Here is a 70,037-nt window from a genome sequence, read left to right as displayed (position 1 = left end):
GTATTACAGTGGTAATACTGAAATGGTAGGGAGAGTATTACAGTGGTAATACTGAAATGGTAGGGAGAGTATTACAGTGGTAATACTGAAATGGTAGGGAGAGTATTACAGTGGTAATATTGAAATGGTAGGGAGAGTATTACAGTGGTAATACTGAAATGGTAGGGAGAGTATTACAGTGGTAATATTGAAATGGTAGGGAGAGTATTACAGTGGTAATACTGAAATGGTAGGGAGAGTATTACAGTGGTAATATTGAAATGGTAGGGAGAGTATTACAGTGGTAATACTGAAATGGTAGGGAGAGTATTACAGTGGTAATACTGAAATGGTAGGGAGAGTATTACAGTGGTAATACTGAAATGGTAGGGAGAGTATTACAGTGAACACTACAATGATTTGGGGAAATGTGGCCTAGTAGTTAATGCATTGAAGTTCTGTCCTGAAAGAGAACACACCTGATGATTGGATGATTACTGTCATGATTGGATATGTCAGGTCACGTTGATAGCACAGATGAATCTTCGCCTAAGGCCTAAAAAACCAACAGCAGTGCAGCACTGTAGAACATAATGTTGGCAATACAGAGGGTAGATCACAGCATAACCTTCTCATGGCCTTTGATGTACATGAATGAAATACAGCCTCAAGGCCGTGGATGCCCCGTGGAGGCCCTTAACCACGACTGTGGTGGGGACCAGGGAATGATCAGAGCACCTCATCTGGAAACGATATGAACGATAACCCACTGACATGGACAGACAGGTGTGCTAGCCATCTGCAGAGATGGATGGACAGAAAGAAAGAGAGAGAGAGAGAGAGAGATGGAGAAGGAAAGAAAGAGATATAGCAACTCGATCGAGGAACGGAGGTGAGAGGATGTACTTAGACAGATTGCTGGAAGGTCTTCCTCCTGTGTTCCACACGGTGCATAACGCACACCTGCAGCATGGTAGGACTGCCACTCCTGTCTCACCCATTAGGTAAGAGGCATGCGGGGACGGCCCCGGTCCAAACCTGCCCGCCGAGCAACTCACACAACAAACACGGAACGTTTCGTCCATGTCTGCCCGGCGCAGTGCCTGACTCATCACGGACGGGCCGCTATCGGCAGGCTACTCCCACACCAGTCAGCCCCTGGCGTGCACACCCACAGGAAACGGGCACTCGCCCGCAAGATATCAGCGCTGACGTGAGCGGTGGCTCATTCGTAAAAAAACACACCTTAGAGATGCTTGCCAGGGAAATTCATGTCGAAGGTATGCTGTTATTGTCTGATAGGCTTTGCTCTATTGCAAAAGCACAGTAAAAAACTTTGGTTGCGTCAAAAGGAAAAATGAACCATATGTGTGATGGACACATGGTATAATATCCTGTAACTCTGCGGAAATGTACATTGTATATCTTAATCTGTGGTATAGGCCTGACTGTTTGTGCTATGGAGTAGAACGGTGTCTCTTGCATTTTGTTTGTGGCAAAATATACCCCATTGCTATGACTGCTGAAACATAGTGGAAATATCTGATACCAAACCAGACGACCATAAAATGGTTGTATCATAACCCCCAAACAGCAAAATAATGTTTTCATATTATGTTTAGGGTTAAACAAAAAAAAAAGCTATTATTAAACTCCAGCAGTCCTGACAGCCTTTTGTTGAAGAGTATTGGCACAGATAATGATGAACCCCAGGTGTACCCTGGTAGTAGTGAAGATGCACTTGTTTTGAACTAGTCCAGGAGTCCATCCACAAGCGCTCACTCCTCTCTGTTGTTTTGCTTTATTTGGCGTCGACTGTCTCCTGTGTGAAGGACAGTGAGCTGTAAACATTGTCCATCATACTGTCACATCAGCAGGTTTCCTGGCTTTAGGTGACATTAGCATTGAGTGACTTGGGGAGAGTAACACAGTAGAGCCCTTGCAACTGATCCCAGATCAGTTTCGCCGTGTCTCTTACCATGTTAAAAGCTGCATTTTGATAGTGCACTATTTTCCTATGCAGGTTTAAAAGCGCGTCGTTTACCCTGAACCAAATTGTAGCCAATAGCGCCATCTAACGGTGTGAACGAGTCAGTTGCCAGTTGCCATTTTATATTTATATGTCATTGATATTGACATATTCTGCTGAGAAACGGTGAGCAAATTTTCAATTGTTTTCATCGGATGAAATAACCAGGTTTGAGTAAATAAATGTAGGCACATTCAGCAGTAATTGTACAAAGTTTTCAAACACCTGCTCAGTGCCACACATGTAGCTACTTCACACTGCTGTCTTGGATTCTGATAAAAGAGCAAACATCGTTAAAAAACCTATTCATGTTCCTTTATGTCCGACGACATGGAATTGGGTTCACTGACACGCCGGACTTCACCCGACATCAGTATTTCACCAGCCTGCATATGATTACTGTTATACGCGGGCTCTGATTTTAAAACTAAACAAAAATAAAACAGTATTAAAAGAAATCAATAACCGTGCGCCTCTAACAAAAGCACACACTGACATTTCGTGCGGGGCAAAGCAATTGGGGCGGCCTTGTTGAGCAGCCTGAAATTACAGCGTAGTCTCTTGGTCTCGTTCATTTGACAGAAGATTCAGAGAAAATTGCCACTTGTTCGAGCTGATGCGGCTTTCTGTGAATGCGCGGTGCGTTTGGCGCGACAGGGCATCAGGCGGCTACGCGTAACGTTTTATCCCCGGTATTTTCCGGAGCGTAATTGCTGTTTTGCGCACCTGACGGTCTGGGGAGACTGGCGCCGTCTGCCTTTAGTCACTGGAATGCGCGCCCACTGGCTGCAGTATGTCTATTTTAACTGCAGGTGGCGTCCAACGTTTGTCTATAAGCAGTTTCAAACAACAGAAAATGACTAAAAGACTTAAACGTTTTCTCCACGGACTATAATATGTTCTGTGCAGTAGTCATTCATGAATTACAGTAGCAGATATAGATTAATAAGATCACCACCTCGGTAGCTGGAACAATACCATGTCAGCTGACATTTGTAGCCACATATGCATCATGATCATGTTGGTTTCTGTGTTGAGAACTTAAACACAGAGTATTAATTGTCCGAAACAACGTATGACGTGACATTTATGACATCTTGTTTCTCTTGACCTCACAAATCTATGTTGTGCTTTTGCTTTCCGTCAGTGTGAGTGTCTCCCATTATGGTGAAAAGTCTTCATAAAACATGGAGTAGATGTTGTTATTACAAAGCAAAATATACATTTATAGACACACCAGATAACTGCCGTTAATAGTATCTCAAAGCTTTTTCTTCATTCTTTTTTTTTTGCTCTTTGAAAGGTGTTTGAATATGTCAAAAAACAACTTTGTACAAATAACCTGTGGACGTGAATATGAATAAAACAGTTTGCGGTACCGCTACCAGAGTTCTTGGGTGTTGCGCTGCCACTCTGGCTGCAAATCGATTGGTTCATCTCCCCACATGACGCCAAGTATATGGCCCGCCCGCCAGCCTCGCGGACACAGAGCCAGTCCCGGAGCGCGACGCCACCATCACCAGTGACTATGAGACGCCAGGAAGGACTCGAGTGAACTACCTCTACAGAGTCATACATTCATCGGCAAAATAGCAAGTTGATTGTACGGACGTTGGATCAACCACATACTTACACAGGAAATCGTTAATTAGTGCTGCCCTTTGCAAAGATGACCGCTGTTCTGGATAGTCTTGGTTCGGATATGCATACAAACCATATTACCTCCAGCAATTTCAGCGCCGTGCACAAGTCCCAGGATTCACCCACGTTGCCTGTGTCCACCGTGACCGACAGCAGCTTCTACAGTGTCCCTCAGCCCGGTCACTGCGCGGGCACCGCTTACGCGCAGCTCGCATCGTACTCTTATCATCCCGGCGGAGTGGGCAGTGTTGCCTACAGTCCAAAAGCTTATGACATTGGGTTCGGATCCTCTTATGGCGCCTATGGGGCATATGGCGCCAGTTCTTCGCCCACTCCTACAGAGCCAGGTGAGTTGTGCGCTTCAGCGTTGCCAAAGAAACGTTTTGGGTTAATTCAAACAATGCATTGTCCTTAAAACTAGTCTCCACGTGTGCAATTGGTTATATATATATATTCATTGAAATTCCATGTGTGCACTCGGTTAGAGAAAGACGAGAACGAACCGGAGGTGCGCATGGTGAACGGAAAGCCAAAGAAAGTCCGGAAACCACGAACCATCTACTCCAGCTTTCAGTTGGCCGCGCTCCAACGCAGATTCCAGAAAACCCAGTACCTCGCGCTGCCAGAACGCGCCGAACTGGCAGCCTCTTTGGGCCTCACGCAGACTCAGGTCAGAATAAGGCTCGTTTCTATTTCCACTGTGTGCATGTCGAACCACTAGCCTTGGTTATGTTGTTTGAAGAAAACCGAAATCCAAATTTGACTGAACTTCCCTACCTAAACCATAAATAGCATACTTTTTTACGTTTCCGTACTAATTCCCTTTCCCCACTGTTGTCAACAGAACCTCAACTGAAATGCTAAATGCATCTGTATCTAACATGTTCTACTGTACTTTGAATATTTTCAGGTGAAGATATGGTTTCAGAACCGGCGCTCAAAGTTCAAAAAGTTATGGAAAAACGGAGAGATTCCCCCGGAGCAGCACATTGCTCCCGGCGACTCTCCCCCGTGCTCCCCTCCTTCGCAGAGCGCCTGGGATTTCCCCCAAAATCAAGTTCCAAACGACGGGGATACGAGCACAGAGCAGGTCGTTGGACCGCCGAACACCACTGCGCCATCCTTTTTGACCAACTACCCCTGGTACTCATCCACGAATACTCATCTACAGCCAAATGCGCTTATACAACCCCATCACAATTCGGCTATGAGCGCAGGTGCCATATTCTAACAAAGGACTGCGTGAATCGGATGCACCTGTTACAGGACAATGTCTCACAGCGTCAAAGGACTTGTAAACAGATACAAGCAACGAGAGAACGCTCATTTCGAAATGCATATTTTGAATTCTGCTGAATTTTTGTGCAACTTCTTTTTTTCTGTGGAGTTCTGTGGCGCTTCTAAGCGCACATGCAACAAATCGACGCACATTAAATTATTTTTCTATTTATTTATTTGCTTTGTTTCTTTTGGAGTCGCATGTCCATGTGGTGGACAGGGGTGGGTTTCCCGATAACGAACGATCTTAGAAAGTTACGAACAACTTTAAGAACGACGTAACTTTAAGAACGCCAAATTTACGAGTGTTTCCCAAAAGCCTTCGTAGTCTCCAAATTTACGAACGAGTTCTAAGTAGTTCTTAGTTGACTCCGCCTCTGCAGCTGCACTGGAAAATCTCCGCTAGTCGAAAACCGAACCACCGATTTACATACATTTTTTCATAATTACGCCGCAAAAGCATCATTGGCAAAATGACAATCATAAAAACTAACAACTAATAAGTGTTGACATTTCAAGTATAAGGAAAAAATGAGTAGAACATATTATTACCTTTGCAATTGTGACCGATCGTAGGCTTTTATCAAGGCTATAAATAGGGCACACAATTAACCTTTCACACGTTATTCAAAACCCTGGCAAACAAGCAGAGAAAATGAAACTTTCTGTCGAGTGAACTGAGCCAAAAACAAAAGTATAGTCTACTGTTTTCAATAGCTCGAGGAAGTTCATCAAATTCAGAAAAAAACAAAAAAAAAACTGTAGTCAAGTCAAAAATAAGGGGGCAGGACTCAGAAAGGAGAGGGCTAAGACTCTAAGACTGGTGGAGGTCAAATGTCCACAAGTGCCTTCACTGTTGAGGAGGAGAAGGCACTGGGGATACTGGGCCCCACAGCTACTGAAAGGACACCAGGGGATTTGATACAAGCTTCAGAGTGGATACCCACTGTCAGCTAGTATATATATATATATATATATATATATATATATATATATATATATATATATATATATATATATATATATATATATATATCTATATATATATATATATATATATATATATATATATATATATATATATATATATATATATATATATATATTTTAAACTATATATATATTTAAAATATAAATATATTTTTAACTATATATATATATATATATATATATATATATATACTAGCTGACAGTGGGTATCCACTCTGAAGCTTGTATCAAATCCCCTGGTGGGGTATATATATATATATATATACTATATATATATATATATATATATATATATATATATATATATATATATATATATATATATATATATATATATATATATATATCTTTTTGCTGCATGGCGAAGCAATACTTTAGTAACAGCATGCACACATTTATGTCAGCTTTGCTTAGTCCGTGGGCATCACCAACAGTCTGCAGAACAGTCTGTGGCATAAAATCGGAGGGCGGTCAGTAACTGCGTCGTGGAGCTAAGGGCAAAATTCTGTATTCAGGCGAACTACATGGCTTCGTGGATTACGTCGTCTTCTTAAATTATGTCTTCTATTCAAAGCCAGTACTCTGAAGAGCTGCTATGTTCATCACACAAGCACAATTGCTAGCCTTAATCCAAGTTACTTATATGTGCTACCGATTAATCAATCCATTTTATTGGTTAAGTTAAAACAAGCTTAATAGGCCAACTTGTATCCATTTCTTTGCAAAGAATACATTAATTTTGAGTCTGAAACGCTGTTGACTGCACGATGACGAACGGAGAGACTTAATTAAATATTGGGAAGATATAAACTAATGCTAAATAATTCAAAGTAGTACATTTGATTTCTGTTGACACATTGTGGTATATGCGATGTAAATACTTTAAAAGAAAATAGGCTACTGGCTAATTATACACATAAACGCAAATGTAGTAATGCCGTGATTAAAACCCGCGCGAGTGAAATTAGCGCCTCTATCATTTTTGAAGTAGAACTGCACGAGAGCTTCGAGTTAAGAAGTACTTAGTGAGTTACGAATGGGTCCGGAGATTCTTAACTTACGAACGACTATAAGAACGACGTAAGTTACGAAGAGTTTCGGGAAACACTCGTAAATTTAAGAATATTCGTAAGTACGAGGTTACGAAGTACTTAGAGTTACGAACGTTTCGGGAAACCCACCCCAGGACTGTAAAATCACATGCCAAGTAAAACGGGTAGCCTTTTCGCGTGCATTGTACATTTTCCTACAATATATTAGGCATAGAGAGTAATCTATCATACTGTTTATACAACTTGTACTCATAATAAAATGAAAAGTACAGTTTGATGTTGAACTAGATTTTGTCCGAAAACTGTTAACTTCACAACATGATAACACGACAAAGAACACATAGCTTATAATTTGACGAATAGTTCTGTTTCGTTGTCTGCCGGATAGATGTAGTTTATTGGTAGATTAAACTAAACCTAAAAGACTGAAAGAATGGTGAATACCGCTAAAACAAATGCATCTTAACTGTGTCGAACGTGGTCTATTTTAAAACAAAATGCATTCATCTTCCATTTTAGTACAAGTGGAACTTTGGTTGAACTGTGGCTTTTTCGGCCAATCTGAGATTATTTGGTGTGGAGAATCCGACTGGCAACAGAACTGTGCCTTGGGGCACGAGGGAGAAACAACTCAGCAGGCGCGCCTTGGCATGCGCGAGAAGAGACGCGAGGGCGTTCCGCGTGCGGCTAGGGCTCTTCCCACTCCAGACTTTCTGGAGTCAGCGCGCGCCTCTCCCAGACGTTTTATGAGCGCCACCGAACCAAAGAAAAAATAAAACATAAAACCGCCTCAAGCAGACCGCCTTGGAACATTCTCCCGAAGCCTTTGCTTCCAGCTCCAGCTCAACCTTGGACTATTCTGGTCTGGGGACACACAGTTCTCAGAGTTTCAGCGTAACGTTTTTATAATGATCGACTTAATTTTTTTCAGAGACTGAAATAGGCACCGAAATAGGTGGGAACCCCGGTCTCATCTACAAGCAAACGCAAAACCACTTGGTCAAGTCAACATTTTAATTTACAGTGTAAAATCACCCAGGTTTACATGCCTTAAATAACTGTGCAGACATGCTATTTAGGCTTAAAGAATTTAAACAATCAATTTCTCCCTTTATTAAACAAAAAGTAGCATTTAATAAATACGATCAAGCGAACGAAATATTAGAGGAAATAGTCCATTAATAGACATTAGTATGTTCACCTTCATTCGGTGAACATATAGCATTTATGTATACATGGCAACGGAAGGTTAATCCATATTTGATTATTTCCTAAAAGTTCTAGTCTTAGATTTTTATCGGATTAACGTTTCCGTTAAAATCCCATGCCACGTTGTTTTGCGACTGTACATTATAGTGTAGCCTACATTATGTGTAGCACCTTTATTGTTGCAGATTCTAAGCATTGCGCATATTTTTTTTAAAGTTTAGCACTGTCAGCTGGTAATGATTGAAATACCATCCGTTATTTGCCACCACATCATTAAGAGTCTCAGCTAATTGCTTCCGTTTGGAACCCGTACACCCTACATCCGCGCGAGCTGTCGTGTAGCTGCTGACATAATTCTAGAGCTTGCGGTGAGATTTTACGCACAATTGGTCACCAAGAACCATCATGACAATAAGTGATATGTAGACCGTAATCACTGTAATAATAAGCAGCCACTTCCAATCATATTAAAGCTAACTTTTGGATTTTACGTTATTTTGCGCATTTGTTTCATTCAGAAATAGAATATTTCGTTGTTTCCTTTGGCAACCCAATATGAATTCTAAAAAAGTCAGTTCTTTAAAAAAATCCAAAATGATATCACAGGTTTTGTATGCGGCATTTTTACATTTAACGTGCAAATACTTTTGGCTATGAAAACAGCCAGATTAAAAAGGAACAAAACACAAAGCAACTGATGAGTAAAATACTTCTTAAATGTAATGGAAGTGTTACGCATTTACATTTGATGAGTGCTGGATTATATTTGATAAGTTCTATATGCCTTTTGTATAGTATAAACAAAATTACCCTCGTAATTCAGGTCTCTGATTACAGATAAATATTTGGATATTTGTGAAATACTGACATTCACAAATGGGGCGAATAAGGCAAGCCTATGATAACAGTATAAAAGCCTCTGTAAGATATTTCTTCCATATAAATTTACCCTTCGCTTCAGCCTTTGTGTGAGGTCATGAAGATAACGTGATCATTTAGTTCTAGATTTGCTAACAGACCCCCAGCAACCATATAGGCCTATAGGCCACACCTGCAAACGTTTTACCAGTAGGCTTACCACTCGCCCCTCACCCACCACACACAAAAACCTAAACTGATTTCTCTCTTACTCCCTCAACACCTCCCTTTCCGTTTTTTTTTCCTTTTGTTCCACTAAAAAGATTCCCCGCGCTCCCGAAATTGCTCATAATTGCGACAGAGAAACGGAAAATGCGCGAGGATGCACAAAAGGCGAAATGACTGCAATTATGTTTCGACTTAATGGTAAGCACGAGTCCCGCTTACCGGGCCAGTATCGACCAGTGTTTCCAAGAGGATGCTCAAGCAGAAAAAAATACATAGAACAGATAGATCACTGGGGACGAATCATTCCGTTTTTATTAAAATAAATTAAACGTACATAGTGTTCACATAATAATAATAATTATTATTATTAAATTATTATTATTATTATATATTTTTTTATTGAGGGTCTCCAGCGTTAACCAGTGATGACCCAACATCATTTCTGGCGCGAGGACGTAGGCTATCGTATAGGACACCTTTAGAATCAATTAGATATCGCTTTCTGAAACTTTCTGGGTAGTTGCTTCAAAATATAGGCCTACATCATGTTCGTTTTCTGGATCCAAATATCATTACCAGTAGATCACAGAAAACATACATATTGCCGCCTAACTTCTCAGGCCCAAAACAATCTCCATCACCCCAAAAAACAATAACATAGGCCTACTTAAAATACCTTTTATACGACACAGGCTAGGATAAGCTGTCATGTCTCTGAAAACCATAACTGTCAGAATTCGTATATTCGCATGTCTTTTTTCCATCAAAAGCACTGCCTCTGTGTGACGTACTCTCGAAGATTAGGGTGTCAAGAATTATGTAAGGTGCAATAACTGAAATGTTTCAGCTGTTCCTGTCGGTTGTCCTCCGACTGCACGTGCGCACCTCCATTCTGGCCGTTCTGTCCACTTCACCCCTATGAGTGGGCGCAACCGGTGCACGTGGGCTTTAACTAGATGGAGTTCCATTGTAATTCATTGTGATTACGTTATTACAGCCATAAGCGTTGGATAGTTATGTAATCGAGCTAGGGTTGTTTTACTTGTTCATGTGACGTACAGACCTTTAGTCTGCAAAAAAAGTTATTCACGTCGTTTTACCATATTTCTTCGTTAGACATAAACTTTTATGCAATCTTAAATGGCAAAGCATACGTCATTTTGTATAAGGTTAGTAAAAATCGACCATCAAAATAAGCATTAGTGGTTATGACAAAATTAAAGACTATGAGAGGGGGCTTGGTTACGTTCTCCTGTCGAATCTGATCATGGGTCCTACACTGGTAATCTAGTGAAGCAGACTTAATTATATAGTGAACTCTCAGTGCCAGGCATCCCTGTACCGTAAGCCGTGCGCCATAAATAAAATCACCTCTCAGTCGATCTGCGGTCTTAACGACGTTACGCCGCCGTAATCTCATGACGCGAACAGACACGGAGAGCGCGTGCCTTGTTAATAAGACATAATGATGTTTTCCCGGTCCATTCTCGAGCTCAGTGCAGGATAAATGACGTGACAAGAGCTATTTGAAGGGAAAGACTATATACAAGAATTAAATAATTAATACTCATACTACAGTTCTCTGTGTGATGGCTTTATATAAAGAGCCTGATCATGTAAAAGAAAAAAAATATTCAGGTGACCTGATTAAACGAACATGAACACATTAGGTTCTTGAATGTACAAAGCAAGGGAAACTATTACATGCAATTGTTTTCAACACTACATTTTTTATTCCGTTTTCTGCATGTACTACATATATAACCCCACCCCTGCCCTGCTGTATTGCTCTATGACCACAGTCAGTCCTCATCTGGCAGTTTGGTCAGAATCTCCACACCGTCAGAGGTGATAACAACCGTGTGCTCAAACTGAGCAGACCTGCAAGTACACACACACACACACACACACCACACACACCACACACCACACACACATACAACGAGGAGTGACTAATATTTAAATAGATTTAGTCATTCATGTTTAAGGAGGAAACAAACGCCAACAGCTATTTCCTTACATCACCTTTCACCTCAGTCCACCTTAAAAATGTGAACCCAGCTTAACTGCTGACCAAGCAGTGGTAAAGACTGTTCACACCTGCCAATGGAGGCATCCATCTATTAGCAATTAGCTTAAGGGCACTCTCCACAGGAACCTGTGCCATTTAAACCAGCTCAGCCAACAGCACTTAGTTCTGCTCATCACAACTGCTGGGCCCATTTTCACAGAGCCCTGACCTAACTTATGTCAACAGCCAATAGAAAAGCTTGTTCTGCACCTTCTCGGTGATAATTGGCTAATCAGACTCATTAGGAGCACTGTAGGCAGGAACTAGAGGGCTGCCATGAGCACTGGAGACGTGGGAGAGTCTTCGAGAGAAGTGTGGGCGTGCGGTTTGGTACTCGGAACCTTTTGTCATCTACAGAGACTGCTGTCCAGTTGTCGCTGAGGATCCGGAATTCTGAGGTTCCCTCCATTAGGATGGGCTCTAGAAAGAATGGGAATTAGAAAGTCAGACTGAAACTAGAAACAGGAAACTGCTGGTATGGAAATGCTGGAATTAATGTCACTTGTTCACACTGGCAACAAGGCCAGAAATCGGAGAGTAAGTAGATATTGGCGGTGCAGCACAATTCTGTACAGACTCTCAGACTGAATTCTGAATAATGTTTACTCCTTTTCTCCTTTAGTCTACAGCTTGTAATAAAATGACTTGCAAAATTACATCACAAATTTACATTCATTAATTATTAGGATTTCTGTGTTTTTGTCAGTTTCACTAAATGTTAGTTTAGTTTTGGAGGGACAGAGTGAGAAGGTGAGCATTCTTAAGTATTTTTAAGGTTGTTGTAAATATCTCAGCTAAGTTTCTAGAAAGCCTTTTAGTAGACAAACCAAGTAAATGTAGTTGCTATGCAAGCTGCGTACTTAATAAAAAAAAATAAACACAATGTAAGTTAGCTTCTAGTTAATGCTTATCTGAATGATGGTAGTCAACACAACTCTAGCTATGCCAGAATAACAAATTACATCAAATACAAACATGCCAAAAATGAGTAAACATTTGTTGTAAACATACAACAAAATATAATGTAATCCATTTCATTCACTCCCAATACACACACAATACACTAACTACACACCACACAATACACACCTATTGTAAAGGCCATGCCCTCCTCCATCCGTAAGTCATTGTCATTGGCTGTTAAAAGCGGGAAAGACCGAGAAAGATCAACACTGCTGTGTGAACTTTGTGGCATTGTTTCTTTCATTAGAAATGCACATGGCTGTGGTGCAGCATACTCATAATAACCATAATTTCATGCTCGTCATTACGTTACAAAAATACACAGAACCAGAGGGACAACTCCTGGTGGTCAAAGCGTGTTCAGAGGTCAAAGGTCCTACCGTGATGCCATATCTCTGGGTAACCGTGGAAATACGACCCGATCCCATGGCCGATGAAGTATGGACAGACGCAGAAGCCAGTCGAGGTGGCGATTTCACTGCAATTCACACAAAAACTCACAAGATAAGGAACAGCCTCGCTTCATCGATCTATCAGCTTTAACACGATGACCTTTTTGTTGCTATGGCAGCCCAGGTCAAACTGCGCTTGGCTAAAATGACTTTAAATGGCAACAATTTGCTCGGCACCAGAAAGTTAGGCCAAAATAGAAGCAGGAAGACAGGAAAGTGGCCCAATTTACCGTGGTGACACTGCACTGTTAGCACGGCCCATAATGACAGCCAAAAATGTCAAAAGTATTCACATTCATTACTTGGATAGAAGTATAGATAAAAAGTACTGGTTTCAAAACTACTTAAAGTATAACAGTAGAAGTAATGTAAGGGGTAAAATGCCATTAAGGACAAAACATAGGCCATGTCACTGGGCCTATAGGGCAGATCACCGTTAAGGACCGTTAAGGAGCCCTGTAAGTAACAGAACACTGTTAGGGACAGGGCCCCGTTAGGGACAGATCACCGTTAGGGACAGATCACCGTTAGGGACAGAGCCCCGTTAGGGACAGATCACCGTTAGCGACAGATCCCCGTTAGCGACAGATCCCCGTTAGGGACAGAGCCCCATTAGTGACAGAGCCCCATTAGTGACAGAGCCCCCTTAGCTTATTGTATTCTAATATAAATGTAGTACTTTTGATTCAGCATGACTAATTGTGGAAATTACACTGTGATGAGCTGAAATGAAAGGGGGAAGGGAGGGAGAGAAGATCTAAAGAAAGAGAAATAAAAAAGAAAACAGCAAAGTATAAAGGGGAAACGCACAGACCTAAGTGCTCTTTCCTGAGGAGTGTGTGTCTGTGTGGGCGTGTGTGTCTGCATGTGTGTAATGACAGCGTTAGTCTCTGCAGACGCTTTGAACTCTGCACATAGAGCGAGAGCAAAATAAAGTAAGTGTAGAAAGTGACTGAGAGCATGAGAGAGAGAGAGAGAGAGAGAGAGAGAGACCAAGAGAAATTCAGAGGGAGACAGGAAAAAAACCATTAAGAAAAGCATAGCTTACTCTGAGAGGCAAGTCTAAAGCTGCATGGAAAAATGTGTGCGTGTGCATGCAAGCACAAGCACATACGCAAAATCACAGAAAAAACATAGAACACATTCTAGAACACTGCAAGATGATGTGTGTATAGATGAATCTGATCTTTATGGCTTATATAAAGAGGCTGTTTATTTGTTTTTTTTTTGTTAATTTGTTAAGTATTTACAGCGTGTAAATACTTAAACACCGAAGCCTAAAGTTATGATATATATAAAATATCAAATATCGGCAGATGCAGACATGAAAATATCGGCAACCGATACCATCCGCTCATTTTCATATCGTGACGGCCCTAAGCAGACCACCGTGCTAAGAGCTCCCTGATCCTCTAGGCTGAGTGCTCTGTGAAACGGTACGGAAGGAGCACGGCCTGCCCTCTTTCCAGAAGGCCTCCTGTGGCTTTCAGTCCGTCCCTGTAGGCAGCTGGACCCTGCCTGGCAGACACAGCCTTTCTCAAAGACAGCATGAGCTAGCCTGTAATTTACATCTCACACACACAGACACACATGCGCACACACAGGCACACGCGCGCACGCAGACACACACATACGTGCACACGTATGCGCAGCGAGACGAGCTAACCTGTAATTTACACCCCATTGCAGGGAGAGAACCCCAGTGCACTCTGGGTAATTGCTCGTTCCGTGCTAGCCCAGAAATACATTAACTCTGTGTAGTGCAGCTCAGAACACGGCAGCAGCAAACGGAGGGTTCACAGTCGGGCCTCTCCCACCTCTTTCCTCTATTCTCTCACTCTCTTTCTTTCTTTTATGTGGAGACAGTTTTAACACGGGCGGGTTTTGGAGGTGACATCCTCGTTTTCTGAGCAGGGCGCCGTGTGCGTGTGTTAGCGGGTGTGTGTGAGCGCGCCTGTGTGTGTGGGGTGGGGGGTGTTATTGCAGGAAACAAAGCTTTGAAAGTGCAATCATTTCTGAGGGTGGTAGAGGAAGATTCAATAGAGATTCAATTCTTCGCCACACACAATGGATGAGAGCATAAAGGACAGGGCGCACTGTGAGGTTGGAGCCCAGCTGGAGTGGTACAGTTAATTATAGTGAAGCGTTGAGAGTCTGCGTGCAACTCTGAGGAAGTGGATCACCATTTGACTTCTGGCTTTTAAACTCGAGCCGAAGGAGGAACGTGTGTGGACAGCAGTTTTTACTTTACTCTCCTTTTCCTTCTTGCTGTTCCCTGCTGGTTTCACACACCAACTACACAAGAACTCAAAGACATTTCTAAACATACACACACAATCACACAGGCCCACTCTGCCCGCCCCTTTAATGGTGTACCTAATGACTTACCTAATGGTGTTACCGATCACGCTCAGGGGCCGTCCCGGCCCACAAGCGGCGATGGCCTGGTCTCTACACTGCTTTGCCACGTCCACCAGCTTCCTGCCTTGCTCGTCCACCGAACCAACCAGAAATGTCTCAGAGGTGTCTCCATGGTAACCCTCCAAGTATACCTGCGGGGCACAAAGGCTCTGGGTACTCAAGTAATACTGGTGGACTATGTACAGTGAGTGTGTCTTCTGTTTATTTCCACTGGAAAACAGAAGTTAGGAGTTTTGAGTCTTGGTTTGGTGATTGTCCTCCTCAAGCATACACCACAATAATGAAATGAAACAGATTTAATTAATCTGAGCGTGTGTGTGTGTGTGTGTGTGTGTGTGTGTGTGTGTGTGTGTGTATGCCCGCACACTCACTGTTACATCTATGTTAATGATATCTCCATCTTGAAGTCGCCGACTGAAAAATACAAGTAGGCCTATATTTAAATATATACCACACACTTTCATATACTTATAAATATGCACATGGTTATGTACACACAAACTGTATAGAAGTTGGTGTAGCACCTATCTGGTATGCCGTGACAAACCACGTTGTTTACAGACGTGCAGACAGACTTGGGGAAGCCTCCGTAGAGCAGAGGCGAAGGGTATGCGTTGTGTCTGATCGTCTCCTGGTGTACGATGAAGTCTATTTCGTCTGTTGTCATGCCAACCTGGGGTCGAAACAAGCCCCAGGTTATGCGGAGACTGCTGCCATTCCAAACCCACAAGTGGAAGTTCTCCAATCAAGCTGAAACTAGACACCTTAGTGAACTCTAAAACAGCAGAAGATGGACATGTTTGGACAGTCTAGGACTGTACTGGTTAAAGCACAATGCAGCTTCCTAACATTGTTTTGATTCATTCCTTGTTCTGGTAGGGCTGTGCTGCTGAAAACGCTTATCTTCAGATCTACTTACAGGAACTCTGTTTAATCTGCTACCTATTTTCTTTGCTTACAGTTGCATTTAGGTTTGCGCCCAAATAAAAGACGTGTCAGACAAACCTTTACATCTTTCTCTTAAAATAGCAGACATTACTAGTGATGTGACCCCCATATGGACATATGGATCCAAAAGCCAGCCCCATTTTCAAATAGACCACATTCTAGATTATAGAATGCATCTATAGAATGCATCCCAAAGCGGAATGTTCCGGAAGGCTGTGGCATAAAACTCCGGAATGTTCTCAAGCAGAAGTTACCTTGAGGCTGTTTCCAGCGAGCAGGAGAATGTGCCTGGCGATCTGCGAAGCCCTCCTCAAACCTTCTATCTGCTCCTCATCCTTCAGCTCAATGTAAGCGGGCCACTCAGGCACCGTGCTGGAGGACACGTAGTCCGGCCTCTGAATGTGCTGAGGGAGAGGGAGAGATGTGGGGTGGAGTGGTGCGGGGGTTTCAGACAGAATACCCCTAACCTGCTTATTTTAAATTAACAACCCCCCTCCTCCCCAGAGAAACACATCCGACATGCCCACTTGTCTTGGAAGGCCTAATAAACCCTTCTTTAGGCCTCCATTGCAATGCAGTAAAGGGATGGGGTAGCCATAGGGCTACACTATAGCTAGCTCCTCCCCTGCTGTCAGCTCCCCTGACTCTTCCAATGCATGCGTCATCCTGCGTACATGCGTGTGTGTTTGTGTGAGACTACAGCAGTAAAGCATAATTAAACAAAACAAGCTCCTTGCAAAATACGCCATCCTCCTGACACTCACGATTAAGTGTTTCCGAGGAGAAATACAAAAGAACACAACCCAATTGAAAGGGCTTAAACTCTGACAGGATCATGCCGATGACCGCAACCGAAAAGTACCATCACTGCAAGCATAACACTGTCCCATGCCAGTTTTAACCAATCGGAACACGGCTCAGTTCTTGAAGACAGAATGCACTAATTAACACACCACCTGCCTGCTGTTTCCGACCCTACAGCAGGAACTATCCTCCCTGTCCCGTCTCCATGAAGTCGGACCTCACAGAAAGTGTCCTCCGTGTGCTTTTAGCAGCCTCAGACGTTTCGCTGTTACCTTGGGCACGGAGTAAGGCGGCCGGACCACAGCCGGCCGGACCACGCGCTGGGAACTCGTCCACCTCCTCCAGAAGAAGCGCCGCCGAGGCGGGCCAGCGGCCGGGCAGCACCGGCCCCCGGGCAACCGCGCGGGAAGCTGCAGCAGCGTCGGGCCAACTGGTCACCACACCGGCCCGAAGGACGACCACGACACGGTTATTACATGGACACTTGACACAGACTTAATACAAGCACAGTCCTACCGAGGGCACAAACCAAGCACAGGTTCTGTTACACCGGCCCTCAGAGGAAGACTATAGGAGTGTGATCACAAACATTAAAGGTCTTTTGTCTCTATATTCATTGGCAAATTCACATGGATTATTCAAATCGAAACATTGCTGATGTTGCCAAATGTAAATAGTATAACCTGCATTAAGACAAAATAACAATAAGACAAATTAAGAAGAAATAGCTATTAGTCACCAGAGTGCAGATACTTCTACACATTGAGTGCTGAGCGTATGTGTTCAGAGCTCAGAATGTTAACACTGTGATACCATAGCAGCACTCTAGTCAGCACCAGTGTACAGTCTCCGAGGCTGCGCAGGACGCGAGCTGCCGAGCCTCTCAGAGAGAGGGGGGAGAAAAAGCCACAGACTGTGGCCTTCTCTGATGAAGAAACCAGTGGTAAAGGAAGTGAGGTGGTCAGAGGGGGAGGGTGGCGGGGGGGAGGGTTGGGAGTGGGGGAGAGGGAAAGGAAAGATAGAGAGAAAAACAAGTAAAAGAAAAGAGAAAAGGAAACAGAGAAAACATATATATAAAGCAAAGGAAGAAAAAAGAAAGATAAATATTGGATGACAGAAAGAAAGCAACCAAGAAAATAAAGACAAGAAAGAAAGAAAGAAAGAAAGAAAGAAAGAAAAAGAAATGAAAGCAAGCGTAGGTACTGCCGTGTGGCTGATGGGATCAAAAGAAGGGATATGTCAGAGGATGTGGAGTGACTGAGGCTCTTAATGCTGTGTGGACCTGAACGCTCCCGCCTACAGGGGCCCCCAAACCTAATTCACAATTTCTAAGCAGCATACGTAATGTAGGTGGAGTTTGACGTGCTGGATATCTGGCATGATAGTCTAATAGGACAATATAAGATAATGTTCATAACCCAGTATAACGATTGACCATTTATGATGAAGTAGCTCGCACACTGGACTAAACGCTGAGACAAATATATGTGGCAGGTAGGCAAATGTCGAGTAAGTTGTCTGACTTCTCCATCAGTCTGACTTCTGTTGTTTATGTGAAAAACTGCAACATGTTTACAGCACTTCCTTACTAAATGTTAGCGAATGACTGGCTCATAAACAACTGCGATCGCAAAGAGATGTCCCGTGATTAGTGGGGTGACCACAGGACCAAATTGTGCCGGTCTCTCTGACTATAGGCTACCTGTTGCCCCAAGAGGGTTTCGCGTGGAGATTTACCATCTTTAACGCAAACATCAGTAATGTCCCGACTGTAACATTATTCCGACAGATTCGTGAGAACGCGTTTTGCTAAATTATACATTGGGTGTCGTTAAAAACATTGAATAATATGCATCGCTTATTAAGTAACATGTATAAACTACAGTTACCTGATCGAAACACGCCCCTTGCTGCACAGGGCGCCGCCATGTTTTCGTTACAGTGAGAGTCACGTGATCCACGCGTGCGGCTTATTTTAGAAAAACTACAGTACAGCGTGTTTGTGTGACTAATGGTGTATACATTAGTGCAAATGTACAGGCTATGAATTACTGACAATGTACAGGACAAATATATACATACATGTCCATTCTGCTTGTTGCCTTGGTAATTTTAACGCCTTTAGTTTAATTACATTGTAATAAAAAAATAAAATATCCGACGAAGCACAAACGCATTATCCAGTTTTTAATGCCCTCATCAAACCACGATACGGAGTGTAAACATATCTTAAAATGAACAACTTCTAATACACACGCAGTCTATTTTCTCTTCACATGTCCATGTTTGGCTCTGTCTTCACTTTACAAGCACAAAACCAGGACGGGCCCAACGTACTGTTTACGTGGCTAACGAAGCCTTACATGAACCCATTTAACACCACTCGACTCCTACTAGCCTTCATGCCTTATTAACAAAACACGCTTCTTTAAATTGTTCCGTTATTTTTCCTGGGTAATGGGCAGTTAAAGCTGATGTAGGCTTGATGCGGCTCCTGTAGTATTATGAAAGGCGCTGTATTTTGGCTGCAGCCTGTACTTTTCGGCTTGTTTACATGCACCGCGGCTCTTTGGCTGGTGTTTACTGCGAACAGAAGAGCTGTCAGGACCCCGAGGTTGTCGGAGCTAGCTGGACATCACTGAACGCCTATGTCCTTTGGCAAAGTGTTATACGACAATTGCCACATCATTTCCCTACTCACTCTAGCAGCGGGGATCTGTGAGCAGGAGTGACTGTAAGCACTCCTGAAATAGAGCTGATGTGTGAGTCACGAGGGCACGTAGGGTTTGGGCTCCAGTGTGGCTGCTGTTGTGTGATGATGATGATGGTGAGAAACTCTTTTCGATGAGTAAACAGGACAGGTCAGAGACAGACCAGGTGTAATGTGTGACCTGTATGTCTGGGATGTCACACACGCACACACACACACACACACACACACACACACACACACACACACACAAACGCACATACACAGGCTATAGACTACCCTTTTCACGGTGGTGCTGTGTATGTATACATTATATATTATATACTTACAATATTATATATATTATAATATATACATTGTATATATATATATATATATATATATAAATCTATTCACAAACGCACGCGCAAACACACACACACACACACACACACACACACACACACATACACATATATGGAATATAGATTACTTTGCCTCCCTCTACTGGCGAAATTATTTTACTACACGGGTAAAATAATGGTTTGTTCCTATTAACTTCCGGAAATGTGTGTAGTTGTCCCGGACATTTACACGTGGGGTTCCTGTGCTGTGTGTTTTGATAAGTGAGTGGTGTCCAGTAGTCCTCGGTACTCGAACCATGTTAAAGTCCAAAACGTTTGTTAAAAAGACCCGCGCGGGTGGAGTGCTGAAGATAGTACGTGAACACTACCTGCGAGACGACATTTGGTGTGGCAGTGAAGCTTGTACAGAGTGCAAAGATGACTCCCCGGTGCTTCAACGGGACGCATGCATAGAGAGCGATCTGTGCACATATCCTCACTATTTAATCCCAGACACCAATGTAGTTTTACACCAGGTAGGACTTCAATCTCCTTTCTGAACAACTCGGTGAATTTAATCTTGTATTCTGAGTAATGATTCAGGGACCGGTTTATGTCTGGTTTGCATTTGCTAGCTAGATTGCTACAAAATAAGCTAGCTAGCCAGCCTTAGGGGATCTTTGGTGATGTTTTTGACATGATTCTGTTACCAGAACTTACACTAACAATTCATAACATACCGTGTTCAAAGAACCCGTGTATGGGTATTGCTCTTAATATTACCACTTGAACGTGAGTCGTTTCCTTTTGTTGTTGACTAAGTAAATTATACGTATCGACCAATTTGCTTAATTAATCGTACATACATGTTGTCTTTTATTAGTTTATATTTGCAAAAGTAAAGGAAACTACCAACGACGGGTCATAAAGCTCGTCAAGACGTCTTGTATCACCGGTTTAAAGATGCATTGCTCTAATCCTGACAGATCGATATTCTTGAGGACCCTGTGGTGAGAAATGTGATCATCCTTCAGACGGTCTTACAAGAAGTGAGACACAGAAGCGCCCCAGTATACAAAAGGATCAAAGACGCCATTCATGATAAAGAGAAACGTTTTTATACGTTTACCAACGAACATCACAGGTATAACTCGATAGACAAAGCCTTCTCGAGTTATGAACTACGTTAAACGTATTACTGCCCACAAGTAACTGTATAATAAGTGTGCAAACTGTACTAACAGGGCACAAATTTCATCATATCTCATTCCTTTTTCTTTTTTAAATTATTTGCCTACGATTCAGGGAGACATTCATCGAGCGGGAGCAGGGAGAGAGCGCCAACGACCGCAATGACCGAGCCATCCGCGTGGCCGCCCAATGGTACAGCCAGCACCTGCTCAAAGCCCCGCACGCGGGGGAGCTGAGAGTTGTGCTCCTGACCGACGATCGCGGCAACAAGGACAAGGCGGAGGAGAGCGGCCTGCTGGCTTACAGATGTACGGCCACGATGTTCCCTTCAGCTCAGTCGCCCAGTCATGGGGCATTAACAATGAAAGCATCATCATCTCAGTACTTGTTCGATCTTGGTCGTAGAGGGTTGTGAAAGTCCCTGAGTGTTCAGTCGGGTGTCCTTTAGACATGCGTTATATCTAGAGGGTTGACTGGGCTGTTCTGGCATTTTTCACAGAAGCAATGCTGTCTTTAATCTGTTACTTGTAGCCTCCAGCCCAAAGTTGAAGTCTAGTTCAGGATATACGTAATGGCAGTTTTAACCCCTTTGCATGCTTTTTCCCTTGTGCCCAGGTGAGGAATATGTTAAAAGTCTGATCGGCAATCCAGATCTTGTGGACAGACTTGCACTGAATTCTGATGATCAGGTACACATCACGTGACAAACTCGGCCCACACAAACTCAGGCCCTCAGTGTTCATTCCACGTGAGTGTCTTGTTGATTGTGCCTGTTGAGCTTGTGCGCGCGTGTGTGTGTGTGTGTGTGTGTGTGTGTGTGTGTGCGCGTGTGCATGCAGAACGAGATCACCAGCGGGAAGCTCCTGTTCCCAGAACACCTGCCTCTGTCCAGGATCCAGACGGGCATCAAGAACGGCACTTTCCTGCAGGGGACGTTCCGCGCCAGCACGGACAACTACCTGGAGGCCACTGTAGTCGTCCATGGAGAAGGAGAGGATGGAACAGAGGTAGCACGCTGTGCAGACACCATGAGATCATGGCTGGCTCGTTACACAAATACACAAATAGGCAGCGTAATTCATGAAGTGAGAGTTCTCAGTTATTCAGAGGACTTGAGGGAGACGTCAGCACTGGTGCACAAGGGAACATTTACTCGACTGTAGAACTCTCCTGCGGTTCTGTAGTGAAACGGCCTCGTGGTTGTGGAACTGTGTGTGTGTCTGCTGCTGTTTGTGTATTTGTTTGGCTTTCCTGAACTGTATTTATTCTTTACAGTATACTTTGTTCATAATTATCTCCCAGTTTGTCCAGGTACAGACAGGAACAGTTGTGAATGTATTGGCCACAGATGATTGTAGCATTATTGAACTGCAGTCCTCCTGACCGTAGCAGTGTGGAAGCAAAGTTCATGTCCTTCAGGAGCCCCTGGCACTCGTGCCTAATGCAGTGTTGTGCTGGATGTGCATGCTGGTCCAGGTTCTGCTCCAGGGCCTCCAGAACCTGAACCGGGCCGTTCACCATGACGTCGTGGCCGTGGAGCTCTTCCCCAAAGAGCGCTGGGCCGCTCCTTCTGCTGTGGTGCTGCAGGACGATCGGCCCAACGATGAAGATGCGGAGGAGGAGGAGGAGACAGAGAAGAAGGTGCTCACTTTTGGCTCGAGAACAGTGTTGCTATAGACCACGTAGTGGGGAGGTTTGAAAGTGTCTAGTTCTATTAGGAAGTGCTGTTCTTTTAGGAATGACTGTGACAAAAGGTTTCAGAGACCAGACAAAGTGGTTTGGGTTTCTGAAATGGGGGGTCTGGGGGTCGGGTCAGTACAGCTCTTGTTTGCTTTGACTCAGCTGTCACCTTGGGCCTGACGTTTGACTGTTCTGGGATTAGTTGCAGAGTCCTGCACTGGCAACCAGCATGATGAAGCCCACTGGCAGGGTGGTGGGGATTATTAAGAGGAACTGGCGGCCCTTCTGCGGGATGCTCATGCAGTCACAAATCAAAGAGGTGCTGATAATACGTTAAACTGACTCTTCTAGAACACCATTTGTAGTTTTCAAGACCACTTTAAGAAAAATACTTGTATTAACATAACATTAGGTTTATATTAATACCTTAGGCATTGATAATTTTAGAGTAGAAAAAAGCTAACGATTTGATATAAAATACGTTAGCTTTGCAATTGACAAATTTGAAACTTGACATTTACATGAACACCTTCAGGCATTTGATATATTTAGCATCTCAGTGTTTTAAAACTATTTGCAAAGTCAATGTCTTACACCTTTATGTCAAATTTAATTGGTAACCTTTCTAACAGTCTACAACTTTCTGACTACGTATATCAAAATAAGTGGAGCTCATTCGTAACTCCCAGTATATTTGTCATTCTGTATATGTGTGAGGAGTTTGCTCACTAATGGGCTGGCTGAACTCAGGAGGAGGTCCAGTACTTCTGCTGTGTGTTCTTGGTTCTCCTGAACTACAGGCCACCAGACACCTGTTCACCCCAGCAGACCGTCGCATCCCCCGCATCCGCATCGAGACACGCCAGGCCTCCACGCTGGTGGGCCACAGGATCATCGTCGCCATCGACGGGTGGCCCAAGAACTCCAGATATCCCAACGTACGTGTGTGCCGGCCGACTGGGGCTGGCCCGTTTCATGGGTTTTACTCAGTCGGTTATGATGTCCGTATTACTGTGGTTTTTGCTGTTCAGACTCTTAGCTAGCATCTTTGCTGAAGTAAATGTAAAGCACAACTGCTCGATGAGCAAACCTGCTAAGTGGTAGTGAAGGTTGAGCTGCACAGTCCTTAACGCGCCCCTGTGTGTTTTGCAACGTATTCCTGTAAGCCACGCCCCTCCAGGTCAACTCTAGGCTGGGTCATTTCAGAACCACATTGGCTTCATTTCTGCTGATGCTTCTGCAGGGCCATTTTGTAAGGAATCTGGGAGAAGCAGGCGACAAAGACACGGAGACGGAGGTTCTGCTTCTAGAACATGATGTTCCTCACCAGCCCTTTTCCAAGACCGTGCTCAGCTTCCTGCCCACAATGCCCTGGTCCATTACTGAGGAGGTAAACACAACCCAGCTGTGGTTGGAGAACGTCTGTGCGTTCATCTCAGCTGACAGCCTTTCCACCAGACGTTTGACTAGATATTATTCCAGAAGGATGGTCCTTGTTTTCAGCTTTGGCTGTTTTCCTACTTCAGTCTCCATGGAACTCCATGAAGAAAGAACATTGATGTGTTGAAATGGCTGCTGAGGTGTTGGTGTATGTTTGCACGAGGGGGCAGTCTGATCCGGTTCCTTGTTCCTCTCAGGATCTGAATGTGAGGGCAGACCTGCGACACCTGTGTGTGTGTAGCGTAGACCCTCCAGGCTGCACGGACATAGACGACGCCTTACACTGTCGGGACCTGGACAATGGAAACCTAGAGGTGTGTGTGTGTAAGAGAGATACTCTAAAAACCTCCCTTTGCATTTTCGTTAATCACTGTCCATGCATGCTAAGGATCTAACTTGCTCCTCAGGTCGGTGTCCATATTGCAGACGTCAGCCATTTTATTCGCCCAGGAAATGCGTTGGACCAGGAGGCAGCCAACAGGGGCACCACTGTGTACCTGTGTGGAAAGGTGACCAGGCCACACCCACTGACCACCGCCATATAAGGTTGCACATTACACATGTGCTGTAATACGTCATTATTTTACTTGATATTCGTGTTGTTCTCAGAGGATAGACATGGTTCCTGAACTCCTCAGCTCCAACCTTTGTTCTCTTCGCTCTGATGTGGACAGGTCCGTCCAGCCCCATTACGCTCCATTAAGCTAATTTTTTAAGTTCTTTGTTTGTTTGTTTTTGTTGTTGTTTTTACATTTTGCTTTTTCATGGTGCCATCTGATTTAGTTCTGTCCACTCAGGTTGGCCTTCTCCTGTGTCTGGGAGATGAACCGTGATGCTGAAATCATCAGCACTCACTTCACAAAGAGTGTCATTAATTCTAAGGTATGGACATCACCAGGCCACCGTTGGGGGGGTTCCTGGAATCATGTGTTGAGTCCCACCTGCTTCCAATTCCTGGGTTAATTGGGAAACCTAACTGGTGTACACAAAGTCAAAAACGCCTTCTAGATTAGCACCATCACTCTGAGCTTTTGTACTTATTTTGACTCCATCTGCGTCTGTGATAATTGTGATTAATCATAAGAGAATGATGTTGTCATCTCAGGCCTCTCTGACCTACGCTGAAGCTCAGATGAGAATCGATGATGCATCCATGAATGATGACATCACCAAAAGCCTCCGGGGTCTAAACGCACTGGCCAAGATATTAAAGGGCCGGCGTATTGAAAAGGGGTAAAGCCCACCTGCTGGTCACCTCAGTGTTCTCCTGCAGACGTTCACAGTAATGGAGCTTTCAGGTTCTTTTGTTGGGTTTCTGAGATGTTCTGCTGTCACAGGGCCCTGACTCTCTCCTCCCCTGAAGTCCGCTTCCACATGGACAGTGAGACCCACGACCCCGTAGACCTCCAGACCAAGGAGCTGAAGTGAGATTCCTGTTTGGGGTTCAGTTTACATCATCAAGGATAGTTTCACAACTCTATAGTGTTATTTTCTACCATCTAGGAAGATAGTAGGAACCATATTGGTTTTTCTAAATCTAGGCAGACCGTTTGATCTCTGCCTCTTCTCTCGTAGAGACACAAATTCCATGGTGGAGGAGTTCATGTTGTTGGCGAACATCTCCGTAGCCCAGAAGATCTATGCGGAGTTCTCGGAGTGTGCTCTGCTCAGGAAACACCCCGCCCCTCCCCCATCCAACTACGACATCCTCATTAAAGCCGCCAAGTCCAGGGTAAGCGTAATGATTAGCGCCACGTTTACCTCCGAGCTGGACTCGTGCGACAGCGACCGGCAGGCATGTGCGGGCAGCTTGATTTTCCTCCGTCCCTGTGGCCGCCCCCTCTCAGGGCCTGGAGATGCAGGCGGACTCGGCCAAGGCGCTGGCGGATTCGCTGAACGCGGCGGTGCTGGACGACTTCCTCTACTTCAACACCCTGCTGCGCATCCTGGCCACCCGCTGCATGATGCCCGCCGTCTACTTCTGCTCGGGCATGGACGGCGACTTCCGCCACTACGGCCTGGCCTCGCCCATCTACACACACTTCACCTCGCCAATCAGGAGGTGAGCGGGAGGAAGAGGGGAGGGGCTAGGACACCTGGCTGGGCCAGTAAGACTAGAGGGGAAACCGAGTGGGTCACGCCCAGGATGTGTGTGTCATGGGTTGTGCTGAGCCAATGGGAACTGGCAGTACTGTTTGGTAGTGTTTGACCATGCAATGCAAATACCTGTTAAAGTGGTTCAAATTAGAGCCTGTCATTTTGGTGCAGGAAAGGTAGAATGACAGACTGAACATTTAGAGCTTTACTGGGCTTAAGTGTGCTGCCTGAAGAAATAAATGGCTATATATGGCTATAAAACAGGTTTAACATTTTGATTTGGATTTGAAGACTTTCAACCCAAGTGGCCTCCTGTCGCTTCCCAACATGTCTTGATGTCCATCTGTCATAGGTACTCTGATATCATAGTGCACCGACTGCTGGCAGTGGCCATCAGCGCAGACGTCACCTACGCCGACCTGATGGATAAGCACAAACAGTCCGTCCTGTGCAACAACCTCAACTACAGACACAAGATGGCGCAGTACGCGCAGAGGGCCTCGGTGGCCTTCAACACACAGGTAGAGTACAAGTGGCGGCACGCTAATACTGATTTGTGCGGTGCAGGAAATCATCGTGCAGTTGTCGGTCGTAGGCGAAGCTGCCGAAACCTCATGGCGCGTAACGTGTTTTCTGCTCAGCTCTTCTTCAAGAACAAGGGTATCCTGAATGAAGAAGGCTTCGTCCTCTTTGTGAGGAAGAACGCAATCATCATCCTCATTCCCAAGTTTGGCCTGGAGGGCACGGTGTTCTTCGAGAACAAGGACAAACCGGGACCAAGACTCAGCTTCGACTCCGAGGTTCTCTGGTTCCGCCAGTGTAGACGGTGCTGGGGAAGTTCCCCCCAGAAAACACCAGAGTGATGGCTAGCATGTGTCTCAAACAATAGCTAGTGTATGTTTACCATAAACATGTACTAGCTGTCATTGCTTATCAGAGTGATAGCTGGTACATTTATCCTACAGACATGGAGTCACTTCACATTCCCACTGGACAGCTGGAGGGTATTTAATAACATTGAGGAACTCTGGCTGAGGATCAGGGGTTAGTGTGATAATGTGTCCTTTTGTCCATTCCTCAAATGCTCCAGGGCCCCAGCCTGACTGTGGAGGATCTACACACCTTCCGCATGTTTGACAAGGTCAGAGTGACCATCAGCCTGGACGCCTCCAACATCCAGCACCAGAAGATCAGGATGGCCCTGGTGGAGCCGGTGGTGCGTATCCATCCCTCTCCCCCCACCCGTGGACACCCACTTCACGGAATCGCGTAGTGTCCTTGCTCCGACACACCTGCTCTAGCTCATAAAGATCTCGGTGACTTGCCGAGTTCAAATTTGGAGTGATCTGAGGAGTCCAAACAGACGTAGCAGTGTGTGGAGCAACAGTGTATTATGTTCACACTCCAAATGTATTGAACAGCCGTATCTCTTGGAAGACTTAATTGAGTAATATTGTAATTCTTTGTACTGTATCCTGTACTGTGAGTGGTTATGTACACACCCGTGCTGAAGGGGGTCGTCATCTTTCAGATCCCTGGTGTCAGTGTGCCGCGACCAGAACCAGAACCAGAGGCCAAGAAACCCAAACTGGATCGTTGAGCCGACGAATGTCCTGACAGCCTGTAGTCCCGTTTTAATGTTCATCTTTTTAAATAAATGTAAATACTTTTTGCTTTAATCAGTTGTGTACAGATACATGTGTGTCATGGCCTACTGCAGTATTCCTAGAACAACTCAGACCTCAAGGTGATCAGAATCAATTTAATTATGTATTTTTTGAGACAACTGTAGGGCAAATGTAAAAGACTTTTATAAACAAGTTACATCACTCCAAGTTAAATTCTCCATCACATCTTCCCTGAGATTTCATCATCTCATTACATATTTCTTATTTGCATATTATTCATTAGCATTCCTAAGCTAACTAGCTTGGCTAACATAGTTGTGTTTAATATCAGTTATTATTCACTCATTTTAATTAGGATTTGGTCAGCTCACTTCAGGACAGGATGTTAATTACCCATGTGATTTTCATTCCTTCATAAGGGTACAATTATTCAGTAAAGACTACATCCTTTAGAACAAAACAAAATGGATGTGATATTCAGAGTAGAAAGCTCTACTACAATTTTTTTCTCCACATTGCTTTTACTAATGTTGAAAAACTTGGTAAATTTTAAATTGGTTTTGAATACACAAACTAAATTTATGGTTTTTAGTTGTGCGCATTCTCAATCTCAATGTACACATGTTGCGCATGATGGCGTTGCACTGGAGAGGGTAACTTCTAAATAAATATCCAGGCATTTGACTGCATGAAAATTTTACCTTTGGGGTTCATATTGAAAGCCTTTTGAAAAAACTTTGACCTAAACTAGGCTTTTAATTTAGATTAAAGGAATGTTTTCCATTTTCAACAAAGAAAATATTGGTGCAGATTAGATTATGGTGATTTAATTTATACTTGTGCTTATTTATCCTTATTAAAAAACTAGATGTAGTATATCATTCAGCCTTGCACTTTCTTACAGGCACAACAGCTAAAACATTGCTCCTCGTGTAAGAAGGTACATCAGCCCTCACTTTATTTTGGAAGCATCATGTATTTATTTTTATTGCAAAGGCCCTAATAGGGAAAATGCCTTTATATATTCTAATCTACTTTCATTTAAGTCTAATTCATTAATACAAGATCACAAAAGTTGCTCTTAGATATCCCATTAATAAGAACAGTTGGTAAAATGGCTTTTTCATTGTACAGTTGTGATCAAATTTATTCAACCCCCAATGCTGCGAAGGGTTTTATGGAATTCAGTGCACATTTGTAATTGTGTTCATAATGAAATCTTACAAGGACTTGTTAAAGAACTAAATGCAACTAAGATAGCATCAATTTTTTTTGTCATAAAGTATTAAATGGCCTTTTTGTGATTTCTTCATTGACACAATTATTCAACCCCTTTACGACTACCACTCCTAAGAACAGAGGTTCATTCCAGTGTTTTCCATCAGGTATTGAAAACATCTGTGGATGTCAACGAGCAGCAATCAAGCATGATGAGCACCAATTAGGCAGATTTAAAAGGACTGTGATACTCAGCTCCTTCTAGACATCTACTGGTGTGTTTCCAAGCATGGTGAAGGCAAGAGAATGGTCCCAGAAGACAAGAGAAGAGGTTATTGCTCTTCACAAGAATGGCAATGGATATAAAAAGATTGCGAAGTTGTTAAATATTCCAAGAGACACTATCGGAAGTATCATTCGCAAGTTCAAGTTAAAGGGCACAGTGGAAACGTTACCTGGTCGTGGCAGAAAGAAGATCCTGACCGCGACTGCTGTGCGCTACCTGAAGCGTAATGTGGAGAAAAATCCCCGCGTGACTGCTAAGGAACTGAAAAAAGACCTGTCAGATGTGGGCACTGAAGTTTCAGCTCAGACAATAAGGCGCGCACTGCATAACGAAGACCTCCATGCCAGAACGCCCAGACGCACCCCCTTGCTGACTCCAAAGAACAAGAAAAGTCGACTGCAGTATGCCAAAAGTCATGTCATGTGGCCACAAAGGTTTTGGGACAGTGTACTGTGGTCAGATGAAACTAAATTAGAACTGTTTGGGACAATGGACCAGCGCTATGTTTGGAGAAGGAAGAACCAGGCTTATGAACAAAAGAACACCTTGCCTACTGTGAAGCATGGCGGGGGGTCAATTATGCTTTGGGGCTGTTTTGCTTCTAATGGTACAGGAAAGCTTCAACGTGTGCAGGGTACCATGAATTCCCTTCAGTACCAGGAGATCTTGGAGGAAAATGTGATGGAGTCAGTCACAAACCTGCGGCTTGGGAGACGTTGGACCTTCCAACAGGACAATGATCCGAAGCACACATCCAAGTCCACTAGAGCATGGTTGAACATGAAAGGCTGGAACATTCTAGAGTGGCCATCGCAATCACCAGACTTAAATCCAATTGAGAACCTCTGGTGGGACCTAAAGAAGGCAGTTGCAGTGCGCAAGCCTAAGAATGTGACTGAACTGGAGGCTTTTGCCCATGAAGAATGGGCTAAGATACCCATAGGTCGCTGCAAGACACTTGTGTCAAGCTATGCTTCACGCTTGAAAGCTGTCATAACTGGAAAAGGATGTTGTACTAAGTACTAAAAAATAATGTCACTAGGGGGTTGAATAAAACTGATAATGATGTGAGCACAGTAAAGACATTTGTGGTTATTCCATCATAAATATTATGTTATGTTTGTCTAATTTATAAGTGCCTCTTTGATATAATTGTAAATAAGATGACTGAAATTATCAAAATCAATGTCAAACTGGCCAAAACACTTTATTTCAGTGGGGGTTGAATAAATTTGATCACAACTGTATGCACCTCATGTACGGAATGAGCATCAAGCTGTCTTCTTACCATCTAATACATGGGTTAAAGCAAGAAATTTTCATTTGACTGAAAAATTTTCCTGGCAAAAGACAATGCCAGCAATTACTGAAAATGTGGTGTAGTTGGGACACGGCCTCTTTTGCCTAATTCCACATATTAAACACATTTACAAAGTATACTTATCTATCTGGGGGTCCTCTTCCAGAAAATTATTTAAAGATCAAGTCAAATTTAGTGAATCCTGGTGAGTTTTAAAAGGTATGACGGAGATAAAAAAACAAACTATGAGAAACTATGTTCACAACTGTTCACACTGTCTTCTAACTGCTTCCAAGTAAACTAACTTGACTTCTATACTGTTTTGGTGATCTCATGCTCAATAAGGTACTTCATTAGACTGTAAAAGATAACAGTTCTGTATCAGTAACAATTTATTGTCTCATTTGGGCATGTTGCTCATTCTTTTTATAAAGACTTCAGAACTGGGGAGTTTTCAGGATTACGCGAATAATGTCCTGTACGCAGTTATCCTATCCTGACGCTGTCCTCCTCGGTCCCAAGCCGCATAACCGTGTATTCTTCCGCCGCGCACACCAAACACCAAGTTCCGTTTAGACGCACGGATCAACGTTAAACTTAATTAAGTTAAATATTTATACATATACTCGAAATGATTCGAAATAATTCGCTTTTAATCACATTATTTAATGGTGGTTTATTTCCAAAACGCCCAATCTTAACGTCTTCACGTTCTCTCATGTTTCGTCCTGGAATTACAAGAGGCTCGTATTTGTTAACGTAAAGAGAACTGTTCAGTCAGACAGATATTTGTTGTGAAACTAAGTAGTTACAATTTCAAGCATTTCAAGTAGGCTACTTAGCCTAAATTCCAGCACTTTTCACACGTGAAACACAAAGCAACATTAAAATTCATCAGGTAAATGTTCATTCCCCTGTTTTGCGGGGTATTTCTTTATACTACCAAAGAATGACGCGCCAAATAGCCTCCAGAGTTCGCGCAGGTTTGCGGGAGGTTAATGGAGTCGCGCGCTACGGTCAGGCAGGAGGGGGAGGTCACTTTTCTAGTTAAGTCCGAAAATCAGAAGGTGCACCCGCAAGTCAATCAAACGACACCGCCGTCATCCATCCATCCAGTAAGAATCATATTTCGACCACAAAACAGATAGCACACGCGTGTGTGGTTTATTATGATTTGACGGATTTTTTCCCCAAAAAAATCAAATGACGGAAATCCGTCGTAGTGACGGAGAACTTTAACCCATGATCTAATAGTTTTAAAAACTAGTTAACTATGGTTGAAAAAATTTTCAAAATTTGTTTGTGGGGCAGAAATGGTGTTGTACGTATTGTATGCAATTCTGCAAATCTTGGCCTGGAGTTATTGTAACTCAATGATTTTCCTGTTAAAACATCCAAGCTGTGTGCATGTTGGTGCGAAAGTACAGGACAAACCTCCACTTTCCCGCTCAGAGCCATGTCTCCACTAGAAGGAGTTCAGACCAATCTAAAACATGTTTAATGCACAGCTTATTAGTTTTCTCCCAGAATAAAGGTGTAAGGGAAGACGTGTGGCACGATTACCAACACTATTGCGTTCTTATCAAAAGGACACTAGCGCAAAGCACCACTGTACCTGGTGCGACTTAAGAGCCCCATGTGGTAAACCCTGAAACTGCTACACAAATGAGTTACAAGTCTGCTCGGAGATGCCTTACCCTTGAAAAGCACAAGGCCCTTGGCGTAACCCCGACTGGAGTCTTAAGTGGCGGGTGAATGGAGATCTTCGCTCAGTTTGATTGGTCAGAATCCTTTATTGCAATTTAGTGGATACGCAGAGCAAATATTCAATATGCAAATGATTACACATATGCAGATATTCAGTGGTTGTAATTAAGAATTTATAAATAGCAATAAGCATACGTTCATGTACAAAAATTGCAAAAAGGGAGAAAAATAATGCCAAAACACAATTCATTAAGATGTTAAAAAGCTTATAGTTAGCTTGTCTATAAAGTCAAGTTTTCTCAGTTTCCCATCTAATGTTACATCATTTTTGAGGCAAGAATGCACAATACAGTTTCTGAAGTTAAATAATCAAGACACCTCAGCATTTCAGCGTGCACTGTCTGGCTGAATGAGCACTGTACGACAGCAGTGTGAACATTCCTGGGGTCCTGGGCGGAGTGATTCGTCCCTCGTGTTGCGTTGGGTGGCACTGCCGGATGAAAGTTGTTTTGTTCACCATTTGGAGCCTCACGTTCAGTACAGGGCTGTTACAAGCTGAAAGGTAACAAAGGGCCTTTACTCCATGCCAGCCACCTCATCTGTGCCGGTTTGCCAATTTGTATCGAACAGTGAGCATTTCAACTCAATTTTCAAATCTTTCCAATTTTAATGTGAAATTAACCCAGACCCAGATGCTAACCTGTGTGTTTAACCTAAACTTCAAATAGGTGTGAACACAAACATACTACATTGTAAAGTTTAGAAAATCCCTTTGAATGATGTGTTTATTTTTTGAGTGAAGCCCCACCTTGATTTAGTCAAACTAAAATTACCATGCTAGTGTGCGCCTGATGTGCGTGTGTGTGTGTTACCTTTGCCTTAGTGTGTTTAGCGTTACCGAGTCCCTCCTCAGTGGCTGTGTGTGACTCCTGCAGCTCTTTGCTCTGGCTTTCTGAGCTGACGGCATCCATTAGGCTGGTAGTGCACGTGGAGTACGTGTTATAGCCACTGTCCACCTGGACACACAGCACGAGGGAGTGATCACACCCAGGCCAAGGAGGCTCAAATGGTCATGCATGAGGACTGACCTGGGATCAGTGGTTGCCTTTTTATATCATAAAAATATAATTATATAGAGGGGAGAACTGATCGCAGGCCTTTAATTTCTTACCCATACTTTTTCCATTGCAGACAATTAGACAACAGGAAAAGTGCAGGACAGGACTAATTAAAACTTGTTTTAGACTAGTTTTTGTCTTGTGATCAACAATGGTCATTAACGCATAAATTCCAAATGCAATTTAAAACCCTACTTAAAATAGATAAATAAAAAGGCCACATTTAAGTACAAATCAAATCAATAGTAAATGTAAAACTCCAGCGAATAGTTTAACCAATAATGTCATAATAAGTCACTCATTTAATCATTACATTAACTTCATTTGCATGATGCTAATAAGTGCCTACTGGTCCTTTATCATCAGCAGCATATCTCTTGAGGGGAGATGATGCTCGCTGGCAGGAGTGAGCCAATCTTAGCCCCTCCCACTGCAGCCGATGAGAAAAGCTGCTACCAACACTCACAGGAGCTACAGAAGCGTTGTGACTGGTGGAAACATCAGGGCACTATGACTGAGGCGTGATCGGTCAACACTATGCGTGTTCAGACCTGAGCTTGCTGGTTTCTTACAAGTGACATTGCTGCTATCAGCAGCCATGCTAACGTCATACGGCGTGTATACCGACCTGCATGCTAATGTCATACGGCGTATACCGACCTGCATGCTAACGTCATACGGCGTGTATACCGACCTGCATGCTAACGTCATACGGCGTGTATACCGACCTGCATGCTAACGTCATACGGCGTGATGCTCCTTTCCGCCAACAGGGACACGAACATGCGCGTGCTCTCCGCGTGGGACGTGGCCCCGGTTTGGGAGCCGGCGAGCAGCGTCGGAGACATCGTATCCTCCTCAGGAAGGAACTCCTCGGCACCCACCATTTCCTCCACCTCCTTGCTTTGCCCTTCCCCCGAGTGGCCCTCCGCGTCACCCTCCGCCGGGTCACTCTGCTCCATCCGCTCCAGATCGGAAGGGGGTGTGCTGTTCTCGCCACGCCCGAGATCCGGGCTCTGGCGATGGGTGTGGGGCCCTGGTGAGCAGGTGTCCAGGTCCATGCTGGGTAAAGGTTCGCCAGGGTGGACATTCTCTTTGTCCTGGACGTCTGGGTAAAGGATGGGGGACATGTGAGTGGGTGAATCCCAGGTGCGAGCTCCGGTCCGCAGGCGGCAGACGAGGGGGGAGCAGCTACGGATAGGAGAGCAGCCCTCCACGTACGGGCTCTCTGAGCAGCGGTTCATGGCCGATGGTAGGCAGTCGGGGGACAGGAAGGACAGCCTCTTCCTCTCACCTGAGACAGCAGAAATACACTTTCATGTAAACCCATACTTAACTGCACCTATGAGAACAGCTGGTCTAGCATTAGTCTGCATCAAACCTGCCAACAGCAGCAAAAAAGTGTAACTACTGAAATACTATACATTAAGAAGTATGCGAGTGTGCGTGTGTGTGTGTGTACCTGACACAGGTGTGAGAGGGTGCTGAAGGAAGATGGGGGACACTGTGGGGGATTTACACACCGGTGAAGACCTTTCCGGAAACATGGGGCTGCCCATACTGCCCAGGCTGTAGGCGCGGCAACGGTCCTGGATAGGACTGGATGAGAACTGGCCCTGGGAAACCGGAGGAATACCAACACACACTTACGAGAGGGACAAGAGATCATGAGCTGCGAGCTTCCCCCCTTAAACAACTCAGCTAAAAAGTCTTTTTTTTTTTTTTTACCTAAACGAGATTAGCGGATCAAAGAACTGATGTCTAAACCCTATTAAATAAATGTAAAGTATATTATAAAATTTGACAATACAATCTTAACTTAATAACTTGATCTTAGTTCTCTATTAATGTTCTGGGTGTAATCTGAAAAAGATTAAGTTAATCTGCCCAGCTAAGCCATTTTGAAACTGTTGCCACATTTGTCTGTCTGTGTTGAGCACTCACAGATGAAGGCGTGGTGGCGGTAATCCCACACTTCAGCGGCGAGACGATGACTGATGACAAGACTGTTTTTCCAGCGAGGGACTCCCTGTCTGGGCTGGGAGGGCCGGATGACTCTGAGCCACTGCTCCGCCCATCCAGGAAGAGCTTCCGTCTCAGGGAGGAGGAGCTAAGGCTCTCCTGGACCTGCTCAGAGACCTCCTCCATTCGGTAGTGGGTACCTGGGTGGGATTATAAACGGATTACATACATAATTTCATAAAGATAGCTGTGAGAGCATAAGAAAGATTGTAAACTTGAAAGGCCTGACAGTCAGAAAGGGGGAAACAATCTGTGGGGTTTGACTTGCAATTGTAGAAGGACCTAAACGTTTACAGTGGAAAAAAGCTAAACATGGCTTGATGTACTACAGCATATAAAATAACAACAGTTCAGTGGGAAGGTGGAGGTATTTTTACCTAATACTTTTTCAAGATTGAAGTCCACAGGCAAAGACAGGACTGTCTGACACGCTGCTGCAATTGCCACAACAATCAAAGACAAATGTTATACAAAAACAAACATTGTCAGCAGCAGGAGATACTGTTATTTGTACCACACAGACATGCACTACAAACCATTGATTTTCTTTGCCAACTGAGGTTCCTCTGTTACAAGTGGGGACACAGAACCTTCAGATGAAATGGATAAAATGTATAAATGTTGTTTTCTGGCTTAAAACAAATCAAGAACATGGCAAATGTGGAAATATACTTGAATCAGTCTCACAGTGGCACGACTTACTCTTCTCATGGTGAACCTGTACAGCTTGTTTACTTGCGAACGGTCCCCATGGTGAAGGGACAATAGCACCTTTAGTGAAAAACTAGACAACAAAATATAATTTTATTTTAACTGTCTGAACTTCAAATCTGTAATAATGTCACAGCAGATGCAAAGTCTTATCTAGAACATTTTTACTCACTTTTTTATTATTAAGTCCAAAAAAAAAAGTGAAAAACTCCACGGAATATTTATACACAAATCTATACCCAAGGGATGCATAGAACATGAGGTTATTTTATGGCACGTTTTACATACGTGAGTAAAGTCACTGAGAAACTTCACCTCCCTATGTAAAATCAATGTGCGAATAAGGATCATGTTAGATGAATCACTGACATACGACGATTGTACCTGTTCAATCGCAATCTGACGTTTTTCCTCAACTTCAGAGTCCATTCTTGAGAACAAAGAAACAAAATGTTACGATACAGTTATGAGCGGGTCCGGTGGAGCTCCACTGTGATCCCGGTACACGGTCGGTACCTGGACTGGCTCAGATACAAGGCCTGGCGGTGAATATCCTCGGGGTCTATGTGCACCGGCTGCAGGTTCGATATCTCGTCGATCGACCACTTGAACTTCGCCGGAGTCTGAAACACATTTTTAAAAGCGTTGGTGGTGTTCCCACACGGCGTGTCGTTGAGGTGGGAGCCCCCGTCCCCTCACTCACCGCCGAGGCCACCCGGGAGCAGCGGAACACGGACGGGCTGCGCAGGAGCGGTTCGAGCAGGTGCTGGTAGTCGTCCGGGCTCTCGAAGGGGTTGAGGACGGCGGCTCTCGCTGGCGTCTCGGGCGTTACCTGCAGCTCAACTACATCTCCCATTCTCAGGGTCAAGGTTGTTTTAGAGTAATAACCTAAAGTAAAAGAAGGATATGAACGAGTACGTTAGTTACTAATAGTTATTTAACGCGTTGTTGCAGTAAACAGAACCAACTAACTAACGCACTAGATCCCGAGTGCTTCAAACGTTTGATTTAATTTTCCCTCAAGCTACGCGAGCCAATCATAACCAAGACGGCGGCGATACGGCCAATCAGCTCAAAGCGCAAAGTGTGACGCGATTGTCTTCCTTTCAAATGTTTCAAAACTTTATTTACACACCCAGCGTTTACACATTGAGCGCAAGTGGCTAGTGATGGGAATTTCGGCTCTTTTTAGGGAGCCGGATCTTTTAGCTCAGCTCCTCATAAAGAGTCGGCTCTTTCGGCTCCCAAACGGCTCCTTATTTGAGGGGGTGGCGAACGTAATTTGTTGACCGGGGGAGGGGGGGTTTGTGGCGAACGTAATTTGTTGACCGGGGGTCTTAGAGGGGAACCGGCTCGGGCTTAGAGGGGAACCAGCTCTCGTCGTTCACTTAAAAGAGCCGGCTCTTTGAACCGGTTCGTTCGCGACCGACACATCACTACAAGTGGCCATAACGAATCGGGGACGATCCGTCACGTCATTTGTCGTTCGTTTAGCAGAAATGTTCGTATCGTTAGCTACACGGATTCAGGGAGGAAGCTGAAGTGATATATCTTCTTCGACAAGGTAGTTACAGTAAGACAATCGACAAGAAGGCATCGTTTGTTTGCGCTAGCTAACGTTAGATAGCGAGCTTAACGTATCCGGTTGTCATGGCGAGTGCCGCCAACACGAACATGAACGCGGTGCGGGAGACGATGGACGGTGAGTTTGCGCGTTTTAACATTATTGTTTCCACATTTTAACTGCGTGTATGTTGAGAATTGTAGACACGGCTTAACGCAGTTGTCCGTGTTTCCTCAGTCCTGCTGGAGATCTCCAGACTCCTCAACACGGGCCTCGACATGGAGTCTCTGTCCATATGTGTGCGGCTGTGCGAGCAGGGCATCAACCCCGAGGCGCTTTCATCGGTGATCAAGGAGCTGCGCAGAGCCTCGGACACACTCCGGGTACTCGGATATATATTGTTCTGCTTATTCCGTTTGTATAACTGGCACAACTAACATTAGATCAGAACTTGTTGGGACCGTTTGTACACGACTCCTGTGGCAAGAAATAATCTCTCGAGAGTAGAAGAATGACTGTAGATGCTGGTGTTACACGTGGATTTAAGTATGATTTACCTGTATCTTTTGCTTTGTGTTACAGGCTTCTGAAAACAGTACGAGCCAAGGATAGCCGTTACCAGCCTTCCCAATTGCATTGGAAAACATGTTGTGTGGAAGCATTTGTTCAAGAGACTGGTACTTTAAAAATGGTGCTGAAGTTGGATAATCCTCCTATAATCCTGGTTCACTTGTTTCAGATTTGGTGTCAAGTCGAGTGAACACGGGTGAATAGCGACTTTCATTGCCATGGCAAATGACCATTTCATACTGATATTTCACCTTATGTTTTGGTGCGTTTGAATGAAGTTGTGTTTCTAATTCTGTCCACACTGACAAGTACAGCATACAAACATTTTTCATGTGGCCACTTGTTAACATAGTATATTTGTACATGCTTTTAGCTTTATATAAATCGTCATGTGATCGATCAAATGTACTTAAGTTATTTGACAGTGGGCTTTGATTTTGTTCTGTCACTCCATTATATCACCAGTTCAAGAGGGATAGTAACGCAGTGAGTTATGTGCTTACATCACTTGGCCCCTAGGTGGCGACAACATACACCGGATTCTTCTAAAGTATACTTCCTGTAGTGTTGCGCTACCAAATTCTTACTAGTGCATTTGTAAGGACTCTGGGTCTAAAGTGTTTCAACAGTGATCTGCTCTAGCATACCTCTTCTAGCATTAGGTAGTCATTAAACTACCTTTGGGCACCAGGCACCATCTTTATTTTTTATTGTATGTCTAAAATGTTCATGGGAGGTATAGTGTATCATAATCAGGTTAATTGGCCAAGTATGTTCGCACACATAAGGAATTTGTTTCCAGCTGTTCGTATCTCCCGCGCAATAACAGTATACAAATATTTTACATATAACTTACACACAATACACAGAAAAACAAGAGTATACACAGTATGCAGTCTATATAAGGACGTTTCTATACAGTGCTTTACAATGTTCACAGAATAACAATGTGAAAACAGTATACATATTAAATAGTAGTGCAACAATAGCAGTGTAAACATGAATGATTATGAATAAGGTGCAATACAGGTGCAGTGATTTTAGAATAGGAGTGATAATATTTGTTTATAGTGTGTGGTCTGGTGATCAGCTGTTGATGAAGGTGATGGCCTGTGGGTAGACACTGTTCTTGTGTCTGACAGTCTTAGTGGACAGCGTTCTGTAGCGTCTGCCAGATTGGAGGATCTGAAACATGTGACCTGGGTGTGAGGAGTCTGTGATGATTTTCTCCACCCGTTTCCTGGTTCTTGAGGAGTACAAGTCCTGAATGGAGGACAGAGAAGCACCGATGACCTTCTCAGCGGTCCACACTGTTCTCTGTAGTCTGTTCCTATCCTGAGGGGCAGCAGTCCCAATCACAAACAGCCCTGTGCCTACTGTAGAGACCTTCAGGTACCTGGGCAAGAAAACCTCCATCAATACCACAAATTTTGGTCTCTAATTCAACTTCAGCAACAGTTATGGATTTATTCCCCATATCTAAACCATTCAGAATATTATATTTGTTTACCTGCTTACCAGAATATTTGACATTTTAATGAGGTCACAACAGGAGCAGACATTTACAATGAGTGCCCTGCTCATGATTTTACTCATTATAGCCAGCAGAGGTCAGTGTTGATTTTAGCATTCTTTACTACAAACATTATTTTGTGGGGGGAAAAGCACACAATGTATACATGAACAAAAAGGGTCTCCTTTTTAAAATACAATGTCAGTCTCTGATATTACAATTTATATGGGCATTTTTGTTCCAAATATCTTAAGTATTTAGATACTTAAGATATTTGGAACAAAAATGCCCATATAAACTGCATGTATATGACAGACGTGTCACTAATAGGGCAATGGATAGCTCAATTCAGCTGTTTCTTGTAACAGTAATATATGAAAATTAAAGTTTATTAAGAGCTCTCCCTCTCTCTCTCAGCCTGTTGTCACTCCTCGTCTCATGAACAGGAATCTAAGTAGCGTAACCGTAGACCTCCTGACTTCACCAAATAGCACAGAGGGGTCAGCATGACTATACAATGCCATCATCTGTTCATGTGATATGTTAAGATATGAGTTCCTCTGTGCATTTTGGTGACAGACGACACCCACCATGCCCCATCACTAGAGGAGCTCTTGAGCTTCAGGGGTGTCTGATTACTGCCAAGCTGGGAGATCACTTTGATGTCCATCTCTGTCTCGGTGAGTCGTCTCGCAGAAGCATTCTGCTTCTGGCTATTAACGGGGAAACTTATGCGCTTTGGTGGCAGGGTTTTTACTCCAAGACCCACTGCATTACTGCTCCTGTCAACACCTTCCCATGAATCTATGCAAAAGCAACAAAACCTGCTGGATGTACTGATACAGCGTTTCAGTAGTACTGCAGTTCTGAAGGAGATCTCAGCAGTCCAGAAGAAAAGAGAAGTTGAATAGTGCTGACTCATGATACAGTTTGGTTGAGGCCTCCCAGTCTCAATCAGACTCGAGGTTTTCAGCCTTTCTCCTTCACGCTTCAGACTGGCTTACGGAGTCATCTCTTCACATGCTCAGTGCCTGAGACACAAACACTACCAAAATATTTTAGTTAACAGAATGAGCAAATGTGTAAATACATTTGAGAAAGCAATTTTTTTCCCCAAAGTTCTGGGTAATACCCAGTCCAAGTTTGTTTGTTTGGGGTATTAATGTGTTCTGCTCCTAGGGCTGGCAAAACTGTTAATCTAGTCAGCAGTCCCTAAAGGGGATTCATCCTACATATAATATGCAACTGACTCTTTTGTTGGAAAAGGCCCGAGGATGAATATGCAAAACCTCTTAGCCACACTACAGATCTGGCTGTTCCAACCAACCGTAAGTCTGCTTAAGCGGTGGATATTTTTGCCCTTAAAACTGTATTGTGACTATTTGGCCATTCTGAATTATTTCTCGTCATTGGCAAACTCATCATAGTCTAAGCCACTAACCAATGCTCAATTTGATGTGCAGCATATTTCTGTAGTGCTTAAATAAACTTGCTGAAATAATCCCCATTTGCTGATCGCCGCTTCTCCAAACCTGTTGAGAAAGGGGGTTGGTTGGTAGGCACAAACGCTTGTCTTGGCATAAAAGAGAAACCTGGAGCGGGCTTCATCAGTGTCCAGCAGCGCCGGTGGCGAGAACGGGCCGTGTCCCTGTCCCCTGTAAACACAAGTCCAGGCGCGTCCCCGTGCTGAGAGAGCATTCATTTAGCTCATTCGCCCTTAATGGCCTCGGCCGTATGGACACCAAGCTTCTCTCTTCGGCGAGCTCGCAGCCGCGGGAAGGTTTTCTGGTTAAATGTTTAAATGTGATTTATTTAAACGTGGTCAGCGTATCGCATGGTTTACGGATTAATGTACGGTAATGTACGAGGCGACTTTACGAAAATCGCCTGCGGTGCTCGCGGTTTGTTTGTCCAACGGCAGTGAGGCACTGCAGTCACTGAAGTTGATCCTTGTGTGGCGACTTAAATTGTTTAATTTCTGCCTGTTATTCTGACGGACTGGTGCGCCGCTCACAAAGAATACGCCATTTACTTTATCTACATTTAAGAGACGTAAAATGCTGCACAGTTCAGTTTCCTATTCTCTATAAATCATGAAAGTCAACAGGCTTTCCTATCAGTCATATCGAGTGTGTTGGGGGGGTGCATGATTACTCATTTTAGAGTAAGACTGCAGTGCATTGTGGGTGAGGCCTGTGTTGCTTTGAATTTCTAATAGCAAGATCAAAGATAAGCTTTTCCTTGTTGCTTTGTTTTAATAATATGGATTTTATAAGAGTAATAATGCCCCATGTATACTTGCTCCATAATCTTTGATAGTCTATGTTTGATGTCATGTATTCCTATTACACACAGCTTGACCCCAATCTTTACATTTTCAGTACTGATGTCAAACCATAAGTAACAGTTGATACCTGTACTGGTGATATTTTTTAACTATAAACTTTAAAATGAGTTGTTTTTTAATTGAAGCACTTTATAAACTGAAGGTAGCATACATCCATCATCAGGACTTACAAACCAGTTCTAAATGAAAAAGGTATTAGATTATGGATTATATGAACAATAGAAAATTTAAATAAGTGTCCCTGTAAAACGTCAGTACATACATGGCTTTACTTCAGTTTATAATATTCATATCTACATGACGTAAGCGAAACATTAGAAATACCACATAAGAGTATTACAGTCATTTCAGTGTCTTGTGATGTTTGTTAGCTAACCCACCTTTAGCAAACAATCAGAGCTCGATGGATTTCTTCAGATCTGAACTCACTGTATCATAGGGCTGCAAGTCCCTCTTTAGAAACATAAGCATTTCGGCTTTCTGAGATGTGAGCCTGCTCCTGTCAGCGGTGACATTAGAGAGTGTGCTACACAGCCTCTCAGTGCCCACACATGTAGAGAAATGTAACTGCTAGGGCAGCCATAGAGGGCGGTCGAGCTGTGATGCCTTCCCTGTAGAGCAAGAGGTTCTCTGGCTGTAGAATAACTGGCCTGCTAAAGTACTTGAAAGCACGGAGATGTTGCGTTGGAGGTTCGTGAGGCTACTCTGGCATGTGACTGCAGTACACACCTTGATGTGGTAATGTTTCACATGTGGATTTCAGACCTACATCTGATCGAGCTTTACTACTAATGCATCCTTTCAGAGCCGTGAAGCATCTGCATAAAAGTAGATAAAAGTATAATAAAAGTATCTGTTACCATTCTAAAATTAAAAAAAAGAAAGAAAGCAGCACTCAGTTTAACCTCCTGGACAGGAATGCATCAAGTTGGTTGACATTGAACGAGTAACTTGATACACACACACATATTTACCATGGCAGTCACATCACCTAGAGAGGCAGATGAGGTTTTCACCTCTCTTCACCTCCTTCACAGGACCCTCAGAAGACAGCTGGGGTTTTCTTCAGCAGTCCTGGGCGAGCTGCATTCAACGTGCCTGGCAGGTCATACTCCTTTGAATACACATGGCCATTTCTGATCTAGGAAGCTCTTGATCATGCACTACGTACTACACTTCACATCTACTGTACGTCTCACTGGAGGTGTTTAGCAGGCATATTACATTCAGCTCCAATGCCCTGTGGGTGCAAATAGATGACATGAGAGTGTATAAAGTGACCCACTACTTTTCTGCAGGTAGTGAGTGCATCACTTACATTTGTTCACAAGTGGCCTTTTGTTCGCAATGAACTGCAGTACGTGCACAACGTATTCCAAATGTGGGCTTGCAGTTTGAGAGCTGTTCTGGTGTTATAAAGCATTGCAAAACATGGACTTGGTACTTCAGCATATGTTTAGCATTAAAATATTACAACTATTAAATCACATGACTAACCAGATAAAACACATTCACAACAATGACTTGTTCGGGAAATGTCAATAGAAAACATTACCCTTAACTAGTTTACAGCTGTAGGGAGGTGCAATGCACACTGGGAAGCCTGGCTATAAATCCTCCATCCTCTTTCTCCCTCACTAGGAGTGGAGCAAAACCGAAAAATGATATTTGGAATTTTAATTGGCTTTAATTAATATTTATTGCATACAATTTAAAAAAATGTTTTCTAGTTAGAATCTCTCATAACTGTGAGGTAGTTCATTATGATGTCATTTCTCTTCTGTGTCATTGTGTCATTTTCTCTTTTTTATGATGTCATTTGTTTGACTGTCAGGAGGAGATTAGACATCACAGATGTACCTGTCAAACTATAGAAGTACTGAACTATTTACAGGTATTCTAGTAAAGTTTTTGTGTCAGTATTTCAACTTCGAAGACACAGACACCACAGAGTTTGTTTAACTGGGAAGAGATTCTGTTAGCATTTTCCTGTTAGCCTTGTAATGTAGTCTTATAGCCTATTTTTAGCTGTGGAGTAGGTCTATATTTTGTGTGATTGTTTGAATTTGCATCTACCCTTAACATGGACTCAGACATTTGCATAGACTGTTAAACCTCTCTAGCTTTTGCAGACAGCGAGATCTACAGGTGGTTAAATTCCTTCATAGTGAGCAGTGCATTAATGACCATTTGTGCTGACCCCCACATCAACGTTTGGGCAACACGGTGGCTTGGTGGTTAGCACGTTTGCCTCTCAGCACTGGGGACTTGGGTTCTAGTCCCTATCTGAGTGGAGTTTCCATGTTCTCCCTGTGTTGCGTGGGTTTCCTCCGGGATCTCCGGTTTCCTCCCACAGTCCAAAAACATGGAGGTTAGGTAAATTGGCAGTCAACAAAAAATTCTCCCTGAGTGTGTGTCTGTGTCTCTATGTTCAATAAAAAGTAGTGTCTGTGTCTGTGTGTGTGCTTGTATGCCCAGTGGTGGATGGTGCTCTGTCACTAGGGTCTGTCCTCTCTCCCCTTCCTGCACCCCATTCAGTCCCCCAGGGGGCTGTGGCTTCCGGTAGAGAGTACGCTGTGCGCAATTGGCTGCCGCTTCTCGCCGGTGTGTGTGTGATTGTGACTTGTACCTGTGTTAAATTGTAAAGCGCCTTGGGAATCTGGAAAGGCGCTATATAAATGGAACATTCATTCATTCATTCATTCATTCTCCAATTTCCAGCATGAATCCTTTTTTATTCAAATAAAAAAAAAAGTAATTTGGCTGCCTCAATAAATACAGATACAAATACTGTGCTTCCTGCCTAGTAACCAGTTAGCATTACTGACAGACTTCATGTTCGCTCTATGAAATGAGCGACAGTTGCTGGTTAGTTGTATTGCACTGCAAGCAGTTGTGACATACAGAATCAGATTTGTTATTTATATTTATTATCTTTCCCTTTGAAACCAGCATTTCCCACTAATATTGGCCCAATACCAATACTCAGTTCAGGATCAGCGGCATCTGTAATTGCTAAACAATACTTCAAATCAGGACACTTGCTCTGTAGTGGTTGATAGTCTATGTTCATGACTGAAACTGTGTATTTCTATTCTGAGCGATTAGTATGTTCACGCTGCAAAAATGCCTTAATCCAGAACATTTAAACGATCCCAGATGCTGTGATGAATCCTAGAAAAACTAGTGCACTGCAGAGTATGCTTATCATAATATTCCACGTCTGTCATGCATCACAGAAAAAAGTGGCAGAGAAATTGGTGTCAAAAAGTAAATAGCACTTAAATAAGTTCTGGTGGATGTTTTATGGATATGAGAACATTCCCTAATATTTTCATTAATTACATAGGCCTGAGTGTCAGGTTTGGCTGGCTCATTTGGTATTTGATTTTAGTCAACAAACATTGTCTTGGTTACCCAAATAATTAGTTAAATGATGCATCATATCTTTAGTGTTTGTTTCAGTGGCATGAATTTAATCACATAGCATACACTCACTAGACACTTTATTGGGTTCAATCTGCACACCTTGGTTGTAAGAAGTGATCATTTGAGTTCTACCAGCTCAAACCTGTCTGATCATTCTCATTACATTACACTTATTTACACTGTACCTCTGACATCATTAAGGGTAAATTAAATTGACCGCTGGCGTCAGCATGGCATTTTGCCCAGAGAACTGCCACTCACTGGAAATTTTCACTTTTTTGCACCATTCTCTCTAAACCCTAAATATGGTTGTGCATGAAAATCCTGGAAGATAAGCACATTCTGAAATATTCAGACCAGCACATCTATAGCACCAACAACCACACCATGTTAAAAGTGTTATATTATATTTTTCCCCATCGTGATGCTCAGTTTGAACTTCAACTTGACCATGTCTACACTCCTAAATGCACTTTTGTTGCATAATAAAGTACATTATAAAACCAATAATAAAGTGACTTGTGAATGTATATCACTCATTCTATGATAAACGCATAGTTTGTCTCTCTCAGCAGTCCACAAAACTGATGTTTGGAGACCTACATCACACAGTTTATGTTCTTCTCCCTCATTCCTTATTAATCATTAGCCACATATTTTTACTATTGCAAAAATGCTCCTACAATCAACATTTCTAATCAATTTTTTAATGACGTTTTATCATGAAACTATATCCTGTATTTGCCTAAAACTCTACCAATACGTTCAGGCGCATGTCAAACAAAGCAAACTTATTTGTTCTTTTTTCAGTTTCATATCAGCAAAGTCTGTATCAAAAGCACTCCATCAATTGGCTGCTGTAGTAAGCAACTGAATGTCTTTAACCAGCCAATATTTCCTGGAGAGCCCAATGTTTGCTTTACTTTAAAACAGGCTGGGCTTGAGGAAATGTGAGGCCTGTATATTTTTCGTGAATCATTTCGTTAAGGGGCGCTGTAATCCGTGGTGCAAACCACGTTATCAATTAAAGCTGAAGTTGTTTTCCTGTCGTATATTGTAAAAAGAAAAAAAAGAAAAAAAAAATAAAACGCTTAATTTATTAAAACGTAACTGGGTCTCGTATGGGCTGACCTAGTGACACTTTGCTACTCAGTCTGAGCCCGGAACGTAAAACAGCACTCGCCGGACACGGCGGGCTTCACAGGCCATAACGTATCTCAACCTCCACCTGAATCACCTTTAACAAAGTCAGAAACTCCAGCACAGTGTGCAGAGTGATGGCGGACGCTCGTAGGAATGACAGGTGTTATCAACAAAAGCGGATCAGGCGTGTCCTTTCATGAAGCCGACTAATGGCGTGCAGCAGCGGGAGCCGCTTTATTTCGCTCCACCAATCAACACCGCGAAAGGTTGCCACAGTGACAGTGACATCACTCACGAGTATTGCTAAGTAGCCGGAGTTTCGGTCGTTTGTCATCTTGGCTTGAGTGTTCGTATACTGCATTGCGTGTACAATTCCCAGAAAACAACTTTGAACTTTGTCCCAGTTTAAAGTCTAGCTGAAGTGACTGTTTAGATGAGAAAGCTAACTGCTAGGTAGGCTAGCTATAGGATTCATCCATTGGAAGTCAGTTCTAGGCCCACCGCCCATTTAGTGACGCAGCTATGTCCACTAAAGAATTGTCCCAATTGTAGTTACCCCGGCACCTTTGGGCTATTCTTGTATGGGAAATGGCAGTGTACTCTGTTTGCATTACCTACTGTAAAATTAATTACGGCTATATTCTATGGTTTCAACAGCAGATCTAGGGATGCTGATCCGTGCGTTTATTTCATCTCACATAGACTACTGTAATGCCTTGTTTTCATCTCTCAGTGTATCAGCTCGTGGACGTTTACAGATAATTCAAAACGCTGCAGCGAGGTTACTGACCAAGTCAAGCAGACGGTCTCGCATAACACCCATTTTAAAATCCTTACACTGGCTTCCTGTAGAATTCAGGATCCAGTTCAAGATTTTAACTTTAACATACAGAGCACTACACAACACAGCTCCTGTGTATGTCGCTGACCTGCTCCACCCCTACACTTCATCAAGATTACTCAGGTCAAACAACCTGAGTTTACTGTCTGTGCCACGCTCATGTCTAAAGACTCGTGGAGACCGAGCATTTAAGGTGGTTGCTCCAAAACTGTGGAACACACTTCCTCCACATTTAAGATCAGCTGACACTGTGGATACTTTTAAAAAACAGCTAACGACTTTCCTTTTTACGCAGGCGTTTAGTTAGTGGTGGAGGTTGCAGCCGTTGACCTTATGCACTGTATTTTATTTCTGTTTTATAGTGTGTGTTTTTGTGTTTTTTGATTTATTTTATTTTATTTTCCGTTGTAAAGCACTTTGTGGCTTGTGCCTGTGAAAAGTGCTATATAAATGAATTTTACTTTTATATCGTAAGGATTCAGCGCTTTCTATAAGTACTTGAAAAGTGGGAAGAACTGAATTTGACTACCGGTTGGTTGAAGACACACCGACTTTGCTGAAATTGGAAAGTTTCCAAACAAACAAGCCAAATAGACAATTAAGTATGCCTACCTTGATGTGTAATCATCATAGCCTATATCCAAGCTCTAATGCACGTATTAATTGCTTTAATTAGTGAGGCAATTAAATGAAACACAATGTCGTGGCCTAATAATGCATCAACCTTCAGAGAATGTTTATGTAAATTCCCCTGTGTTCTGTTTCAGTTAATGAAATGTTTGTAATTAAATTGGAATTTTGTGTGTTCAAGTATGTAATGATCAATAGTTTCTCCATAATATTAATAATTTTATCTTTTAACCTTTCAAGCGATGCATACAGAGCAACAGGGTGTTTTGTTCACAGGTATGTGGAAAACATCTGGTATTAATCTAAAGTTGATGAATATGAGAAAACCCTTGCACAAGGTTAATTGGAAGTCTAAAATGTATAATACTAATTATTGTAATAACCTAAATTAATTTAGAAGTTCGTTATTTATTTTTTGAATCTAAATAAGTGCAATAAAAAATCTCTTTGACCTCAGAAGAGGACTGTAGTTAAAGCATTCATTCATACAACTAGTCAGACTTCAGGTCACACGTTGAAACAGACGGACCAGAGTCTTTCAGCGGCTCTGCCGCAGAAGCGTCACAGCCGCGCGCTCCATAAACAACACTAAACAGCACGCGCGTCTTCCCTCTTTTATTGCTTATTAGTCTACCTTACGCAGAAGTCCAAGGGGCGAGCACGTCAGAACAGTTCTCCAAAGGCCTACTAGAATTCCAGATGATAGACGATTCCTCGAGGCCTAGCCTATAGAGTAGTGTACCACCAGGCCTGTTCCTGTAAATAAATCCTCGCGATAATGGGCCACGAGTGCTGGAAACGGCACACTTGTGATTGGGTATCAGGAAAGCTAGCCTATGCCGAGCGTACTTGAAATTAAGTTTTATGTCAAAGGCGTCTAACTTGAACTCTTCCTGGATGTCAGCTATTTCCAACTTCATCCGAAGTGCATCAATTCCCATTACTTGCAAATTATCGGCCTACACCGCTGTCAGCTAGGTGCCCATTTCATCACCAGCGCCGTTTAAATGCCGCTTCGACTCTCATTAACCTGCGCACCAGCACCGCGGACGTTTCCGTGCGTCCGAGTCGCGCTCCCTACTAGACAAACAAAGAGGCTGCCGATGCTGGAGCTCGTGTTGTGACAGCGCTATTTATAATGATTAATGAGCCTGTGTTTTAGTTGATTACGCCGCTGCCAAGTCTCAATACTTGTTTCAATTAGCGTTCTGAAGGTCGCTAAACCAGTCTCTCACCCCCGCGCGCATAATCTATTCCCATTAGCGACGATACAGGGGGCATCCCATTCTATTCGCCCCCATGTTCATTCGAATAACCAACCATGCCCAAGTAAAACACTCTCAGTATTACGAACTTTAAGAATGCTCGCGATGATGGCTTCTATTTTATTTGCCCGGCGGGGATGACCCATTGGCCTTGTGCATGCAAAAGACTTCTCAGCTCCGCTCTACCATTTAATACGCTGTTATACTTGTTTAATTAAGTTGGATGGAGTGATATTTATGCGTTATAAATCTAATCCGGCAGCAAACACTTTTCTCACAGGCTCGGATGGGTCGGACGTTGCTGTCGACAGCACCAGAAGTAACCTGTCATTTTCGATCAGGCCCATTTTGTTATGGCTTTATGTGTAGATCCTTTGAGCTACGCATTGAAATGATTTTATAAACATTTACATTAATGGTTTTACAAAACAGGAGCTTGCATAGATGCGTTCCAGAGACGTAAAGTTTTTTATAACTTATAGTATTCAGACTTTCATGGTGTTGACAGTATTGGCTATACTTTTTGTGGTGATTTGAGATTCTCTTGCCGTTCTCTCCATTTATTCTTACTGTGATTAAAATTTATACTTGAAGCTTCAATCTGGAGCTACATAGCCTGTTTGACAGCAACGTAGTTGCTTCTAAGACTGACCATCAATCCACAGACTCGTGTGTTAGGGTTCCGCTTTGACCCCATTTTCAGGACGAGTTCGTTCCGTGTCTTTCCTCTAAATGGGCCCCTTTCCCAAAACTCAATTTCCTTTGATAGAAGCTCCTTATAAAATGCTTTCTCCAAGGCCGCGTGTGAACGTTTATGTTGACAGGCCTCGCGCGCACTGCTTTGATTCATATGGTCGCGAGGTGATTCAAATGAATCGTAGTTCCGATTCGAATACTTCGACTGTCGCGACTGAATGAGTAACGCCGTTGATCTGTAGCAAAATTAATAGACAGACACCGGTATAGATTAATAGACAGGCACTGAGTCCAGCTGGGTTCAGTATTTATCATTTTCCTCATTTTTATATTCACCGTGGTTGGCCCTGGTCATAATAGAGGTTGTTAGATGCTTTCAGCATTGACATAAACACAAAATATATTTCGATCTCACTGAAAAGAGACTGCTCCTTTGAGATCAGCATAGACCACTGCGCTTTCAGGAAAGACAAAAGTTATGATTTCCATGTGAAAAGGTCATTCAGGGTCAGTGTAGTAGGGCATCTTTTTCTCTAAGTAGCCCCAAGTCTCCCTTTCCAGGTTGCGAAAGCTTTGTGAGTCCTTATCCACGGCTACTTCACTTATGAGCATGAGTGAAGGTTATTTGCCAGCTGAAGGAGCCTTCTAGTTTGGGTTTGATGGATGTTACAGGGAGTGAACGCACTAGGGGGCCAGGGCCTGTGTGTGTGTGTGTGTGTGTGTGTGTGTGTGTGTGTGTGTGTGTGTGTGTGTGTGTGTGTGTGTGTGTGTGTGTGCAGGGGAGTGAGAAAGAACGATAGAGAGAAGATGCTCTATGATCTGTGAAGAACCTTAGAAAGAGAGAGTGAAAGAGAAAGGGAGACAGAGTACAAAAGAGAGAGAGAAAGAGAGTGAGAGCGAGAGAGCAAGAAAGAGTGAAAGAGAGAGAGAGAGAGAGAGAGATAGAGAGTACCCACATAAGTGTAGGCCACAGTACTTATGGAGCTGATCCATCAAACTCAGCATGCTACTAAGCACGAGTGAATAACCCTCGGCCTCTCTCTCCGCCCTGGGATGAAAGGATAAAAAATCATGCCACCGCAAAGGTTGCAGGAGTCAGGGGGCGTGCTTCGCTTCTCTGAGACGCCTCAGAGGGAGCGCCTTGCTTCAAAACTTGCTTCTGCTTCAGCCTGGGTGATAATGGAATAAATGAAACATGATCACTGGCCACTTGTGAATATACTGACTGACGAATCATTGTTTCAAACGCCTATACCGTACGTGTCTGTATTAGTGTCTTTCGGCTACGCTGGACATTCATTCACACCGCTAGTAGTGCGGAGCCACAATGCAGTAATCAGTTTTCAGCCACAAGCTGAAATGAACGGTGCAGGTATGCACACAACAGGAAGGAAGTCTTCTTATTATTGTTACCCAGAAAGTAAGACCTCCAGAACTGTGGACATTTATCCGAATGTCCCCTTTTAACTTTGTTGTAGCACGGGGGGTTTGAAGTGTTTGTGTGCTCCTGCAAACGCCGTCAGGAGTGATTGTGCAAGTGGGAGTTTGCTTGGCCCACTCTTTCCATGCATAATTAACCAAATTTGATTGGAAATGGACTTGACTTTGATTGGAAATGCACTTCTGGAGTTGATGGTTAACGAATGCAAATCAGCTGTCTTACCTTGCTAAGATTAATTTCAGCCAGTTAAAACACACACACACACACACACACACACACACACACACACACACACTTTTTTTTAATGGTCTTCTTCCAGTTCTACAACATCTTCAGAAGTGATGTGAGGATCTGATCTGCCTGATTGTGGTCATAAGAGTGTCGGTCAGGATTATGAAATCCGGTGAACTGCGTATACACTCACAGAGACAGCTGCTATGCATCAGAGGTATTAGCTGTCCTCCTGCGCCTTATGGGGGAGCAGTTTCTGTTGGCGCTCGTGTATTTCAGGTTCGACTCAACTTATTTACTGAATACTTTGTCTAAAGAATCATTCTTAATACTCCTGACACTTAAGAGGTTCATTTGCATTTTCTGGCTGTTTAAGGCTGCCTCTCGGCGTCTGTGTTTGATGGGGCTGGAATAAGAGCCTAACCTTTGTCAGACACTGGACTGAGCAGTCAGACTGGATTGTATTCATATTACAGACTGGTGGAAATGCGAATTGGCTGTGTTCTAATAGAGAGCAGGGGTCCCTGCTTCCTGCCTTGCCTGCCGTGTTAGCGTCAAGACTGAAATGAAAGACCTCTACTGCAGGTCTGCACAGGCGCACGCAACAGGAAGAATACCAGCAAGATCGACTTTGTCAGTCTCGCTTTGTGCAAAAATGTGTTGTATTGATAGTCTTGTGTTTGCTTTTTGTCAAGTTACACAATTCCCATCCTTAAAAAAACTCCATCCATTCTAACGTAACGAAGGACGCGTTTGAAGCGGACCACCTGAAAAAATGCCATCCATCCTGTGATGACACTGCGGTGGGTCACATTTTGGCAGCATGTGAGTTATGGCGCCAAGCGTCGGTGACCGCGGCGAACTCCATCCTCTCCTGAAGGACCTTTGTGGAAATGGCGCGATTAATCTAGCCGTGGAGGTGTGTGCATGGCAAGGAGAATTAAATGACCAGGTGCTCATATTTATCAAGCTTTTCAAAGCAAGAGCGCTGATCTGGGATCAGAGTCCTGCTATCCATAGAGTCATATCTATCAAGACCAGTGAGAAAACAGGAAAGAAATCGCCAGGTCTCCTATTGGGACAACATGCTATGAAGTGTGGTGGATTTGGCTCATGCATGATGACGGTTGTCAGCTGGGCGTGTAGTATAATGTATGGAGAGAGAGAGTTAAGGCACCTCTCAGACACTGCGTCCTGTTGACTGTAGTGAAGGGTGATGTCAGGTGAATATTCTTGTACTTCCTGTTAAGTGGGAAGTGGGAGTGGATATGGGAATGGAAATGCCCATTTTCAGAGAATTATCCACATCACATACACACACACACACACACACACACACACACACACACACACAAACAGTCTCTCTTTGTTGGTGATTGTATGCTTGTAGTAATGCAGGTTTGTCATTTATCAGCTTCTTAAGGTCCCCCCCCTCTCTCTCTCTCTCCCTCCCTCTCTCTCTCTCCCTCTCCCTCTCACATCATCTTGTATAGTTGCAGTTCCCTCATTGATCGCGACTCATGCATGCCGGCACTGAATGTACATTATAACAGATGTTCCCTTTGCGTGACAATGGGCCAGTCGCCGGTCGATGATGAGAAGGTCAGGGAACGGACTCCAGCTGGAACGCTCACAGAAAAGTCAATGAAGAGCTCCTGCAAGCTCTCCTGCAGAAGCCTGGGTGAAGGAGTCAGACGCTGCCCGTCCCTCCACACACCACTGCAACTGATTATTTATCTGATCGTTGTAATGTTCACGATTCCACCTGTAAACTCCTTCGGTTAAGCACATTGACGCCTTGGACTTGTTAATGTGCTCTATCTTACTGTTAGCTGCTGTATGAAGTACTGACTTTGATTGATTGTCTGCGATACCTCCTGCTGTGACCATTGTGTCTCCTAAGTGCCCTCTCTTAGAGGACTAAATTCCTCCCGAGTTTAAAAGTGATTCTCTTGACGCATACAGCATTTGATAACCGAGCGTAAATGGCTACGTCTAAAATATAGCCTGTTGCTTGAGGTAAACGACTCAGATTGCTTATACAAGTGTGAACACTTTTTTTATCTCATCATGATTGCTTGCTGATAGAATTAATAGCTTAATTAGCTGAGAACTGTAAACCATACTTGTCATCCACTTAATTAGAAGCATTTATTAAACCTTAGGCGCACAGTTAGTGACTGTGATGTTAGTGACAGTGTTATCGATTCCTCTGTCCTTCATCACTGGTCATTTTCTGACATGTTTCTCCAGTGGTCATGTTCTGACATGCTAACCACTGTTGGATATTTTCGAGGTGCAGACCTCTTAATAATCAGCAGTGACAGTGACATATGTAAAACCTCCAGCAACACTGCTATACCTGATGCATCACTGCAAGTGCTGCACCCACAGTGGTGATACCACCATGAAATGGTCAGGATGGTGTCTGGTGTGCTGTGGTCAGAACCTCACTGCTGGTGAACTGGGTAAATGGTCCCTGGCAGACAGTCCCTGACAATACATGCTCCACATTCTGTAATTATACACATAAAAAATGCACTATTATGATAATTGCCCATAATAGAATGCACCGTGACCACAGGTACAAAGTAGGTGGTTTATGAAAATGCGCGTAATGACAGCATGCGTTTGTGGTGACCCTCATGTGTGTCTCCCTTTCAAACGTTTTAACATCAAGATCCACAATACGGCGTGAGTTTATTGGTGGAATTATGTGGTCCCTTTGTGTTGGACTGAAACATATTTTCCATCATCACGCTTCACTTATCTATCTCTGTAGAAGCCTACTGCTCATGACATCATCGCCTGTCCTGATTTCAGGGCTTTTACATACTGATAGCACATGAGGACTAGGCTTTTAGATGGAGAAATATGTGACACACTCTCATAGTACTGTCCACGGTGTGGGACCACTCACGAGGTGGAGTCTGTTGAAAGCTGTTGTTTCGTTATCAAGACACAGATGCTGACAGCAACAAAAAAGTGTTGTAAAATGTCACAAGAATGCTAAATCCAGGAGACAGGCTTAAGTGGGACTGAAACTGGGGACACAGGAGACTTCCTGCTAATTGTGTTGGATATCAGGGGCCTCAGTGTGTGCTGGGTTTTGACAGTATTAATTTAGATGAATGCATTCTTTCTCCAGAGACACTGCTTGTAATGACTGGGGAATTAAATGATGTTGAGATGGAATATTATTCATTACAAAAAGGAAAAACACACAATAAGACACCCTTCCATACTACAATGATTTACAAAGTGACGTTCGGCAGCATGTGCGATCAATTTAAACATATTAAGATATTTGTACAGGTTACGTGTGCTGTGTGCTTGTCAAAGCCACTTGTCTTGCACCAATAATACAGTGTTGGGCCTGCACTGAGTACTTAAGATAGCCTACTTTAGTAGCTTAAATGAGTATTTAGCCTAAATGAAGGATACAATGCATCAGATCGACCCAGCAAGTGTCCTGTGTCTTTATAAGAAGAAAGGGCTCTGGAGAAAAGCGTCGGTGGTTAAATATTCTGTGACGAGCGCTAAGTGCTCAAGTACTCGGCCATTGGCATTTAAGTTCCCAGTAGGTGGCGCTATAATCTACGCCACCTCCTGCGTGTGAATATGAGACACTATTAGGCTAGTTCAAAGTAACTCAATATTCAAAAACAAATAGTTACAGTCATCAGTAGCCTACTTAATAGCATTTGTTTGTACTTTTCCCCACCTCTTAATTAAAACCCATGTTTGTTTCAGCTCTCTCTTCTCAAAGTTCATCAATTATATTTTGATACCTCTAATGTCCATAAGGGGATGATGTATAATTGCCTTAATCATTTCTTATTCAAATTTTCACCATGCTTTCCAAAGCATATCAATTTTGTTAATACCATGTAATTAAAATATGTCAGTGCACTACAAGACTCGAGCTGTATTAATGACCGTGAAAATTGTTTTAATTAAATAGCCAATTATAGTAAAGCCCCAACCATGAGAATTGACATTTAAATGAGCTTTATTTAAATTGCTTTCAGTATTGTTTCATCAGAAGTTCTCACGCAGGGAATTAATCACTTGCCCACGTGAACGCAGCACAGTCTCGCAAAATATTGAAGTACCCTTATTTCTCAAAACGAGCTTACGTTTTAATTAATCCGATTTATTTATGTATTTCGGTTTATCTTCTATCGAATTCAAAACTAGCATTTTCTTTTCTTGAACTACCCAAATTTATTACCGCTTCAACTCCCTAACCTGAAGGATTTCACGTCTCAAACGTGAACTCGGTTATCGTTCCTTCGGTCTGCGTGCGCCTCTGCTGACGTCACAGTAGCTGTTCGACTGACCGCGTTCGTGAAAGAAAAATAAAGTTGATTGTTTGGCTCGCGCGCTGCCTGCCTTGACGGAGGAGAACGCACGTGCGCGCTGTGTCTCTTCCAAAGTCTCTTTCATATCTTGGCTCCTCCTCCGCGCCACAATGTGACAGATACAAGCCGTCCAGGCAAGAGCAGCTTTAGTGCTTTCCACTTATTCCTCCTGTCACTATCAACCGTTGATCGATGTTGTGACGCACCGACGTTATCTCGCGTTTCCGCCGCCAGGCTGTTTTTCACTTTTCAAATCAGTACCAACTTTGCAGTTTAGTTGCTTAGTTCGCTTTTTTTACTTTTTCCCCCTACGGTTTTATTTTTGTTCAATCGCTTATCTCTTAAAGTTATCTTTTAGTGCTGTTGATCATGGCCACGTCGGTTCCTTTATTGCCTTCCACTCCGTTAGCTCACGCGCCTCCGATCTCGGTCTCCGCTTCCACCAACTCCTCGACCCCCGCGACCCTCTCGCCCTCGCCGTCGGTCGCCCCCTCTGGACCGAGTCTCTTTCGCTCGGAGTTGCTTTCCTCCGCAAGCCCGGTCATCCCCGTGGGCAGTCTGCCCAACAAGCCGGTGTATTCCACGCCGTCTCCGGTGGAGAACACCCCGCAGAACAACGAATGTCGCATGGTTGAGGTCCGAGGTGCGAAGCTCGCCTCCTTCACGGTCAACGGCAGGGAACTCATCTGTCTCCCGCAAGCCTTCGATCTGTTCCTGAAGCACTTGGTCGGAGGACTGCACACCGTGTACACCAAACTGAAGCGACTGGAGATAACGCCGGTGGTGTGTAACGTAGAGCAGGTGCGCATCCTTCGTGGTCTGGGTGCAATTCAGCCCGGAGTTAATCGCTGCAAACTCATCTCGAGGAAAGACTTCGAGGTCCTTTACAACGACTGCACGAATGCGAGGTAGGCTTCGCGTTTTCGGTCGAGTTTTTTTTCTCTCCAGTTGTCAGTTTACCTCGTTGCAGACAATAATGCCTCCCTCCCTGGAGCGTTCAGCTGTGATCTTAAAAGTTGCTGCTTGAACGAACGGAGAGAGACAAAACGGCTCAACGTGTGCTATAAAACTGATAAACCGTCGGCGCTCGACTTTTGATGCTTTATTGCGGTCGTGTCGGCGTGACTGATAGAACTTTATATCTAAAGTGTTTTGTTTTGCACATTAACAGTCATCTGGTTGTTGGTTTAGTGACTTCTTTCATGCTATATGAGTCTTGCAGACTACAATTGTCCAATTGACCTGTTACAGAACTTTAGAACATGTGTCAGGCTGGACAGAACCGGAGCCTAGACAGCACATCATAGCACGCGGAGACCTGTGTGTGTGTGTGTGTGTGTGTGTGTGTGTGTGTACATTAGTGTGCGAACGGTGAAAGCCGACTTGTCTATTTCCAGCGCAATCAGGTCTAATGCGTGGCTATTGATAACATGTCAGGAGATAATTCGCTCGGCCCCTAACCCAGCCTGCAGATGTGCGTATGTCACTGCTTCTTATTCACGAAATGCTGAGGACAGTGATCTGCGAAAAGCAGAGGATAGGGGAAAATGTATATAAATATGTAAGAGATATAAAATCATTATAAGCATAGGCAAGTTTTGTCTACCATACTGAGTTAGATTTGAGTGTTAACACACACGTCTACATGATGTCTATTTTTAAAATAGGCTGTATCATTTTACTCTAAACAAACTGTTTAACTGCAGTTAACTGCAACCAGTTATTATTTAAATCAAGTAGGCTACTACACAAATAGGTGAACAAGACAATGAACTTTGCGTGTGGTGTTTACGCATAGATTTTCGTGCGTGCGCCTTTCGCGCGTGAAGTTCACGCAGCAGCGCGTTTGTGGACTTGTCAAACTCACGTCAGGGCGCGATTTACTGACACCAGCTTCCAGCTATACGCTTATTAGGGAATGCGTTTAGGAGGCCGCTAGTCTTTGCGAGACGATAAACGATTGTGACACGAGCCACCGGGAACACGTGAGAATGTCTGGCTGGATAAAACGATTCCTGACCGTTCTCGCGCTCTCAGGCTATGTCTAATATAGTCACGAGAAGAAATTGATTCTCCACAGAAATTAATTAATTTTTCATAAAGCCCAGAGCGGCAGTTTAAAAAGGGCGCGCTCTAACCGGTCTTTTTTCCTCCCTCTCCTATCCCCCCCTTTCTCCTTGTTGAATTATGGCCTAATCGTATTAATACTTCTCGCCCCGAGGATGAAAAGATAATTTTACGAATGCATTTCGAAATTTGCATCACTGCGTTATGATGAAATTATGCAAAACCACTCGTCTCCCTGGCCCCGGAATATAGCTAATTAGGATTTATATGGCGCGAGGAGGTGTTTAGAAACGTGAACGGAGGCTTGACCAAACGAGCAGAAAATTGAAAACGACCAGGCGGAAAGTTTTAAACGGTCTTCTTTTTGTGTCATAACTATTTAATCCCCCCTCGCCGTTTCTGTATCCTTATTGTTTTCGTTTTGGCAGAGTTGTGATTGTCTCAGATGACGAGAACACCCGAAGCCGGGTACAGTGGAGAGATGCTCCGCTTACAAGCGCTAAAACATTAGATCACCGTAGGGACAGCTCGGCTCCCCACGTCTCCGAGGGCCGCGCGGCGAGAGATGTTAACTGATTCTGGGTCAGCGGGGCCGGTGTGTCATGACGTGTGGCGCAAGTGAAAAGTGACTCATACTGACTCAAGGTTACGCACCGCTTCTCGACTCGCGGTAACAGCATCGTCCCGCGCGCTGGCATAATGTCATCCAAACCTTCCCTGAAATAGACCATTAAAGGACCAGTACTTACAGGAAAACGCCGCAGTGATTTTAAGCAATAAAGGCATTCTCTCTCTCTCTCTCTCTCCCTCTCTCTCTCTCTCTCTCTCTCTCTCTCTCTCTCTCTCTCTCTCTCTCTCTGTCTCTCTCTTTCTCCCTCTCTCTCTCTGTCTCTCTCTGTCTCTCTCTCTCTCTCTCCCCTTCCCTCCCTCTCTTAAACATGCACATATGCCAAGATATCGTTTTAGACTCCGTGACAGATGGAGTGATACTATGGAAGACCCTCTCTATAGACAAGCCTTTACTATTGTGCATCTATCCTAACCTCACTCCTGTTCTGTCTGTGGCAAAAAAGACACATCTTAAATCTCCTGTTGTCCCCTAATCCACTACGGTGTCTCTCATTGGATGTTTCTGCATGTCCCTTGAGCTGACTCTGTCAGAATATCTTCCCCAGACACTCATCACTATTATAGTCCCCCTTCACACTGATCCAAGATCAGCTTCCCTTACTGAAATCCTAACCTGCCCAGTATGATGCAGAGAGAGAAACTGACTTCGGATCAGTATAATCGGGTGAGATGGTCCTTTACTGCCTAGACCTTAGCTTAATCATCCATCATTCTCTGTGTATTATGCAGCGTACTGGAGTAATGCTATCCTCCTGACCATGTGTTCTGTGGGATAGGATATTCTATTCCGCTGACCCACCGGCACCATTAAAGATTCATTCGCCACAATAAAGGTTTTGGATGTCCATAAAAGATATTTTGCTTTCAGCAGATTTTATAACTAAGCCATAAAGGAGAAAAAAAGGCTTACAACGTTCACTAGCTTCTCCGCCATCACTTATTCCTCCTCAGCAGATTGGTTTTATTTATTTATTTCTTTATTTTTCTTCTTTTCTCAGAAAGGCAGTGACTTCCAGAAAGTCTTAACCAGAAGAGGATGCAACACACCTCATTAGCTTGGTGAACTGACCTTCCTATCAGAATTCCTGCTCATGTAGAGCTGAGTGTGTGTGTGTGTGTGTGTGTGTGTGTGTGTGTGTGTGTGTGTGTGTTTAAGATAAAGAGAAAGTGAGAAAACCCTCTGACCTTAAATGTTAGTGGTAATAAAGTACTTGTGTGTCCTCGACAGCAGAGATTTGCTTGTCACTCTGGCTTTTAAGAGTGTGTTTGTGTGTTGCTCCTGTAGTGGTATTGCACATAAATCACAACAAAGGTTTATACAGTGAGCCCATCTAACCTGCGAGGATTCGATTATTTCCAGAGAAGAAAGGTTTGAGACCTAGACGTTAGATAATTGCCAAGTATTGATTGATATTGAAGTGTTTACTTTCTCATGGGTATTCATCACATTCTCTCTCCCCTTTCTTTGTCTCTCTCCTTCACACACACACACACACACACACACACACACACACACACACACACACACACACACACACACAAGCACACACACACACACACACTTCTGCCTTGACCTTCGCCTGTAGGAACCTGAGCCGGTGTCCACCGGCCGATGTTAGACTCTGCAGAGCTTAAGCATACATTTGTGTGCTGAACACCCGCTTTGACCAGGGCAAATGGAGCTGCTCTGTGTGTGTGTGTGTGTGTGTGTGTGTGTGTGGGTGTGTGTGTGGATGGGTGTGTGTTTGAAGATTTGTAACCCATCCTCTCTTTCTGCAGGCTTGTATTGTCATTAAAGCTTTTAAGTTCTACGCCGTGTTTTCCATCAGGCATCAAGCTACTATCAGGCATTACACACGGCCTTGGAGCTTATTGTAGACCTGAATAGACACCGTGGAAGCAGACACCCTGTGTGTGTGTGTGGGTGGGTGTGTGTTTTGATCTTTATAAGCCTAGCGACTCCAGCAGAACGTTCGGGAGCAGCTGCTGGGTCACCCGATAGCCCTATAGCTGCACGCTACATTACAGAGGGAAGCAGGAGCGTGTTCTAGAACAACAGTTTGGTACAGTTGATGTCTTAGTCACACCGTGTGTGTGTGTGTGTGTGTGTGTGTGTGTGTGTGTGTATGTGTGTAGGTGGACAGTAGGACTGATGAGAATGGTGGAAAATATCACCTGACATGGAACAGGCATTATTGTATTGAATTTCTGTGTGTGTGTGTGTGTGTGTGTGTGTGTGTGTGTGTGTGTGTGTGTGTGTGTGTGTGTGTATCAAACATGATGAGTAGTGTTTGTCAGAGTTCAGCATGTGGTGCAGAATTTTGCTCTCCAGGAAAAACTAAGAATGTCAGTATTGTGTGTGTGTGTGTGTGTTCTGTATCAGCCTTTCAGTTATGAACACTGCTGCTTTGTCACTTAATCTTCCGTTGGCCCGTATCGACTGTGAGGTAAACAATAAGCAGCGGCTGACACGGGATCAGTTGAACGGTTTGTCGGTTTGTCAGCTAGAGCATACGCATTGGATCTAGGATCCGCTGCCCACTGCCCAAAACATTTGAAAGAGAACTGGCCTCAGATCAGTGTTAAAAACAGGAAGAGGAGTTCCCATGACCCCGGGGCTGTTCCCTCTCTCTTCAGCCTTCACTGTTTGTCCCACCTGTGAGAAACAATCGCTAATTTACATACGTACACATGCACCCAAACACACTCAAACTCAAAGAGACACACACATGCTTTAACACAACCACATGAGTGCACACTCTCTGTTACACACACACACACACACACACACACACACTCACTCTCCTAGATGCTTATTCTTATGGGATTCTCATGACTCCATAATGTAAGAGGACTTGACTTCAGCTCTGCCCTGTTGATGAGAACCCATTCCTTCTCTGTCTGCCTGCGTATGAGAGGGTTCACTGGATCCATTAGCTGTTAGCAGCCCTCTCTGTTTAGCACTGGATTGCACGCCTGTGTGTTGTGTGGATAAAACCAAAAGCCTCGTCTGTGGAGTCTCGCACTCACACGGTCGCCTTCCTGCTCTTCATCAGAGCGGCGCACTGCAGTGCCTCGTCTTCACGTCCGAGGGCCGCGTTTCTAGGGTAGGTGCATGCCTGAGGGGCAGACGGGGTAGCGGGTGGTTCAGGGACCGGGTGAAGGACAGAGCCGCCGCTGGCCGCCGTGCGGGGGGGTGGGGGGGGGGGGGGTGGAGGAGAGGGGGGGGCAGGAACAGTGCAGGAACAAAGTGTTAAAGAGAGAGAGGGTGTGTGTGTGTGTGTGTGTGTGTGTGTGTGTGTGTGTGTGTGTGTGTGTGTGTGTGTGTGTGTGTGTGTGTGTGTCTATTCTGGCAGTAGGAAAGTGAACCAGCATGGAGTAGAGGAGGGAATGGACGTCAGAGGGAGATTTTAATTAAAGTATGAAATGAGAGGTCACGCATTCTGACCCACCCTCCTCACACACACACACACACACACACACACACACACACACACAAACACACACACAAGCAAGCATGCATGCACGCACATACACACACGCGCAAACACACACACATACATTAGTGGTCTCCCTCCTCTCCTGGCTTGATGAGTTTTCCATGAAAGGGTTTTTCATTATTTCCACCTCAGGGAGTCTCAATGTTCCGGCTCCCTCTGTAGTGTACGGAAATCTGCAATGTGTGTGTGTGTGCACATATGTAACTGTGTGTGTGTGTGTGTGTGTGTGTGTGTCTGTGTTGGAGTGAGGTGACGTTTTGACTTGGTCTGATTATTAACACACTGTTCAGCTTGTTTGATCATAAAGTCGTAACCCTTTACACAACCATGTGCGTGCACGCGTGCACGCATACACACATACACACTGAAACACACACTCATGCACATACTTTTCTGTGGCTGTTTCACAGTAGGAGAAGTGAGCAGTAATATATCAAGCTGAATGACTGAATTACACAGCTTTGAGCCAGATAAGACCAGCAGCACACGATCACATGATCACAGAGTTTGGAGAAACGAGGTCATGTGTTGAAGTGACGGTGCTATCTGATATCTGTAGAAATATTAAGACATTTTCCTGTTCCTTTGCTGTGACCTCATACATTCTGGAAACCTGATTTTGACTGTGTTGTGTTTCTTGCTTGCATTCCTGGTGATGTCATTGCTGATGCAGTACACCATCAAGGGATGACATCAGAAAGGGATGATATCAGAAAGGGATGACATGAGAAAGCAAATATTGAGCTGTTGTGGAGAACAACTTTACTGAGCAGTGAAAGTGTCACACAGTAGGTTTTATGAAGATTTTTTTTATCGAAGTTGCCAGAGTCTGTAGAAGGGGAGAAACATGGCTGAGACTTCCCTGTTAGATCCACTAATTCACCAGATTTTGACCTCAGACATTTTATGCTGTCCTTTTTCCTCTCTCCCACGTCTCTGCCACCCATTTATGCTTGTTGTAATAAACAACAATGTTGATACATTACAGCAATTAAAAATGACCTTTCCTAGTCAAGGTTCGAGACCTAGGGTGTCATTTTTAACGAAGCGCATTGTTTCGGCTATTAGAAAGCTGTGGAATCCTTGTAATTTTTGTGTGTGTGTGTGTGTGTGTGTGTGTGTGTGTGTGTGTGTGAACAGTTTTAATATTTTTTTATTATTTACAACAATGTTCAGTCAAAAATATCTAAAAACAAATTAAGACCAAACTACTCGGGTCCTCTGGGCTGTGCAGTGCTAATCGCTAGCACACATGTTCATGTGCTTCTGGAAAAAAACACACATACACACACGCAAGTAAGTTTTCATGTCCGCCGGCATGTTTTGTGCGTAACCATGGTGACGTGGTGTTTAGAATGCACTTATGCGCTTTCGGACTGTTTGTGGGAAAGAACATAAATGGCCATGTGCTTGTTAAAAGGCTGTAGTACTGGGGTCAGACTCCGGGGGGCGGTAGAGAGCACTGTGGATGTGGCCTCTCTGTGGGAGAATAGAGCTTGATGAGCTATGTGTAAACAAACTGTGTGGGGTGTGGGAAAGGGAGAGGGGAAATGGAGTGTTCATGCACTGCATGTAGCAGACTGCAAGATGACAATAAAACACACAGGGAGAAGAAAGGATAGGGAGAGAGAGAGAGAGAGAGAGAGAGAACCAACATAGTCTCCTAGCCACAAAGCCACGCACACACACAGTGAAAGAGAGACAGGATGAGAGGGAGAGAGGAAAGTGACACATATAATTTCTGTACTAGCTCAAGTTTTCAGTCTTGTTGGGTTCAAAAAGGAACCCTCAGTTCCCTTAAGCATTTGTTTGCAGATAACTCACACCAAAAGACACAGGCTGACATGTACACACACACACACACACAAAACACATACACTGTGACATATACACACACGCCCCATATCTGCCAAGAGCTATTGAGAGAGAGAGAGAGAGAGAGAGAGAGAGAGAGCACACACAAGCAGGAGAAGGAGTCTGTGCAGTGATTTATATGCCAGTATGTGGATATGCCTATTTTTGTTGTGAACCTTCATTGAATCAAGGACAAAGGGATGAATGGGAGAGTGTGGGACCCACATAAGCCAAAGACATGGCATAGATTATGTCCTATATAGAGGTGACTGTACTGCATTCGGTCTCTTTCAGAGCGGGAGAAAAGAGGCTGAATTATGGGTGATTACGTCCTGCTGTCCCAGTTATGAGAAGGACGGAAGAGTTTTGCCAGTGGCTTAGCAGAAGCAGCGTTAATGAAAGCCTCCGTTAAAACTGTCAGAACCCCACCGTTCACATCTCACACACTGTGATGGAAGGGTACAGTAGTACTGAGGTTGGGTCCTCCCTGGGGGGGGGGGGGGGGGGGCAGTCCTCAGGGGCTTTCCTGTGGAGCAGCGGGGGGCAACAGGGTGTGGTAGTGGGTCAGAACAGTGGTACCCATGACTCTCTCTCTCTCTCTTTCTCTTTCTTTCTTTCTCCATCTCTCTCTCTAAACTGTACTGAGTACAGCTGTACTCCCAAGTGCTCTCCTTTGTGAAATCTCTGTTGAAACACTAGCAGACTGTGACCCAGAAGTCGGTCCCGCGTGTCATGTAAGATCACGTCGTTGCGCGGCGTGATAATACAGCGGCGGCACGATAGAGGCACGTCACAAAGCGGCGCTTGTTCTCACTCATAATAAAGGGTCACATGTTTTGTACATGACCCTCCCCCCAATGACAGAACACGATCTGTCAGATCCCTATTGGCTAGAGCCACAGTGAGAGACAATAATAACAGCCACTTAAACGGGAGCATGAACTGGAAGAGGAGAAATAGGATTTTCAAATTAACCTTCTGACCCAGGATTAATATAACGCTGAATTACATATTTAAGATGACACAACCGATCAGCGTAACCTCTGAAATGACTGGATGTTTCATATGATTGGAATCTAATTAAAGAATGTTAATTAAAGGGGTTTTTGGCTTGTTTGTCATCGTGCCACGCTACCTGGGATTCGAGGTGTAAAGGGGAGCTTGGACCACCAGACCAGCTCTCTGGTAGAAGCACCCAGATCATTTAACAGCTCTCACTCCTTCTTCTCTCTCACATTCATCAGTGAGGCCTTCACCCTTGTCAGTTCCATTTGCTACATGACCTACTGTCAAGTCTTCATTCCTTATATGTTGATCTCTCTCTCTCTCTCTGTGTCCTTTGTTTATCCATTTAGTAAAAAGTAGTCAAAGTTTCCCTATCTCGATGTTAAATAAATTGAATCTCCACAGTGACTCAGCGTGTATAGCCTTTTTCTTTATTTGGGATCCAGTTGTGAAACGGCACTTGATCTGGTCGGTGGAAGTCTTAAACATTTACTCTAAGTAGAGGTTCCAGTCAGCCTCTTTGGTCAGGAAATCTGGTCTAGCTTCTCTGATATCAGTGCAGGTTTTTTTTGTTTTTTACTGTTTAACAGGTAACTGATACAAGAACACATGAGCACATTCTTTAATATGTGTAAGCTGTTTCTAAAGGTGTTAGTTTGAAAGGAAACGTTACACTGCATGAATTTGTATTTCAGTAATTGTTTGGCACTTGAAACTATATTTTACATGAAGAGCTGGCAGGGTTGTTCAATTGTGTGTGTGTGTGTGTGTGTGTGTGTGTGTGTGTGTGTGTGTGTGTGTGTGTGTGTGTGTGTGTGTGTGTGTGTGTGTGTGTGCACGCTGGCAGGGCTGTTCTGGATAAAGTGAGACAGAGGGAACTGTGGGAATAACTGAAGTCTCTTTAGACTCACAGTGCAACACCCAAGGGAGGCTTAGCTACTTTTGTCTAGAAATAGGGTGTGTATGTGTGTGTTTTGGAAAATAGGTCTGTTTGTAAGATGTTTGCTGTACTATTATTTCCGCTGCTGATATTTCCTGTACTGTGTGTGTGTGTGTGTGTGTGTGTGTGTGTGTGTGTGTGTGTGTGTGTGAGTGAGATGAGAATGGGAATATACATGTTATGTTTGTGCGTGAGGTACAGATGTTTAGCCTCTCTCCCTCCCTCTCTCTCTCCCTCACTCTCTCTTCCTCTCTCCTTCTCTCCCTCCCTGCCTCTCTCTCTCTCTCTCTCTCCCTCTCTGTCTCTCTCTTTCCTCCCTCTCTGATGTTCACAGCAGTATTTACATTTCTTTCATCACAGTCTGCTGCAGATTGCAGTGTAAATAGTGGCTTATTTGGGCAGGGGCTTTCACACAGGGTCCCGATAAGGGCTCCAATTACGGACCGTCGAAAAGAACTTCCTGTTTGAGCCCTGAATAAAGGATGTTTGGTTCTGTCCTTCCTTCTCTACCCCCAGCTTAAAGCCTCTGTTGTTTTCTCAAAGGCACATTCCACCCAAAAATATATGTACATCTTTGTCTTTTTTCTTTCTTTCTAATTTATGTTTTCGATGGCCCATTTTAATGTAGAAATTCAGAAAGATGGATAAACGTTGGCAAAAGGAGAGAAACATGGACCTTGTACAAAAGATGGGATGTGATGTTACAGTGTTCGATCCAAAGTTCTCAGATGAGTGTACCTTCCCACAAACCTCACCTCTAAAGCAGACCTGCCCCATCTGCTCCTGTGTGCATCTGCTTCAGAGGGGCTGGAGGTGCTGAAAGTGTTGGTTGGGTGTACGAGTGTTCGCTGAGCTTGGCGGGAGGTGGTGCTACATCAGAGTACGGGTGAGGAGTGTGTGGACAAGGTGTGATGTAAACTTTGGTTATCGGTAAAAATAGCAAAGCTGATACCATTGTGTTTGATTTATGTCATTTGCTGGTGTTTGTGTTTCGAATAAGCGTGTCTTAGTGGAGCACAAGCTGTGCGCACACACACGCGTGAACACGCACGCACACACACGCACGCACGCACACACACACACACACCTGTCTCCTATTCACTGCTTCATTAACTCTGCATATTAATAAGCTCTTTCTTTGCACTCTCTTTTCCTCCTTTCTGTTTGTTTGTTTACATGTGTGCTGTGTCTCTCTCTTAGAACACTTACACGTCCCATTCAAAGTTAGTGTGTCGCTTATCACATCACATTGACTTAAGATCTGCACCCTGCCACCCTGATAGCTGACACCTTTATCCAAAGCAACATATAATTAAGACTGATTACAATTGAGGGTTAAGTGTCTTGCTCGGGGGCCCAACAGTGTAAGTGGTGGGGGACCCTTACCAGCTGAGCTACCACTGTCCCTACAATGCACCTTCCTATCTGAAGATCGTTCAGGGCCTCTGTGTGCGTGTGGGAAGGAATCATTTCAGCTGCCAGCCACAGTGGAACTGAAATGTGCATATGGAAGGCAGCAGACAAAATTTGTCAGTGGGTTCCAGCACAATTAGATTACGCCAGATCTTGACAGCCTCCTGTTCTCTCTCTCTCTCTCTCTCTCATTTTCTGCTGTTTGCCGGTCAGTGGGCAGCCCAGAGGGTGTTGTGCCCCCTTTCATACCTCTGTAATTGATGAATTGTATGCGGTATGCAAATGAGAATACATAAATCTTATGAATGACAGCTTAATTTATGGGAGCCTTAATGAATGTGGGATTAGATTTTAATTAAATGTCCTGAAAGGCACCCTGAGTGGTAAGTTACATTTTGTTTTCACTCCCTCTCACTCTCTCACACTCCTGCTCACTTTCTCACTCCCATTCACTCTATCTCTCTGTCTTTAGCGCATTAGTGACCTGTGTACTGAAAGAATAATTTCCCATACATGTCAGATAAATGTTGTACACCAGTTCCAAGACATCTGTCCAAAACATCTATCTATCTATCTATCTATCTATCTATCTATCTATCTATCTATCTATCTATCTATCTATCTATCTATCTATCTATCTATCTATCTATCTATCTATCTATCTATCTATCTATCTACATGATTTATTCATTCATTTGATGATGGGGCTGTTTTATCATACTTGCGATCTGCATGTGTGTTTCCCGAAGCTAGTCATTTGCATGGCTCGGATTAAACCTGCATTTAATCTGGTGGCGTCAGTATGGGTTTAATTAAACCGTTGCCCATTAGAAATGATTAAAAACGCCATTAAGCGTTCCGCATGGCTCTGGAAGAGAGAGGACAGTCTGTGCTATGGAGTGCCAGTGTTTTTATTAGCACGAATACAGTAATAACTCTTTATGATTACAGAATTAGCGAAAATCAGCTATCTAGCATCATATTCCGGAGTCGGGAGGGAAGCGCTTGTTAGGAGAGTGTGAATGTTTGTCCGCGTCTGTGGGTGTGTTTGACTTTAAGCGTTGAGGCTAAAAGCAGAATGTAAAGAGCTGCTGATATATGGTACAGCCCCAGTGTGTGTGTGTGTGTGTGTGTGTGTGTGTGTGTGTGTGTGTGTGTGTGAGAGAGAGAGAGAGAGAGAGAGAGAGAGAGAGAGAGAGAGATTAAAGTGGCCAACATTGAAGGCGCTAAAAAGATGGCCTATCTAGGTCCGTGTGGTCCATTTTAACCTGCCAATATTTAAAAATAACGTCATTACGTTACTGTAACAACACACGCTTTATATCCTGTCGTAGTGTGAGTTATGGAGGAGACGAGGTGAGAGCTAAACCCACCATAATCCCCCGTAGTTTAAAAGGTCACTCACTGCGATAAAAACGTTATTTTGTTCATTTATTTACTCTCTGCGGCAGACAGATAAAGAAACGGAACAATTAGGGAATTGAGAGAGGGAGATTTTCAAAGGGCAAACGGTGGCAAGTTTAATATTTTATGAGGGATGATTGGCGCTCGCGCTGGGGGAGGTGTAAACGGTAAAGCGCGTGCGGCTCTACAGTTCGTCCTAAAGACAGCAGTTGAGTACCGGCCTAAATGTGAGCTGTCGACAGCAAAAATCGTATGGGCAGTATTAAATCTATTAAACAACATTAAACTGTCGAACATTTGGATTAAAAACAGCTACACAATGTAACATCCAACTGAATATCACCTTGTGTGAATTTGAAATCTTTTAGATGATCCGTTGTCATTTAAATTATACTACTTGAAACTGACGAACGTAAGAAATTCTGGTTATTAAAGTTGTTTATACGTAATGCGGACTGATACGTAAACTCGAATTCATAGTCGGTGCATAAATGCAGAAGAGCAGGTAACGAGGCACACGTTATAAATTATTCATGAGAAAAAAATGGCTGATTGTGGAAAAGGGAGATGAGTGTTCAGTGTGATCTAATTACTGGGAGCAGAAAGAGTTGGGAGAATAGCCAATGTCCTTGAGATCGTTTACTGTTGCTTATTGTACAAAACCAATATGTCCAAGTCTCAGTAGAACTTGTGTACGTGTGTTCCTGAATGCATACATGAATCAAACAAAGGTTTGCTTTTAGTATGTTGTGTTCTGGTATGTCACACCCATATTCATAACACTGTTCTGTTCACTGAAGTTCCAGACCTGGCCGGCCACCCAAGAGGACCCAGAG

The 70,037-nt window shown here is 43.7% G+C and overlaps 6 protein-coding genes and 1 long non-coding RNA gene across 10 annotated transcripts in view; 4 read left to right on the top strand and 3 right to left on the bottom strand.

The window, feature by feature from the left end:
- The window catches only part of LOC143484382 (uncharacterized), a 10,911-nt gene extending 7,133 nt beyond the window's left edge, over positions 1–3,778 (bottom strand). The window contains exons 1-2 of one of the 2 annotated variants that reach the window (XR_013122630.1): positions 3,642–3,778; positions 3,388–3,534 (exon numbers count right to left, since the gene is read on the bottom strand). This is a non-coding gene — a long non-coding RNA (uncharacterized LOC143484382). The remainder of the gene's footprint in view (positions 1–3,387; positions 3,535–3,641) is intronic. The other variant, XR_013122628.1, reaches the window with a different exon arrangement.
- dlx2b (distal-less homeobox 2b) lies at positions 3,485–5,728 on the top strand. The gene is made up of 3 exons (XM_076983076.1): positions 3,485–3,996; positions 4,135–4,319; positions 4,560–5,728. The coding sequence occupies exons 1-3, from the start codon at positions 3,678–3,680 to the stop codon at positions 4,878–4,880; spliced, it is 825 nt and encodes a 274-aa protein (XP_076839191.1). The 5' UTR covers positions 3,485–3,677; the 3' UTR covers positions 4,881–5,728.
- A 5,246-nt stretch (positions 5,729–10,974) lies between these two features.
- Positions 10,975–18,949, bottom strand: metap1d (methionyl aminopeptidase type 1D (mitochondrial)). 2 transcript variants are annotated; one of them, XM_076983137.1, is made up of 10 exons: positions 18,813–18,949; positions 17,196–17,353; positions 16,374–16,523; positions 15,696–15,844; positions 15,543–15,585; positions 15,139–15,302; positions 12,679–12,776; positions 12,425–12,472; positions 11,677–11,755; positions 10,975–11,145 (listed from the first exon to the last, which is right to left on the bottom strand). In XM_076983137.1, exons 1-10 carry the CDS (start codon positions 18,850–18,852, stop codon positions 11,067–11,069), a joined length of 1,008 nt encoding a protein of 335 aa, XP_076839252.1. In that variant the 5' UTR covers positions 18,853–18,949; the 3' UTR covers positions 10,975–11,066. The 2 variants fall into 2 exon arrangements, with proteins under 2 accessions (XP_076839252.1, XP_076839251.1); XM_076983136.1 differs by having other exon boundaries at positions 10,975–11,755; positions 18,813–18,948.
- Positions 18,950–20,197: 1,248 nt separating this feature from the next.
- On the top strand, positions 20,198–28,043 carry dis3 (DIS3 exosome endoribonuclease and 3'-5' exoribonuclease). Its single transcript, XM_076983030.1, has 21 exons — positions 20,198–20,492; positions 20,943–21,100; positions 21,262–21,455; positions 21,763–21,836; positions 21,987–22,154; positions 22,624–22,788; positions 23,030–23,146; positions 23,628–23,765; positions 24,071–24,217; positions 24,465–24,581; positions 24,675–24,776; positions 24,877–24,941; positions 25,065–25,149; positions 25,373–25,500; positions 25,605–25,691; positions 25,843–25,999; positions 26,115–26,329; positions 26,717–26,885; positions 27,006–27,164; positions 27,455–27,580; positions 27,896–28,043. The coding sequence occupies exons 1-21, from the start codon at positions 20,274–20,276 to the stop codon at positions 27,962–27,964; spliced, it is 2,859 nt and encodes a 952-aa protein (XP_076839145.1). The 5' UTR covers positions 20,198–20,273; the 3' UTR covers positions 27,965–28,043.
- A 4,611-nt stretch (positions 28,044–32,654) lies between these two features.
- bora (bora aurora kinase A activator) lies at positions 32,655–37,374 on the bottom strand. 2 transcript variants are annotated; one of them, XM_076982467.1, is made up of 11 exons: positions 37,058–37,373; positions 36,871–36,977; positions 36,739–36,784; positions 36,346–36,427; positions 36,180–36,233; positions 36,021–36,077; positions 35,566–35,783; positions 35,084–35,237; positions 34,350–34,915; positions 33,376–33,519; positions 32,655–33,058 (listed from the first exon to the last, which is right to left on the bottom strand). In XM_076982467.1, exons 1-11 carry the CDS (start codon positions 37,208–37,210, stop codon positions 33,038–33,040), a joined length of 1,602 nt encoding a protein of 533 aa, XP_076838582.1. In that variant the 5' UTR covers positions 37,211–37,373; the 3' UTR covers positions 32,655–33,037. The 2 variants fall into 2 exon arrangements, with proteins under 2 accessions (XP_076838582.1, XP_076838583.1); XM_076982468.1 differs by lacking the exons at positions 32,655–33,058; positions 33,376–33,519 and adding an exon at positions 34,153–34,249 and having other exon boundaries at positions 34,316–34,915; positions 37,058–37,374.
- Positions 37,375–37,724: 350 nt separating this feature from the next.
- Positions 37,725–40,406, top strand: mzt1 (mitotic spindle organizing protein 1). The gene is made up of 3 exons (XM_076982469.1): positions 37,725–38,056; positions 38,156–38,301; positions 38,501–40,406. Exons 1-3 carry the CDS (start codon positions 38,005–38,007, stop codon positions 38,528–38,530), a joined length of 228 nt encoding a protein of 75 aa, XP_076838584.1. The 5' UTR covers positions 37,725–38,004; the 3' UTR covers positions 38,531–40,406.
- Positions 40,407–56,289: 15,883 nt separating this feature from the next.
- dachc (dachshund c) overlaps positions 56,290–70,037 on the top strand; it is a 41,073-nt gene continuing 27,325 nt past the window's right edge. Inside the window, exons 1-2 of the mRNA XM_076982466.1 lie at positions 56,290–57,296; positions 70,002–70,037. The exon at positions 70,002–70,037 is cut by the window's right edge and continues 80 nt beyond it. Coding sequence (XP_076838581.1) covers positions 56,758–57,296; positions 70,002–70,037 — 575 coding nt within the window. The 5' untranslated portion in view covers positions 56,290–56,757. The remainder of the gene's footprint in view (positions 57,297–70,001) is intronic.

This window comes from Brachyhypopomus gauderio, chromosome 20, assembly GCF_052324685.1.
Source record: "Brachyhypopomus gauderio isolate BG-103 chromosome 20, BGAUD_0.2, whole genome shotgun sequence".
NCBI lineage: Eukaryota > Metazoa > Chordata > Actinopteri > Gymnotiformes > Hypopomidae > Brachyhypopomus > Brachyhypopomus gauderio.
Note: the sequence above shows the minus strand (reverse complement) of the source record. Positions and strands in the feature narration are given on the sequence as shown.

Excerpts from the sequence above, each read along its gene's own strand:
- dlx2b (XM_076983076.1), top strand. The coding sequence starts at position 3,678 with ATGACCGCTGTTCTGGATAGTCTTGGTTCGGATATGCATACAAACCAT. Across the intron at positions 3,997-4,134 it reads GCCCACTCCTACAGAGCCAG|AGAAAGACGAGAACGAACCG; the intron begins GTGAGTTGTGCG and ends GCACTCGGTTAG. Across the intron at positions 4,320-4,559 it reads TGGGCCTCACGCAGACTCAG|GTGAAGATATGGTTTCAGAA; the intron begins GTCAGAATAAGG and ends GAATATTTTCAG.
- metap1d (XM_076983136.1), bottom strand. The coding sequence starts at position 18,852 with ATGGCGGCGCCCTGTGCAGCAAGGGGCGTGTTTCGATCAG. Across the intron at positions 16,524-17,195 it reads CGCCTTACTCCGTGCCCAAG|CACATTCAGAGGCCGGACTA; the intron begins GTAACAGCGAAA and ends CCTCTCCCTCAG. Across the intron at positions 12,777-15,138 it reads GTGATCGGTAACACCATTAG|TGAAATCGCCACCTCGACTG; the intron begins GTAAGTCATTAG and ends TGTGAATTGCAG.
- dis3 (XM_076983030.1), top strand. The coding sequence starts at position 20,274 with ATGTTAAAGTCCAAAACGTTTGTTAAAAAGACCCGCGCGGGTGGAGTG. Across the intron at positions 21,101-21,261 it reads TTTACCAACGAACATCACAG|GGAGACATTCATCGAGCGGG; the intron begins GTATAACTCGAT and ends CCTACGATTCAG. Across the intron at positions 21,837-21,986 it reads CACTGAATTCTGATGATCAG|AACGAGATCACCAGCGGGAA; the intron begins GTACACATCACG and ends GTGTGCATGCAG.
- bora (XM_076982467.1), bottom strand. The coding sequence starts at position 37,210 with ATGGGAGATGTAGTTGAGCTGCAGGTAACGCCCGAGACGCCAGCGAGA. Across the intron at positions 36,234-36,345 it reads ACAGGTTCACCATGAGAAGA|GTTCTGTGTCCCCACTTGTA; the intron begins GTAAGTCGTGCC and ends TTTCATCTGAAG. Across the intron at positions 33,520-34,349 it reads CGTATGACGTTAGCATGCAG|GTGGACAGTGGCTATAACAC; the intron begins GTCGGTATACAC and ends CTGTGTGTCCAG.
- mzt1 (XM_076982469.1), top strand. The coding sequence starts at position 38,005 with ATGGCGAGTGCCGCCAACACGAACATGAACGCGGTGCGGGAGACGATG. Across the intron at positions 38,057-38,155 it reads GGTGCGGGAGACGATGGACG|TCCTGCTGGAGATCTCCAGA; the intron begins GTGAGTTTGCGC and ends GTGTTTCCTCAG. Across the intron at positions 38,302-38,500 it reads GAGCCTCGGACACACTCCGG|GCTTCTGAAAACAGTACGAG; the intron begins GTACTCGGATAT and ends TTTGTGTTACAG.